This window comes from Trichosurus vulpecula, chromosome 9, assembly GCF_011100635.1.
Source record: "Trichosurus vulpecula isolate mTriVul1 chromosome 9, mTriVul1.pri, whole genome shotgun sequence".
In the NCBI taxonomy this organism is placed as follows: Eukaryota; Metazoa; Chordata; class Mammalia; order Diprotodontia; family Phalangeridae; genus Trichosurus; species Trichosurus vulpecula.
In genome coordinates this window covers 2,449,001-2,521,089 of record NC_050581.1, presented here as the reverse complement: position 1 = coordinate 2,521,089, position 72,089 = coordinate 2,449,001, and the positions used below count along the sequence as shown (strand labels likewise).

General features: G+C 40.4%; 1 protein-coding gene across 2 annotated transcripts; it reads left to right on the top strand.

The window, feature by feature from the left end:
* The first annotated feature begins 19,531 nt into the window (after positions 1-19,531).
* Positions 19,532-63,331, top strand: SLX4 (SLX4 structure-specific endonuclease subunit). 2 transcript variants are annotated; one of them, XM_036737858.1, is made up of 15 exons: positions 19,532-19,587; positions 23,453-24,191; positions 25,128-25,349; positions 26,587-26,773; positions 27,717-27,932; positions 35,553-35,755; positions 35,930-36,243; positions 37,668-37,929; positions 38,783-38,871; positions 39,974-40,120; positions 48,041-48,210; positions 49,748-52,188; positions 57,807-57,909; positions 59,058-59,528; positions 60,608-63,331. In XM_036737858.1, exons 2-15 carry the CDS (start codon positions 23,834-23,836, stop codon positions 60,948-60,950), a joined length of 5,526 nt encoding a protein of 1,841 aa, XP_036593753.1. In that variant the 5' UTR covers positions 19,532-19,587; positions 23,453-23,833; the 3' UTR covers positions 60,951-63,331. The 2 variants fall into 2 exon arrangements, with proteins under 2 accessions (XP_036593753.1, XP_036593751.1); XM_036737856.1 differs by lacking the exon at positions 19,532-19,587 and adding an exon at positions 19,903-20,329.
* The last annotated feature ends 8,758 nt before the right edge of the window (positions 63,332-72,089 follow it).

Sequence of the window (72,089 nt, the reverse complement as noted above, 5' to 3'; positions counted from 1 at the left end):
CACAAGACCAGTTATTACTACTGATGAGGAATGCCCTTAACAATAACTTGTAGCTAGATAATGACCTTGACAACAACTTGCATCCAGAGCCTACACGTACCTACCATTGCTTACCCTACAGTAACCTTAGAGCTAATTAACATGCCACCTTTTCCATCAGCCAATCCTAGGCACTCTTGCCCTATAAAAGAACCACTTTCACTCTGGCTGAGGTTCCTCCTGCCTCCCTTAAGGAGAAAAGTCAACTGGGTGCATTAACTCCCAAATAAATACCCTTGCTTGATTTGGAGACAGCTTGAGCAAATTCTTTCCAGATGACTGTATTGGGAATCAAGATGGGCTCTTAGCACGTATTCAACCAAGTGCCCTTGAAGACTTTGGCCTTTGTTTTCTTGATTAAATTAGGAGTCTTTGATGACCTCCTTGCCTCAAGGGAAAGCCTAGTTTACATGGGTTTGAGTGACATGTTTGTGACATCAGAGGCTTTTAGACCACGTGGGTTTAAGTCACATTTTTGTGCCAATTTTAGGTCACATGGGTCCTAAAGGGAGTTGCTAAGACCAGAGCCAGTAGTAACAGCTTAAGTTCTGGTTGCTCAGATGACCTTTGATGATGGCTAAAGAGTGCATAAAAAGAGAAGACAGAGCTATTTGCCTGGGGCTCTCACTCACTGGAAGAGTGGCTCCTGACTGGAAGAGACTCTGGGCAGCTGTAGTTAAGAGCCCCCCAGCTTGTAAACCTGGATGTTGGGACTTTGTTAAACCCTGGTAACTAGGAACTGAGATTTGAATCAGAGGAGGTCTGGCTGTTGATGTTTGCAATTTGTTTGTATTTGCTCTGAAGTTCAGGGTGCTGGCTTTTCCCCCTGAGCTGAAATTTGTATGTTGGATTAAAGTAAGATTGTTAACCCCTTAACTGTTGCTTTCCTTGGTAAAGCAGATGAAAAGAACCTGGGCTTGCAGCATTCTGTGTGCTGGTTGGTGTTGGTTTTACACCCCCCTGTAACCAGAATGGCCTTTGTTTTCTTTGAGTGACTCAATTTATCTCAGTGAGCTTTACTAGGTGCTAAGTCCCAGGCCCAAACCCCATTAGGTGTTAACATAATCCATGTGGATGTGAACCTCCCAGGGTCCTAAGGGGAGGGGCCAACTCAAGAACCAATCACCAGAGCCTGAGCTCTGGTGATTCAGATGATGTTTGATGTCTGAAGCCCTATAAGAAGGGAGGACAGAGCCATTTGTGCGGGGCTCTGGAGATGGTGTTGATGAGGAGACTCTGGGCAGCTGTAGCTAAGGAGCCCTCCAGCTTGTAAACCTGGATTTTGAGACTTTGTTGAACTCTGGTAACTATGTGTTGGGATTTGAATCAGACAAAGTCTGTTGATGTTTGTAATTTGTTTGCATTTTGTTTTGAAGTTCAGGGTGCTGGCTTTTCCCCCTGAAGTAACTGAATGATATTTGAATGCTGAATTAAAAGTAAGCTTGTCAACCCCTTCACCTTGCTTTCCTTAATTAAGCCGATCAGAAGAACCTGTGCTGTTGGCAGCTTTCTGGGTGCTGGCTGTGGGTGAATCCTATACCTCCACAGAAGCTGCTAGCCAGATTGTTCAAACACCCCCACAGCAGCTACTAGTCAGATCCATGACAAACGTCTTGTACCCCAACACTACAGCCAATTAAGCAGTCATCCTTTACAATCTTCCTTTGACATTTATAGGTTTCACATTCCTGGTTCGGGCTGTTCAGAGGTTGGTCATCAATAATTAAATGGGAATGTTTTGAGATTTGCAGCATATTGCAGATAAAATTATATATAAAAAGAAAATTTTTAAAAATTAGTAAGTCATAAATGCATACTTTATATTATTAATCTATTTTATCATTTACTGACAAAAGTATACACAATAATATTATAAACAGTTAAATTTTGTTAAAAGTTTCAGTGCACCAAAGAACTACAGGCTACACTATCTTTGGGAATGACTCCTCTTTGTCCTTCTACCATCCTGACTTAGTCACATGATTTTCTTCCACAGCAATTGTTGTATTTTGTTTTGTTTTGAATTTTTCTTTACATTGTACAAATGTTCTTTCATCTTAATGGTCTTTAAATCCCCTAAGACACCACAGTGACATACAAAATCCCCAAATCATGACCGGGTATAATCAAATATCACTTCCTACCCTGTTCTGCCTAAACAATAACCGCCAAAGTTGGCTAAAGTGCTTTGTTCAATTGTAGCCACTACAGTTAAAGGAGAACATTGAGAAGTGTCAAGAGACAGACAACCAAGATGGCGAGGACTGCGTTCATAACATGTGAAGGAACTGGGCATATTTAGCCTAGAAGCTAAAAGACTCAAGAAGGACATGATAGCTATATTCAAAAATTGAAGGACTGTCATATAGGAGGCTAAGACTTTTCCTATTTATCTCCACAGAAGAGAACCAGGAGCAGTGGATGGAAGTTACAAAAAGCACAATCCAGCCTTGATATCAGGAAAAAAACCTCCTCACGATTAGAGTTGTCCAAAACTGGAATTTGTTGTCTTCAGAAGTGGTGGATTTCTCCTTCTTGGAAGTCCTCAAGCAGAATCTGGAAACTACTGTTTGAGGGGGTAGCCAGAGTTCCGCTCTGGCTCCCAAAATCTGTGATTCTCTCTTTCTAAGCCTACAATATAGCCATCAGATAGCTATTGTAGCTTCTTGTTCTGAACTGTCCTACTGTTACCATGATCAGGAGGCACAGGGGAGTTCCAAAGTAGAAGAAGGAAGACAGTAGCTGCTACCAATAGATACACTGAGGACACCAGATTCTCTCTCATGTCAAGGAGGCCTTTTCATGCTTCTTTTGATTCTTGTCTTTGAAAGTCACATTTTCTATTCAGTGCTGGTCTTTTCATCAAGAATGCTTGAAAGTCCTCTATTTCACTGAAAATCCATATTTTTCCGTGAAGTATTATACTCAGTTTTGCTGGGTAGGTGATTCTTGGTTTTAATCCTAACTCCTTTGACCTCTGGAATATCATATTCCAAGCCTTTTGATCCCTTAATGTAGAAGCTGCTAGATCTTGTATTATCCTGATCATGTTTCTATAATACTTGAATTGTTTCTTTCTGACTGCTTGCAATATTTTCTCCTTGACCTGGGTGATCGTTGTATCTTACACTTTTGGTAGGAGAAGGAAATCAGTGAAGCGGGTGCTGCAGTTACTCCAGTGACTGCCAAGACTCTGCATAGTGTACAACATACAAATCTCTCATAGAAACTTCAACTTTTTTAGGGGTGCAGTATGTTTTATTTGTTTTTTGTGTTAAATGAGTTTGGAGGTTTGGAGTGAGGCCTAAAGTTATTCGTGATTTTTCACATTTGTGGGACAAAAATGTCAAGGGATGACTTACGCAGTGAAGAAAAATAGCTATTTGCATAAAAGTGGCACATTCTGTAGTCATTTAATCTTAACTATATTCTGGTCAGGATATGGTGCTAGTGAGGCCAAGGTCCACAGGTGGGTCCCTTTGGTTTTTTCTCTTCTTGCCTTTTGTCCCTTCAGGGCATAGATCAAAAGCCATCTCCTCCCCAAAAGCCCTCCTTCATTCCTCTAGACAAAACCCATCACTCCTTTCTCAGAAATAAGATAGCACTTTGTTCCTTTACTCCACTTAAATAAGTCCTTTTCTTATAGTTTTCATGGTATGTGTGTATACACACACACACACACACACACACACAATCCTCAACCTTCCTTAAACTGCAAACTCCACAAAGGCAAGGATCATCATTTTTTAAAATCTTTCCCTAGCATGGTATCATGCATACAATAGGTACTCAATGAATGAACGAATGACCAATTTCTGTAAGGGCCATTTAGATTTGCAAAGAGAAAAGCTTTTTTCTGGCTTATTATACTCTTAGTTCCAGGCAGTTTTCTAACAAAATATTTATGTTGCCCATAATGGGGACCAGGTCCCACTGATGGCTCCTCACAACCTATCTTCTTTACTGCAAAAAGTTCAAAGAATGCAATCAACTTCACATGTGGACATTTTTATCTTTAGTTTTAGAAAAAGAACTTTTATTAAAATCATTTGGTTCCACATCCATCTACATTAAAATAATGTGAAATCAGTTTTGTTTTCCTTCCTTCCTTCTTCCTGGTATGTCATTTGATCCAGCATGTCATTGCTGTTTTCCCCTCTGGGCTGTCCAGGAGAGCCCTGGACTCAATCTGCCATTTGTTCCCTCTCCATTCACCCTTGCACCAGCCCAGATCCTGTCTGTAGTCTGTAGTCTCCTTCCCTAACTTGGCTCAGAATACCCTGTGTCAGCTCCAATTCAGGCCTCAGGCCTCTGTCTTTGCCTAAGGGACTTCCTCAGTTCTCTGGACACCATTCCCAGAATAGTTATTTTGAATTGTCAGTTCCTGTCTCCAGTAGACTCATGCAGGCTGTACCTTAACCCGCTCCTGCCTCTTGTGAGCTGAGATTCCTGGGGTCTACAGGACACAACATGCCACAAGACTGGATAATACCATCAATTCTCCCTTTGCAACATCTCTCACATTTAGGTCCCCTCCTCTCCTTTGACACTGCTATTACTCTGGTGAAAGCCCTTATCGCCTCAGGCCTTAACTACCACAATAGATTTTAGATTAGTCTTCCAGCCTTATCTAGGCCCTTTACTCAGTCATAAAGGTGATCAAACTAAAGTTCAGGTCTGACTACGTCACCACCCCTGCTCAGTAAACTCCAGTAGCTCCTCATTACTTCCAGAATCAAATGTGAAATCTTCTAGCTTTCATCGTCCCTCATAATTTATACCCTTACTCCCTTTCCAGTCTTCTCAAACCTTATTCCCCTCCACGTACTCTATCATCCAACGATACTGGCCTCCTCAAGATATTCCACCTCCCGGCTGCATTTTCACTAGCTTTCTCCCATGCCTAAAATACTCTCCTTATCCCCCGGCTTCAAATTTCAGATAAAATCTCACATTTTGCAAACCTGCCTCGGTAACCCTTAATGCTAATGTCTTTCCTCAGAGATTACCTTCCATCTACCCCAAGGTATGTATACATCCTGGATTTACATAGTTGTTTGAATAATGTTTCCCTCATTAGATTGTAAGCTCAGAGAGCAGCCATCTGGTCTGATTTTTCAGATGAGGAAACTGAGGCTGAAAGGTTAATTGACTTGTCTGTGGTCACACAGCTATCAAGTGTCAGGGACAGTACCCAGGTCCTCCGGTCCACCGAGTCTACCACTTTGTCTTCCTCACACTGAGTTGGAGGGTTTGTTGGAGAACACGGACAAAAGTCAAAAAGTACAGATGAGTTGTGATCTGCACTATTAGAGGAAGAACCCACATCAATGGTGCTATGGATCAAATGATGTACCAGAAAGAAGGAAGGAAAGAAAACCAAACTGATTTCACATTAGTTTAATGTAGATGGATGTGGAACCAAATGATTTTAATATAAGTTCTTTTTCTAAAACTAAAGATAAAAATGTCCACATGTGAAGCTGACGGTGCTCTTTGAACTTTCTGCAGTAAAGATGCTAGGTTGGGAGGAGCCATCGGTGGTGCCTGAATTCCATTTCTGTCCAATCTTTGTATCTCCAGTACTTGGCACAGTGCTTGGCACTTTAAGTGCTTAATCATATAATAAATGCTTTTTTATTGACAGAACAATAGAGTAAGACTTGTATGGAATGATACATAGTGAAGTAAGCAAACAATTTACACAATCACTCCAAGGATGTAAATGAAAACAGATGAACCTTTTATAAAAATTAATATGAGTCCTAGAGTGATTAAGTGATTAAATATACCTCCTGGCTCATAGGACATGACTTGAGTCTTATGCTAAGCCTTCTGTAACCTTGTTTCGCCCCTCACCACATGCACACTTCCTGATGTTTTATGGCCTGATATTTGCTTGTAATCTTCCCCTGTAAAGTTTTGTAAACAAGTTTACATTTTAAACCAGTACTGCCCTCGATTGTAACACCTTTCTGCTGGGCAAAGAGATCAAATGTCTGCTGGCAAGACAGTGTCTGGACTCTCTTGGCTTCTTCATTTCGATGGCTGGTTCAGTTGAACTTCTCTAGGAAATGGTGATAGTCCACATTAGTGTCTGCTCCTTGTCAGTTAATAAGCACTTATTAAACACCGACTAGGTGCCAGGTATTGTATGCTACCTTGTTCCATGCTAGATCAGGTTGGAACTGCTATAATTTCATGCTATCCCTGATTTGGTTATGGTTTTGAAATTTACTTTATTTATTATTGGTCTGACTACACAGACCAAGAGTTAGCATAGATACAATCCTATTAGGATAATCATGAAATAGCACATTTCATTATGGTGTGCACTCTGGGAATTTTATATTTATTTTTTTTAAATTTAAATTTATTTATTTAACATATTTAGTTTTCAGCATTGATTTTCACAACAGTTTGAATTACAAATTTTCTCCCCATTTTTACCCTCCCCCCCACTCCAAGACAGCATATATTCTGGTTGCCCTGTTCCCCAGTCAGCCCTCCCCTCTATCACCCTCCTCCCCTCTCATCCCCTTTTCTCTTCCTTTCTTGTAGGGCAAGATAAATTTCTATGCCCCATTGCCTGTGTATCTTATTTTTTAGTTGCATGCAAAAACTTTTTTTTTTGTTTTTGAACATCTGTTTTTAAAACTTTTAATTCCAAATTCTCTCCCCTCTTCCCTTCCCACCCACCCTCCCTAAGAAGTCGAGCAATTCAACCTAGGCCACATGTGTATCATCATGTATAACCCTTCCACACTACTCATGTTGTGAAAGACTAACTTCATTTTGCTCCTCCCCAACCCATCCCACTTTACTGAATTTTCTCCCTTGACCCTATCCCCTTTCCAAAGTGTTTGTTTTGATTACCTCCACCCCCATCTGCCCTCCCCTCCATCATCCCCCCCCACCTTTTATTTTTTTTTTTTATCTTCCTCCCTCTTCTTTCCTGTGGGGTAAGATACCCAACTGAGTATGTATGGTATTCCCTCCTCAGGCCAAATCCGATGAGAGCAAGGTTCACTCATTCCCCCCTCACCTGCCCTCTCCCCTCCTCCCACAGAACTGCTTCCTCTTGCCACCTTTATTCGAGATAATCCATCCCATTCTATCTCTCCCTATCTCCCTCTCTCAGTATGTTGCCCTCTCATCCCTTAATTTCATTTTATTTCTTTTAGATATCTTCCCTTCATCTTCAACTCACCCTGTGTCTGCTCTCTCTTTTACATATATATATATATTATATATATATACACACACATATATATATATATATACACATACATACATATACACATAGATATATACATACATACACATTCACTTATATATATACATAAACATATACATATATATATGCATATTCCCTTCAACTACCCTAATACTGAGGTCTCATGAATCATACACATCATCTTTCCATGTAGGAATGTAAACAAAACAGTTCAACTTTAGTAAGTCCCTTGCAATTTCTGTTTCTTGATTACCTTTTCATGCTTCTCTTGATTCTTGTGTTTGAAAGTCAAATTTTCTATTCAGTTCTGGTCTTTTCACTGAGAAAGCTTGAAAGTCCTCTATTTTATTGAAAATCCATATTTTGCCTTGGAACATGATACTCAGTTTTGCTGGGTAGGTGATTCTAGGTTTTAATCCTAGCTCCATTGATCTTCGGAATATCGCATTCCAAGCCCTTCGATCTCTTAATGTAGAAGCTGCCAGATCTTGGGTTATTCTGATTGGGTTTCCACAATACTGAAATTGTTTCTTTCTGGCTGCTTGCAGTATTTTCTCCTTGATCTGGGAGCTCTGGAATTTGGCGACAATATTCCTAGGAGATTTCTTTTTGGGATCTATTTGAGGAGGCGATCGATGGATTCTTTCAATTTCTATTTTGCCCTGTGGCTCTAGAATATCAGGGCAGTTCTCCTTGATAATTTCTTGAAAGATGGAATCTAGGCTCTTTTTTTGATCATGGCTTTCAGGTAGTCCAATAATTTTTAAATTATCTCTCCTGGATCTATTTTCCAGGTCAGTGGTTTTTCCAAGGAGATATTTCACATTGTCTTCCATTTTTTCATTCCTTTGGTTCTGTTTTATAATATCCTGGTTTCTCATAAAGTCACTAGCTTCCACTTGCTCCAATCTAATTTTTAAAGTAGTATTTTCTTCAGTGGTCTTTTGGAGCTCCTTTTCCATTTGCCTAATTCTGCCTTTCAAGGCATTCTTCTCCTCATTGGCTTTTTGGAGCTCTTTTGCCATTTGAATTAGTCTGTTTTTTAAGGTGTTGTTTTCTTCAGTGTATTTTTCAGTATTTTTTTGGGTCTCCTTTAGCAAGTCATTGACTTGTTTTTCATGGTTTTCTCGCATCCTTCTCATTTCTCTTCCCAATTTTTCCTCTACTTCTCTAACTTGCTTTTCCAAATCCTTTTTGAGTTCTTCTATGGCCTGGGGCCAGTTCATGTTTTTCTTGGAGGCTTTTGTTGTAGGCTCTATGACTTTGTTGACTTCTTCTGTCTGTATGTTTTGGTCTTCTTTGTCACCAAGGAAAGAATCCAAAGTCTGAGACTGAATCTGGGTGTGCTTTCGCTGCCTGGCCATATTCCCACCCAATTAACTTGACCCTTGAGTTTTTCAGTGGGGTATGACTGCTTGTAGACTAACGAGTTCTATGTTCCATGTTTGGGGGGGAGGTGCCAGCTCTGTCACACCAGCATTCCTCCTTCCCCAAGAACCCCCAGCCCGGGCTAGGCTTAGATCTTTAGCAGGCTGTGCACTCCTGCTCTGATCCGCCACTTAATTCCTCCCACCAGGTGGGCCTGGGGCCAGAAGCAGCAGCAACTGTAGCTGCCCCACCTCCACTGCCCCCGGGGCTGAAAGCCGAACCTCGAACTCCTTCCACTCCCGCAGCTTTTCCCACTAACCTTCTCCGAAGTCTTTGGTGTTTGTGGGTTGAGGAGTGTCTGGTAATTGCCGCAGTTCACATAATCAGGGCGCTAGGGGCCCCATCCGCCCGACTCCAAGTTTGGTTGTTCCTCGCTGCTCAGGCTGGGCTCTGCTCCACTCCGTTCCCAGCTCCCAGCTCCGTGTGGGATAGACCTCACCCAGAGACCATCCAGGCTGTCCTGGGCTGGAGCCCTGCTTCCCTCTGCTGTTCTGTGGGTTCTGCCGCTCTAGAATTGGTTCAGAGCCATTTTTTATAGGTTTTTGGAGGGACTTGGTACGGAGCTCACAGTAGTCCCTGCTTACCAGCTGCCATCTTGGCTCCGCCCCCCTATATTTATTTTTTAAGATAAATGTATTTAATACTTAATGATAAAGGACATAATAGTTAATGATAAAAGGACATAATAAAAGGGACATAAAGACTAAAACTTCACTAAACTTAATTTTAAAAAAATTAGCAACTAAACTATTTAAAAATATAAACTTAATGAGGCATTAAAATATGTAAAGTTTGGGATATTAGCATGTGCCTGGGCACACCAAGCACATGCTGTGTGCATGTTTATGGCAGACAAGTGGTTCAGAAAAAAATTCCACATTTGTAAAAATTTTCTGTCCACTAAGACACAATTTCATACCTTTGGTGACATTCAGTTCTTACCTCATGTATTTCTTTCTCTCTTCTTGGAAGAAAATATTCATGATACACAGGAGTTCAACTTCCCTTTTACCATATAACCCTTTAGCCTTTTTTGTTTCTCGAGTTTGAGCTATATTTTCTAATATTTTAATGGTCCTGCCCTGTACCCAACTTTACACTGAAGTTACCGAGGATCAAGGTATATGCTGAATTGGTTTCAAGGATATTGCCAAATTCTTCTTAAAATTTCTCAACTCTGTCATCTTCTGCAATAGATATTGATGAATAAGCTATAATTAACATCATAGGGATTATTTTGCTCCTCATAAGCATTTAAACACGAAATGAATGATTATCTGATAAAATGATATTCCTTTTGATATTTGAGACCATGACGAAATTAAGCCATCAATCTTTTTGAGCCTCTAAGCTCCCCTTCTCCTTAACTGCAACTTTTTTTTTTAACCTTTTTGGCTTCCAGGCAAGAATGCAGGACTGAGTGGTGAACTTGGCAGGCAGGAGGACCTGAGTCTGAATGCTGTCTCTGACACTTAATAGACATGTCAATTAACCTTTCGGCCTCAGTTTCCTCATCTGAAAAATGAGTTAGACTAGATGGCTGGTCTCTATCTGTCATACTGCATCAATATGTCACAGGGTCCTCTAAGAGTATGCTAACTCTTGGCTGGATCTCACATTTTATGTACTAATTCCTATAGGCTGGATGAATTCAACTCTGTGCTTATACAGACGTAAAACACTTGAACTGACGCAGACTAAATTGAACTGGGGGTAAGGAACAGCCTAGAACCAAATATGGTGACTTTGAAAAGTGTTTAGAAAACAAAACTTATCTACTTCAAACTATCTGTCAGAGACATCAAGGCAGAGTAATGGCCGATAGTGGCTAGGGTGAGCACTACATACCCTAACTACACCGGACTGCCGTATCAGGCGCGCTCTTCCCTTATTCCTTTCTGTCTAGCTTAAATCAGAGGCTACAGGAAGTAGAATGCACTGTGACTAAAGTAATCCGTTAAGTACAGGTTTCTTGACTAAGACTTCATGTTAACCCTTCCGACACAAGTACTGACATAAGAAAAAGTGTAAACTGGATCCTTCATCAAATAGAATAATGCTTCTTCAGGGGTGTCCAACTCTTTGTGGCTCCTTTTGGGGGTTTTCTCAGCAAAGATGGTGGAGTGGTTTGCCATTTTACAGATGAGGAAACTGAGGCAAACAGAGTTAAGTCATTTGCCCAAGATCACACAACTAGTAAGTGTCTGAGGCCTGCTTTGAATGCAGGAAGTTAAGGCTTCCTGACTCTAGGCCAGAAACTGTGTAGCCTAGCTGCCCCTCCCTTCTCCTCCTATGGATAGTATAATTGTATTGTCTTATAATATCTTAAATTTACATGGTTATTTACGGCTTACAAAGTACTTCCTATAAAAAAATAGTGAGTTTGACGTACAAATCAGGACATTTTTCAACCCAGAAGATTCAGAGCAATTAAATGATTTTTTTGACCGTGATTTTACAACTATTAAGTAATAGAGCTGGGCACAAACTCAGGTTTGCTGGTTCCAAATTCGGCGCTGTTTCTTCTACACTGCACAGCGTCACAAGTTGGGCGAGTATCTGAAATACATCAGGACCGTCTCCTATGAAGGAGAAAGGCAAGCTAAGGCACTAGGACCACCTGAGGAAGTTGTTGGGGATAATTTATCACTCTAAAACACCTGTACCAACACCTGTACCTCCCTCTCACCCTCACCATTCTTTCTTTTCCCAACTGTTCTCATTGTCCTTTAGGATCTTCCAGTACCAAGAGTTCACTCTGCCTAGTGACAGCCCCTCCAGAAAAAAGCAACAATGATGGTTGCCTCTTGTTCAACAGGCTCACTCGTTGGTTGGGCAACTGCAGGTTTCAGCACAGTCATCACAATTCCAGTGAGCTACAGGGGCACACACTGAGAATCTTCCACCATGACAAACATTCCTGAATATCAGTGGACTTTCCTCTGGCCTTCCATGGTACCTATGCTCCTGGGGACCATATTTTCTGAAATAAAAACCAGGACACAGGATTAATCAATCACCAAGCATTTATTAAGCAGGCACTGTGAAAGCAGAGATACCTCTGTGTACCAGACAAAAACGAAACAATCTCTGCCCACCAGGAATTTATGGAAGAGTGACAGACAACATGTAAACATACAAAATATATGTGAGGTAATTTAAGGGGAGGACACTAGGAATTAGGAGAAGGGGTATAAAAAAAGCCTTCACGTAGAAGGTGGCATTTGAACTGCGTTTTGAAGGAAATAAGGTAATGGTGAGAAAGGCAAAGGCAGTGAGAGAAGAGATTAAATATTTTATGTGAGAGAGAGTAAGTCCAGTTTGGTTGGACTGAGAATACAGGAAGGAGTATAACGTATAAGCAGGTCATAAAGGAAGGTTGTAGGCCAAAGAGAGTTTATAATAATAATTTTAAACACAATAGGAAGCCATCTGAGTTTATTGAGTGACTCTTGGCCAGCCATACTGTAGGACAATCACTTCAGCAGCTGCATGGAGAATGGATTGGAGCTGGGGGGGAAGACTTGAAGCCAATTAAGAAGCTATTGTGATAGTCCAGGCCAAGGACAGAAAGGCCTGAATTAGAGTGGTAGATATGTGAATAGAGACAGTTGTAAAAGATGCTATCGAGGTAGAAATTACATGAGTTAGCAAACAACTGCATATGAAGAGTCAAGGGAGAACTAGGAATTGAGGACAATGCTGAGGTTGTGAACCTGGGTAACTAAAATCGGAAAATTTGGAAGATGGATGAGTTTGGAGAAAAAGCAAACTGATAATGGAACATTTTGCAGCCCTGGAGCTTAAGAGATAGAACAGGGATGACATATACATCTAAGAATTATCTACATAGTGAAAAGTATTATGTGAAAAAGTGAAAGCTAATGAGGTCACCAAGAGAGAGAGGAACAAGGACCTACACAGAGCCTGGGGGTACATTGAGAATTAAAGGGCAAGATATGGAAGAGGAATCAGTTAAAAAAAAAAGGGTGAGGGGCCATCAGACAGGAGAGAGACCAGTGTCATGAAAACCCAGAGAGGAGAGTACCCAGGAAGAGACAGTGGTCAAGAGAGTCAAATGCTGCGGAGGGGTCAACAAGGATGCGATCTAAGAAAAGGACATCAGATCTGGCAACTGAGAATAGGAAGTGAGAATTTCTATGGTTTTCCCTAATTGTGAAATATACCTTCGGACACACAATTTGCTTCCCAACTTCCCAGCTCTACTTATCTGGGCAATCTAAAGGCAGTTATCCTCTTCTTGGTGCCTAAATGTAAATCTTGGTATGGAAAAGGCAGGGCAGAGTGAGGGATATTTCATAAGATGCCTGGTTTGCGATTTCAGACACTGGAGACATAGAAAGAAATGGAAGCAAATGTCTTTGTGGACCAGTAAGGCATATGTCACTGAGATCAAAATGTTAAGTGTTTGTGCAGTACTGGGAATACCAGGCATTGCTCCCTACTAAATGACATTCTGCTTTGCACTGTCCCTTTCATCAGGTGAAATGCAGATGAACAGAAGCATCCAGTCCCCTCTGCCTAGGTGCACAATCCCTTCTATCTGGGGTACGGGCTTGCTGCTCAGAACTCCTCTAGCTCCATAATAAAACCGTCTGTCTGTTCCTTCTGACACTTGAATAGGACAGAAGGTCCTTTGTCAATGATACACTTTCTAGATGAAAATTAACTGATAAACTTAAGAGGACGTGGCTAGAGAAGGTGATACTGACAAGGCCCAAGATACCTGGAACAATTTCTAGAGAACGGTACTATAGTTGGCCCTGGATTGGTAAGGGAAAAAAAGTATGTACATAGATTAGTAGTATGTAAATGTGACATATTTAATGTAATATGAATATATGTATGTAGATGTAATTTTTATGTCAGGATGTGTTAGCAAAAGCAAAGACTGAGACACCTGTAAGGGATGGCAAGAATACAAAACTTGTGAACTTGTGGCTTTATTTCAGTCATAGCACAATGGAAAGGCATTAAATAGGGTCTATAAACAATGGAATTGCTGCTTTGTAGGGGAAGGCTCTTCACTCAACAACTATCTATACAACATTAGACAAAGAAAATACCAAGGCCCTTTATGTCACTGACCACACTACCCTTTTCTTAAAGTAAAAGTCATAAGCAAAACAAGGTCAGATCCTCTAGGATTTGCCAAGTTATACAATTTAGTGGAGGTGAGACACGGGTGAGAAGGATAGTAAAAATCAAATTATTAAAAATTAGATCACATAGAAAGCTGAATTCACATTATTCTAACTGTGTGAAACCAGTTAAGTTGTTTATGCTAAGAGTTCTCCCATTTGTGAAATATCTTATTGTCTTTAGACACAAGATTCTTTAACAGAACATAAATAGTAGCTCATATTTATAAAGAACATTTATAAATACAAAGTGCTTTTCTTACCACCCCATGTAGCTAGTTCATGTACATTATTTTTTTGTGGTTTCTATGACCTTTCTTTTTTTAAAAAAATACTTAATTTTTAGTTTTCAACACTCACTTTTATAAGATTTTTAGTTCTAAATTCCCCTCCCTCACTTCCCCCCTCTCTAAGATGGCATGTAATCTGATATAGGCTATACGTGTACGATCTTATTAAATATATTTCTGCATTAGTCTACATCCCTATTTTAAATCTGAAGAAACTGAGAAGTGAATTTCCCAAAGTGATACGGCTAAGTGTCAAAGTTGAAACTTGAACCTAAAGTCTTACGATTTCTCTGCTTATTTCATTCAACCATGAATATGATTTTTAAAAAGAATGAAAAATATGATCATAAACAAAAACCCTGAAAAAAAAAACACCATATATGTGTGCATACATATACATACAATATAGACATATGTTTACATACACATATACATAAACACATATACATATGTACATACATATATGTATATAGAGAGCGTGTGTGTGTGTGTGTGTGTGTGTGTGTGTGTGTGTACTAGTGCGTACTACCAATTTACAATCCCACCCTTCCACAACACTTGCCAGTAAAAACTTTGGAGGGAAGGAAATGGAAACTAATAAAAATCAAATTTGGGACTTATGCGGATTCAAACCACTCATGTATCTGCTCTGTCTATTAGCACAGAGGCATTGAGGGAAAATAGTTGGCCATATGTACGCTCACTTTAAGGAGCAGACAGAAGTTTGTCACTAGGGGACATTTAAATCCTAAAGAAGGAAGTGCTGCAGTTGGAGCAAAGTGCTGCTTGGCGGAATCCAATCATGAATTTTTCAAGCAAAATACAAGACATACGATACTAGTCAGAAAGGAAAATGTTTTAAAGAACTTTCTGTACCCTTTGAAATCTCAATAGTACACAGAATGGTTTTCCTCCCCACTTCCTATCAACAGCTTTGCTAGTTCAGGTACAGCTGTAGCAGCAGGCAGAAAAATTTTTTCATTTGTCCAGACAACTATTCCTCTTTGTTTGAGTCCTTAAATATGCCTCCTGCCAAAAACAGTAAGAAGGAAATGACTTTGTAGTTTGTAGACAAATGACAGGCCACAAATATCTGTTTTCAACTCAAAATCATAAAATTTCAGAGCTCGAAAGGACCTTGGAGATCATCAAATTCAGCTCATTTTACACATGAGGAAACAGAGGACTTCTTAGTAACTGTAAAAAACTTTAACTCTCCCTATTCCACTTTTCAAAAGAGAAGTATAACTAAGGGACAAAGAATATCTTATCTACCTCAAACTGTTCTCCCTGGACATAGGTGATTGGCTTCTCTGGGCCTGAAGAGTAGTACCACGGAGATTTCTGACATGAGACAAATGGCCATTTGAATATTAATCCTTTACTTTTGTACACTGCTCAATATTTGTCAAAGACTTCCACATTGATATCTCATTTGACAACCCTTCCAGTGAAGCTGGAGTTGGAAAGAGCCCTGGAGTTAAGAAACTTGAGTTGGAGTTTGGACTTTGACACTTAATATCCTTGTAACTTCTCTGAGCCTCAGTTTTTAATCCTGCAAAACGGGGATACTACTTGTACCATCATAATGAGGGAAAGTCACAATGAAAGTGCTTTGTACAATATTATATAAGAACGATCTATTAGTGCCCATACTGATTTCTGCTTCTGGTAATCACAGAAAACGCAGTTACCGGGACTTGTAATCATACATGCGCGTAGCTTTGGAGTTGGAAAGGACCTTAAATACTATCTAGTCCAACCCTCTTATTTCAAAATGGGGAAAATGAGGGGAAACTATTTGCTTAACATCATATAGTAAGTTGGCTTGGGGATATGCGCTTTAATCAAATTACTTTTTCTACTTTCCTGCTGAGATGAAATGGTTGGAGCGCACATACCTGAATAGTGAATTACAGCCTAGGCTATGGAAAATGACAACCAGGATCATCCTGGAACCTGAGAACAGCTATTCTAAGCCAGAAGGAAAAATGTCCTAATTACATATTTACTATGTTAATTTTATACCACAGTGAATTGATTTTGCTTCAGCACAAGGTCAGACTTTTCTTAGTGGGATGTGAGGGGTGGGAGAAAAAGGTCTTTCTGATTTCACTGGTAATGAAAATGAAGCTTCCTATTGCCTCTAGTAAAGGGGCTCTTAACCTGGGGTCCATGAATTTTTTTTCTTAGTATCTTGATAACTATTTTAATATGACTGGCTTCCTTTGTAATCCTATGTATTTTATTTTTGTGCATTTAAAAACAATATTATAAGAAGGTATCTATAGGCATCACTAGCCTACCAAAGAAGTTCATGACAAAAAGGGCTAAGGAACCCTGCTCCAGGATCAAATGTGTTTTGCTCTACGGATCTGTTTAGCCTCGAATGCCCCTCACAACCTGGCCCCAATCTACCTTTCCAACCCTGTTATACATTACTCTCCTTTCCTTCCAATACACATTCCACCTCCTAAAGGTGTGTCTGCACCTTTATAATGACTATCCTTCATGCCTAGAATGCCCCCCCTCTTTACCTCTGCCTTTCAGAAATCCTTTTTTCTTTCAAAACTATGGTTAAGTGATACCTTTTACAGGAATCCTTTCTTGATCTCCCTGGATGTTCATGTCTTTCCCCCTAAAAATTAATTTCTATTTATCTTGTGTGTGTTTTGTATATAATCAGGTATGCATATGTTGTCTTGGCCGATAGAACGTAAGTTCCTTGAAGGCTGAAAGTTTAATTTTGTGATTGTAACCCTATTGCCCAGCACAAAGTAGATACTTAATAAATGTTTGATTATACACCAAAGATTCTGATTTCTAAATTATACTGACATACACATAATGCTTTAAAGTTTGCAAAGCAGTTTATGTGCATCACCTCATTTGGACCTCACAAAAACTCTTGAGGGAAGCTTAAACTGGATGGCCCTTCCGGCTCTATGATTCTAAGAGGCTCAGAAAGGTGAAATGACTTGTCCACAGTATCATGCCTAGGAGGGTTGGAGCCCAGCTCTTCCTGGCTCCAATTCTAGCCTGCTCTCTGCTCTGTCACACTGCTCTAGTTTTTTATACTATTTATTTAATATCCGACTAGGCTGTGCTCAGATCCCATGCTTCTTTTCATAATTTTCTCTTGCTGCTTCAAACTTAGCTAGAATCATAGAATGTTAGAACTAGAAGGGACCTTAGAGATTTTCTAGCCCAACCCTTACATTTTAAAGGTAGGAAAACCGAGGCCTGCAAATGTTAAGTGACTTGCCCAGAGCTATACAGGTAATAAGTGACAGATCCGGATTATGAACCCAGGTCCTCTGCCCCAGGTTCCAAAGGTTCTAAATAAGTAGCAGAGCTGGCATTTGATTTTAGGACTTCAGATCTAGTGCTGCCCACAGCCTGTATAGTAATAGGTAAATACAAAGCAGGGCAGGTAGGTGGCACAGTGGGATAGAGTACTGGTCTTAGAGCCAGGCTGACCTGAGTTCAAATCTGGTCTCAGACATTTACTAGCTGGGTGACCCTGGGCAAGTCACTTAACCCTGTTTGCCTCAGTTCCTCCTCGGTAAAATAAGCTGGAGAAGGAAATGGCAAATCACTCTAATATCTTTGCCACGGAAACCCTAAGTGGGGTCACAAAGGGTAGGAGATGACTGAAATGACTGAACGAGTACAAAGCGATTTGGGAGGACTTGGGGAGAAAGAGAGAAGCGAAGCTTCCAGGAGGATGTGGCACCTAAACTGAAAGAATTAGCATGAAGTAAGTCTGGAAAAGTAAAATTGTGAAAAGTCTTAGATCGCAGGTTGAGGAGTTTGAATTATATCCTAGGGGGCCGTAGGAAGCCACCGTTCCCCATCTAAGCTTGGGAGTGACATATGCCTTAGGAAGATCAGTCTAGCTGATGACTCTGGGGGAATACAGTGGAAGCAGAGACCCGCTCAAAGGGGCAAGAGCCAGGCAGTGACGGGACGCTAGAGTGGAGAGACAGGAAAAGACTGGCAAGAAGTCATAGAGAAAGAATGCCTAAGCCTCAGGAACTGACTGGATGCTGGAGTGTTGGCAGCAAGAGGAGGAAAGTGCCAAGGACCCCTCCCGCAGCTTGTGAACCTGAGCGGCTGGAAGGGCAGTGAGTGACCCCATCCGAAACAGGGAAGTTTGGGGAGCAGGCTGAATAGCGGGGCTGGTCAGGTCTCCTTCAAACATACGGAGCCGGCTATGCTGATTTCTGGGGCAGACAGTTGGCCAAACCGGACTGGAGTTTAGGAGAGAGAAGGGGGCGAAGACGCAGATTTAGAAGTCAAAAACCATAAATCAAAGAAGAAAAGCGGGCCCGGCACGCGCCACTAGGGCAGGGTTATGAAAACCAGGGAAGAGAGGGGGGATCCGGGAGAGAGGCCCCCAGGATAACACCCAAAATCCCGTCTGGCCTTTGGCTCCTTCCTACCCGTTCTGCGTTCTCACACCTTTCTGCCCTCCGAGCGCTGCATCCCAGCGACACCAGCCTCCTGGACGTTCCCGCATCTTCACCGGCCATCCTCCAAGTCTGGAAGGCTCTCCCGCCCCGCCCCGCCCCCACCTGCAGACTTTCCTGAAGCCTCGGCTAAAGCTTCACCCCATGCCCGAAGCCTTTCCCGGCTCCCCTCGCGCTTCCCATCTCGTCTATCGCGTCTGTCCGCAGGAAGTTCTTGGCACGCTGTCCCTCCTGTCTCCTACCACCCGGCGAGCTCGAGGGCAGCGGGACTGATTGTCTTTTTGCGCGTCTCTAGCGCTTGGCACCTGGCCTGGCACAGGGTGGGCGTTTCAGAAATGCTTGTCGACTGGCCTGCAGGCAGGTGGGCAGGGCCCGTGGCCGCAGGGAGGTCCAGCGATTTGAGGCCGGACAAACTCTCAGTTAATTAATGGGAACTTGGGGGGGGGGGGGTGGGTGAGTGGGTCGGCAGTCAGATTTCAAGGGGCGGAAGCAAAGGTCGGTGAGGAAGTGGAGGTGAGGAGCGTAAGCGACCCCCAAATCCTGGAGAACTTGGAGGAGAAACAAACAAGCCCTCCGAGGCGGGGAAGCCTCAGGTTCCCTCGTGAAAGAACTCCGCCTCCTCCCCGGCCCGCTCTGCCTTTTCCCTCAGAATCCAACATCTTTCTTTTTCATCCGGGAGCTAAATTCTAAACCACAGCCCCTCCGCCGCTCGCCCATGCTCCGGAGCTCGGGAGGCCAGCACCGGGCACTCTGGCTACGAAGCCCGCCCAGCCCACGCTTCCGAAAGGCGCTGTGGGAGACTCCCGGCACCCCGGCCCGCGCGCTTGCGCAGACGAGCCCCGGCAGCGAGGGAGGGAGGGAGGCAGCGCGCCTGCGCAGGAGGTGGTGAGCTTGCGCCTGCGCGGGCGAGGACGCGGCCCTTGGCAGAGGAGGCAGTCTCAGCTGTCGGAGCCCTTAGGGTAGGAGAAGCAGTCCGAAGGGGTGGGAAGATTGCGTGGTGGAAGTCGCTACCCCCCCCCCCCTTGGCCCCGTGACGTGGGCCGTTGGGCCCCTTCCTGCCCTCCGCCCGGCAAGCGGGCAGTTCTTTTTTCCCGTTCTCTTCCTCCCGGTGGTCTGGGTGTGTTCGCACGGCCCCCGGCTCTTCGCCGCTGCCCCCCCCCCCCCGGCTGCGCAGCTGGACCCCGTGTGGGTTTGGGGGAGGAGGGGGAAGGTCCGGGGGGTGTTAGTGCCCAGAAGCCCCTCATTGGGAAGGTGCACCCCGGGGCGACCCCGGAACGTGGCCCGTCAGCCGGCCCTAGCCCGGTGCCCTGGTGCTGTCACCGCCGGCCGGAGGTGCCCGGGTTCCCGGTGTGAGGAGGCTGTTTAGAGGCCAGGGACGGCCTGGCACGCGCTGGTTCCGGGGAGCCTGAGGCTGACCTGCCCGTCTGCCAGTGTTTAGGAAGCTGGGTGCCTGGCACCACGCCGGTTTCTACTTACTGTACGTGATGCCTTGTAAAGCAGGGGCGCAAGTCTCGGCATCGCTGGGCCGGGCGCCCTTCTCCGGGCCCTTTCTTTCTTCCTCGTGTGCCTTGTCTTTCCTCAGACCACGTGCCCCTGTACATCAGTGATGGGCACCGAGCCCAGGGAGCTCGCCGTGTAGCAGTGCGTGGCTGAGGAGCGGGATGACTAGCGTACCAGGCACACCGGGCAGAATTCGATGAGGTTAGGTCCCAAAGGACTGTTGTGTTTAGGAGATGGGAGGGCGGGCAGCGGAGTTTTCATGAACGGGTAGAATTTCAGCAGGCTTAGGGGTACGGAGCCGTGGGAAATTTATGTCAAAGGAGTCTTCTCTCTCCTGTGTCCTATCTCCCACCAGGCTTTTTCTCATGTCGTCTGTTTGCCCTCTCCCAGTCTTTCATGCCTCTTGTCTCTCCTTTCACTTCTTTTCTCCTTTTGTCTCTTCTTTATTCCCTCTGCCTCTCTCCTTGATGTGTTCCTAGCCGTAGGGCTGTGGAAGCTTCCCTAATAACCAGAATTAAGTTGAACCTCCCTTTACTAAGTTCTTTCAAACCCACACACTTCAGGAGCTTCCTGGACCTAGGCCTTGGCTTTTGGGAAGAGGCAACATTTGCTAGAGAATTCAAGGTTTCTTTTACTCTCCCTGTCATTATTTTCTGTTTTTTTTTTTTTCATGTTGTATCATGAGATTTAAACTTCATGGGAAGGATTCATTTTTCTTGTAATCCCCATACAATAACACAGTGCTTTGTATATAGTAGATGCTTAATAAATGCTTGTTGATCTTTATTTCAGCAAATATAAATCTTCAGCACTCTTACAATTTAATAACCTCAAACAGTCAAGTAAGATAGCATAAAAGAATGATGGAGGCTGATAGTACATTCAGTCATACACATTAGTATTTTCCCTTTCCTTAAAAAAAAAAAGTGTCAGCCACTCAGTCAATCAGCATTTATTTATTAAGGACCTACTACTATGTGCCAGGCACTGTTCTAAATGCTTGAGATACAAAGAAAGGCAAAAGATTGTCCCCGAGCTAATAATCTAATGGGGGAAGCAATATGCAAACAATTATGAAGAAACAAGCTATATACAGGATGAACAGGAAATCATCAACAGAGGGAAGGCACTAGAATGAAGAGGGATTGGGGAAAGGCATCCTGAAGAAGGTAGGATTTTATTTGGAACTTGAAGGAAGCCCCAGAAGTCGGGAGGTAGAGATGAGAAAGAATTACAGGCATGGGAGACAGCTAATGAAAATGCCTGGAGTTGAGAGATGGAATATCTTGTTTATGGAACAACAAGGAGTTAAGTGTCACTGTGATGAAGATGTGTGTGTGCCTGTCTTTGGAGAAGGGTGTGTGTGTGGAGAAGAACAGTGGATTGTAAAGTGTAAGAAAACAGGAAAGGTATATATTTGGAAGGAGGAGGGGTAATAGATTATTAAGGGCTTTGAATATCAATAGGGAATTTTATATTTAACCCTGGAGGTGATAGAGAGCCACTTAATTGAGTAAGGGAGTGATATGGTTGGACTTGCTCTTTAGGAAAATCACTTTGACAGGTAAAAAGAGTATGGATTATAGTAGGGAGAGACTTGTGGCAGGACAGCCAACCAGCAGGCTATCGCAGTAGTCCAGGCATAATATGATGAGTGCCTACGTCAGGGTGGCAGTATCAGAGAGAAGGGGTTATAGTCTAGAGACGTTGCAAATGTGAAATGGACAGGCTCTTGCAATGGATTTAATATGGGAGGGCGGTGAGATAATAAGAATGGAAGATGGCATGTAGGTTGAGAGCCTGGGGGACTAGGAGGATGGTGGTACCCTCATGATAATAGGAAAGTTTGGAAGCAAGGAGGGTTTAGATGAATTCAGTTTGGAATATGTTGAGTTTAAGATATCTACAGGACGTCCATGTCTAATAGGCACTTGGAGATGTGATCCTGGAGGTAAAGAGAGAAGTTAGGGCAGGATAGGTAGATTTGAGAATCACCAGCATGGAGATGATAATTAAATCCATAGGAGCTGATGAGATCACCAAGTGAAGTGATATATAGGGAGAAGAGAAAATGGCCCAGGACAGAGCTCTGTGAGATACCCGTGGTTAACGGCATAACTTGGATGAGGATACAGCAAAAGAGACTAAGAAGGAGTGGTTTGATTGGTAGGAGAACCAGGAGAGAGCAGAGTCCTGAAAACCCAGAGAGACGAGAATATCAAGGAGAGATGGATCAACCATCTCAAAGGCAGCAGAGAGGCCAAGGAGAATGAGAATTGAGAAAAGACCATTGGATGTTTTTGAGTCAAGGTTTATTGCTATAAGACAGTATTGATGCTGAAGAAACTTGTTAACTTGATTCAGTCAATTCAATTCAGCAAACATTAGGCACTTAATACATGTCCTTATGCTGTTTTGCTTGCTGGAGATACAAAGATAAAAATATCCCAGTTTTTGTTTTAATATTTGTTTAATAAGGTCAATTTGTCTTACCTTTAGACAGCTGGATTAGTTTAGTGACTTGAGGTGTCTATTTCCAAATTGATTTCCAGAATAACTGGACAGCTCACAGCTCTACTAACAGCATACCTGTGCCTGTCCTCTCACATGGCCTCTGACATTTTCCTTTTTTGTTGTCTTTGCCAGCCTGATGAGTGTGAGGTGGACCTTTCGAGTTGTTTTAATTTGCATTTTTCTAATAATGAATGATTTGTAGCATTTTTTTTCATGTGGTTGTTGATAGTTTGCCTTTCTTCCTTTGAAAAATGCCTGTTCATATCCTTTGACTATCAGGAATGGCTCTTGTTCATGTATATTCATATTCATTTCCTTGTATATTGTACATCAGATCTTTATCAGCAATTATTTTCCTCCAGCTGTTTCCCTTCCATATTTAACCGTAGTGATTTTGTTGTACAAAAAGTTTTTCTATTTTATATAATCATAATTGTTTTGTCTGTTGTGATCCTCTGTATCCCTTATTTGGTCAAGAACTCTGCCCCTATCCATAGTGGTGAAAGGTATTTTATTCTCTGCCCTTCTACTTTATTTTATATCTAGGTCTTACAATCCATTTGGAGCTTATTGTGGTATATGGTATAAAATGTTGGTCCAAACCAGATTTCTGCCATCCTGTTTTCCGGTTGTAGTTTTGTTGTTAGTGCTAATTGTAACATTCCCTTGGCAGTACCTCAGTATTTTGAAAGGGATATTGCTTCTACAAAGACTCAGCCTCCCCTTCAAGCTCCAGTCCTTGTTTGAAAGGAATGGTATAAAGTGACAAAACTTCTCAATTTCATTTAAATATTTTTTTGTTTCCCACAGATACTCAAATAGACCGTACATAACTAACCAAGCTTATTGTGCTGCCATGGAGATCTTAGATAATCACCGGAGTTTTAATTAGGTACATATTCTGCTTTAGAAGTTCATGTTGGAAAACGAGAAATTCTTCCAGAAGGAAACCTAAAGTATTATGCTTAACTTAATGCCCAGACTGAAGAGAAATGTTTTAAACTACTATGGAGGGCAAAGAAATATATTTTGCTCTTGTTAAAACATAGATATACTTACTGTGAAAGTCCAGGTGGGAAAATCAGAGGCACAAGAACAAAGACAAGTCTTGGATTTATACTGTGTATAAATAGACTTACAATTTTGCTCTGGATATCAGTCTGAATGTGTTAAAAAAAAGCCAACCAGTTAATGGATGAGTCAGATGATGATTTTAATGAACTATGCTCCAAACTTTTGCGAAGGGTGAGGAGGAAAGGGGCCAGAGAAGGCCTAGGAGAAACAAGGACTCAGAAGGAGACTAGGAGCATCCAAACAAAAAGCAAATTGAAAAGGACCAAACTTCCAACTAAGACCAAAATCAGCCATGACTCAACAGAAGAGAAAACAGAGCTGGGCAAGAGAGGTCCAGCATCAGAGAATGAAGGAAAATGTGAGGTCACTTGCCATGAAAGTAGAGTGGCTCCTACTTCAAAAAGAGAGGAAGACGTGCTTGCAGCCACTCAAAAAGAGCCTGTGCCACAACCGAGTCAGTCAAAAAACTGGACAGGTAACCAAATTAAAATTCCTCTTTTCTTTTTTGCTCTGATTTCAGTATTTATTTTTTTCCAATTACATGTAAAAACAAAACTTGACATTTGTTTTTTAAAAAAATTTGGAGTTGCAGATTCTCTCCCTCCTTCTCCTCCCTCATTGAGAAGGCAAGCAGTTTTGTATAAGTTACATATTGCAGTCATGCAAACACATTTTGTTATATTATAAAAGAAAACTGACCAGAAAACAATAAAGTAAAAAATAATATGCTTTGATCTGCATTCAGACTCTGTCAGTTATTCCTTTGGAGGTGGGTAGCATTTTTCATCACAATTCCTTCATAATTGTCTTGGATCTTTGCATTGCTGAGAATAGCTAAATCATTCACCACTGATCATTGTACAACGTTGCTGTTATGGTGTACAATGTTCTCCTGGTTCTGCTCACTTCACTTTGCATCAGTTCATGTAAGTCTTTCCAGGTTTTTCTGAAAATATCCTGCTTATCATTTTTTAAAAATATTTTTAAGTTTTTATTCATTTTGAATTTAAATACAGAAAGACAAAAAAAAGAACATTTCCATGTATACAACACAACATAAAAAAGAAAATTCAATATAAAACCATGAATTTCCATTTCACACTGTTTACTTTTTTTTGAAAAAACTATGTAATAAATATTGCACATAATTTTCAAAGCTACCCTGCTTTTCTGTGCTTCCTTCTAAGTTATCTTTTGTTCTCTGCTGTGTACTTTTAATTTTTTTTTCTCTCTCAATATTATTTCTGTGAGGAAAGTCCCAAATCCTTTGTCAAGTAAAAAATCCTATTCAGACATAAGAATCAGTCAGTGAAGGCCATATTTAAAATAAACAGCTCTATCTTATATTTTAGAACAGGGTTGTATTACTCTGCATAAAATGAATAGTTTTAGATTTGTTTTTCCCTGTCAGGTGTTCCAGATGACCCTTCTCAGACAACATCACGCTGTTTGACTGCTTTGTTACCAAGTGTCTCTAAACCCCGGGCAGCAGAGCTGGTATTGCAAAAAATGCAGCAGTTCAAGAGAACAGATCCAGAAAGGTTGAAACATGCCCCCGAAGGCTGTTCAGTGGAGACTGTACTTCAAGAAAATGTTTCAAAATCTGGGCAGGAGGAGGATGCACTGAATAACGGTAAGGTATCTTCTGAAGAGTCAATAGGTTACAGCTAGGGAATAGAAGGTAGGATTCCTAGTATTGTTACTTGGATTCTTTGAGATGGTCTCCGTTCTTCCTTACATCCAAATCCACCTTTCTGTCAAAAGAATACAAAGGGAAAAAACATGGTATAACTGGCCTAGTGTCAAATCTATAGCAATAGTCGGTGTTAACATCGTCTATGGGGATGGATTTGTTGGTCCATTTATTTGAGATCTTTCTCAAGACTAGAACTGTTCACTTCATTAATATGACTCCATTGATCAGACACATCATGCAGATGCCTTTAAACATCAATCATAATTTGTCTTTTAAATAAGGGAAGGACTTCAGTATTGGGCCAGATGGATTCAGAATTCTGCCCTTTGTGACTGAGAAGTAAACACATTGTAATATTAGAGGTTGAGATTCAAGGAAGTAAAGTAGATTTGGAAAAAAGTTAGTGCCCGCTATCTAATCAGCAACCCAGTAAATATGTGGTGTCTGAAGGATTACCTTTCAGCCAAAGCAGGGGAGATAGAAAGCGAGTGCTTAGACTTGTAATTCCTGTGTTTTGCCCTCACTGAATCCTTGGCAAGCCTTGGAAAATTGGAGCCTTAGTATTCAATAGCCATGCTTTCTAGTTACTCGGTTTGGTGTATACAGAGTCTTTTCTACTTAGTGGTACTCACTGGCCTGTCATTTGACTACACATAAAATAAGAGGGAGCTATTTACCATTTTTTCCTTTAATTTTTTTTTTACCATTTATCTTTATCTTGCACACACACCCCTGCCCTTAATAAATCACAGTAATCCGTGTCAGTGTATCCACCTTGCATCTTTAATATGCTTTATATATTTACATATATCTTTTATACTTCTCTGCTGAGAGGAGAAAAATGTTTCCTCCTCCTTTGTTTGAGACAAAGATTAAGCCATTTATCATTTTGCAGAGTATGTTATCTGGCCCATAAGAAATTTAGCCAGTGAACTAATATTGGATTCTAATGTTCTTCAGTAGGCTGGGTTGACTGGGTCTGTGTGTCCTGGCCAGCCAACAAAATCTTTTTTTTTTCCCCCAAGAAAACCTTTTTTTAAAACTCTGTAAAATGAAAGGGTCGGACTAAATTATTTCTAAGGTCCTTCTTGCTGTTATTATGCCATGATTATTAAATGTAAATTTTCAGAGAGAAATTTTTCCTTTAAGAAGATTTGTTTTTCTTTTCCCCTAGGAAACATTCCGGGCCTTTCTGTGACAGAGAGTGACGCAGCTCTGGCCTTGGCTTTACAGCAGGAATTTGGTCAGGAGGCCCCCCAGAATTCAGACAGTCTGGAGCAGGAGGGTTTGTTTTTCTGCCAGATTTGTCAGAAGGATCTCTCAGCCATGAATGCTACTCGAAGGGAACAGCATGTTAACAGGTTAGACCAGCTTACACGGTTGCATCTCTAGGCTACCATTTAGTTTAATGGTTGCATCAGTGTTGTATGGAATCAAAATGATGTTAATCTCGGAAGCTTTACAATATTAATACTAATTATACTTTGTTGCTGAAAAGGACACTTTGTTAATGGAAACACCACCGACTGAAACTCTGCTTTCCTTTCCCCAGCCTCTTCCTCATATACTTGGTCTATGCTCCTAAGTCTAAGGAAGCGCTTCTTAAACTGTGGATCACAGCCCCATATGGGGTCATGTAAATGAATGTGGGGGTTTTGAAAAATTTGGCAACAGCAAAAGGTTTCTGAATGCGCAATAACCAAAAATTAATTCAAAATCAAATATGTAATGAATCTGAGGTGTTTTCTGGCAGTGCTTGCCCGCGTTGCATCCTGCAACTTCACAGCAGCCTTAGTTCTGAATGCAGCAGTGACAATTATAAAATCAAAAAACTCTGAAAATGTTGAAGATACTCAGCATCCTCCAGTATCAAATATTCCACCAAGATTTAATCTTTATGGAAAAATAAACAAGCACGTCCATCTCATTAGTATGTAAATTTGCTTTCATCTTAAATAAATGGTAAAATTATATGTATACCAAAGAATTATTTTAAAATAAATTCCTATATGATTTATTATCAGTAAATGTTTGATTTGTGATACCTATTTTATATACCTATATACCTGGGGTTGCATAAAAATTTCTTAGGCGTGAAGGTGTCATGAATGGAAAAAACTTAAGAAGCCTTGGTCTAAGGGACTGCCCAGTTCTTGTACAGAGACTCTTTATAGTTGGGCACATAATTTATAAGCTGTTTGTTGTGAAATGCTTTCATGACTGAGTGACCCACAGCATATCTAAATCTTCGTCATAATGTACTATGTTATAAAGGAATTTTTTGTTTTGGCTTTTCTTCTGTAGATGCTTAGATGAGTCAGAGAAGTCCCTGGAACCTGCCTCTAGTGCACCTAAGATCCCAGAATGCCCAATCTGCGGCAAGTCGTTTACCACTTCAAAGAGCAGAAATAGTCATTTGAAACAGTGTGCGGTCAAGATGGAAGTTTCTCCCCAACAACTGGTCCAGGCGGTCAGGCTGCAGACATTTCAGCCCAATGAGTGTTTCCCATCAGCGTCAAAGTGAGTCAGAGGAATAGTGAAGAAGTTCAGTAATGCAATGATGTCCTTTGTTTTGTCAAGACTGGAAATGTGGTTTGTTATATTATTTTAAAGACTTTTAACATTTTTTGACAAACCAATCAGACATCCAGGGCCACCCACCTTTATTAAAGTATTAAGTTGATACATTATTCCTACTGAAGAGTAAATGATTTGAGGAAGGAATAAGTCATCTTCATAATAAACAAATGCTATATTATAGATTTTCCTTCTTTTGGGGACTTTGAAATTAGAATGGTCATTTATCTGAAATGGTTTAGTGGTAGCCCTTCCTAAAGGTATGATAGGCACTCTCATGAGAACCTCTTTAACCATATAGTTCCTTGTCTCTAAATAACAAGTACTTCATGTGGTTCTGCGGTTTAATCTGTTGAATTATAAAGTTTCACTTCAACAGAAACAACCCATCTTTCATATCTATTAATACTAGGCAAATTGCCAAAATTGTAGAGGGACCAGATGCGTCAATAGCTCTCAAGCTGAAGTTTTAAATAGAAGTTTGGAACCATTTAGAAAGATATTTGCAAGAATTAAATGCTTTAATGCTAGTGTCGTGCAATTTGATTACAGTTAGGAAAATAAGGTCTGTTTTCTGGAGTGGAGGTCACCCAAACCTGAGGACAGAGTAAGCTTTTCTCCCACTGTACCCTGTTCAACAATGGGTCTCAGTACTTAACCTGACTAAGTTTCCCAGGCTCATTTTTATTTGAGAATTTGCTGTGAGTGCTCAAGCAAAAATCAGGGAGAAATTGGTTGTGGCAGATAAGGGACCAAAGAAGGTTGCCTTTTTTTATCTGGTTGGCCAATATACATAGTGACATTGATCACAGTCATGTCTGGCCTGTGCCAGCACCAACAGAGAATGATGAAAGAAACAGGATCGGATGGGCCTGCCCTATTGGACATTTTGAGCCTTTATCTAAACCATCCCTTTGTGTAGTGGGAATACACCTAAACTGTCTCACATAGATAAAAATGTCCTATTTTTTTTAATACGAGAAGAAAAAAAAGCAAATGTGTATGTGCGAAGTACACCATTATCAATAACAAACAGTAATAATTTAGATGTGCTTGACGGAACATCGAACCTTTTGTTATGTACTCCAGTAAGGGTATAATAGGTATTTGTTGTTAGTCATTTTAGTCATGTCTGGCTCTTTGTGACCCTTTGGAGTTTGCTTGGAAGAGATGCTAGAGTGGTTTGCCATTTACGTCTCCAGCTTTTTTTTTTTTTTTTATAAATGAGGAACTGAGGCAAACAAGGTTGAGTGACTTGCCCAGGGCCACACAGCTAGTTAAGTGTCTGAGGCCAGATTTGAACTCAAGAGAATGTCTTTTTGACCTCAGGCCCAGCATCTTATCCTCTGCTGCATCTAGCTGGTAGCTGTACTTTTGAGGGAAAATTCCACAGCTATAGATTGGATGTCATTTTGCCTATAGGTTGTAGTTTCTCAGCCCATTTGTTTCCTCCCATATATCCCAAGAGGATAATAAAGGACCCTTAAGCAGGCAGGGAGGTTCCAGGTTACCTTGAAAGTTTCTGATTGGCTTAGAGGGTTTTCATTGGATTTAGGATACACACAACTTCTCCAGGATCTTTCATGGTGGTCCAGGGGATTTTGAAAGCCATCCCAGACTCCAGAGTGTAGACCAGAGACTTTCTCACCCACCCCATCCAGAGGTGCTCAAAAACATTCACACAGAATGCCTAATGACCTAAGTCAGTGTACTGAAAGTGGTGTTTGGGTTTGATACCCCAAAGGTAATTCTAAGTGTTACTGCAATCAAGGGATGGGAAACCTGCAGCCTTGAGGCCACATGAAGCCTTCTAGATCCTTGAGTGCAGCCTTTTGACTTGAGTCCTTGTTTTACAGAACAAATTCTTTCATTAAGGGGATTTATTCTGTGAAGTTTGGATTCAAAGGGCCACACTTGAGGACCTAGAGGGCCACACGTGGCCTTGAGGCCTCAAGTCCCCCACTGCTGCATCTAACCTATTCCTGGTCTCACATGTCCATTATAATCTCTTCAGCCAGAAAATCCCACCAGTTATGCTCCTTCAACCCAAATTATCTAAGAAAACCTGATAGATAAACCCATATATTGACTCAGTTGTATCAATTGATAATGTTACTAAGTTTATGTATAGGCAGTACTAGCTTGGAAGCTTTAAATCCAATTATTTAAGCTTATTTTTAAAAATTTCATATTTCATTTTGAACTTAAGCACCAAAAAGGAGGATTTCTGTGTATATATAACAACACATAGATATTTTTAGTTATGAATCTCCACGTCACGTCACTTGCTTTAAAAAAAAGTGTATAATTCTATTTGTTACTTTTGAATCTGTCCTAATCATCTGTGCTTCCTTCTAAACTGTACGTTTTAAAAAATGTTTCCGTGTTTTTTTTGTAGGTGTACCTATTAAAAACTCTCCCTCCTTTTGCAGCCCCTCCCTACCATTAGTAAAGAGAAAGAAATGAGAAAAAAAAGTATGTCTTTGCACCTGGTGGTTATCACTTCTTCTTTTGTCTGTTTCAGTCAGATAAGAGTAAGGCTCCTGCCCCCTCCAGCCCTGCCTCCAATTTTGCACATTCTTCTTATCTTACATCACAATTATGGGAAATAGCAAGTTCTATGCCCTTGCCCCGCTTTTCATCACTAGTGTATTCCTTCTTTACCCACCCGTTTTTCCCTCTCTTCAAATGCTCAAAACAGAACCATTCCACCCCATTATTTTTCTGTTTAACTCCCTTAAATACCCTTTGCAGATATTAAGGTCTGAAGAGATAAATGCTTGTGTCTTATCCCCCATTAGACTATTAGTATTACATCATCATACATCTTCCAATTGCTCAATTACCTTTCTTAGTTTTTCTGGAGTTTTTTGTTTGTATTTCAGAGTTCCTACTCATCTTTGCTCTTTTCATCAGAAAATGCTTAAAAGACCTCTGTTTCATTAAAGGTCTATTTTTCTCCCTTTAAGATTATACTTGGTTTTGCACAGTAAATTATTCTCGATTGTAAGGCCAGATCTTTTATGTTTTGAAATTAGTATATTCCATTACCTCCTTTGGGTCTTAGAAACTGCCTGATCATGTGTGATCCCGACTTGGTTCTGGGTTCTTGAAATCCTTTCTGGATGGAACTCTGAATTTTGTTTTTGTGGGAACTCTCAATTTTGGCTATCATATTTTTGGGACTTTTACTTTTGATGACCCCCTTCAGGAAGTAATCTGTGTATTCTTACTTTACTTTGCCCTAAGGTTTTAATAGATGCAGGAAATTTTGATCTATGCTTTCTTGAGATATGATTCCTAGGCTTTTTTTTTTTTAAACAGTGGTTTTCAAGAAGTCAAATGATTCTTAAATGTTTTCCTTGACCTATTATCTAAGTCATTTTTTTATATCAAATATCTTACATTTTATTTTTTTTCAATCTTTTAATTTTGTTCTAACATTTCCTTGTATCATGGAGTAATTGATTTCTGTTTGGTCTCTTGTTTTCAGGGAGTCTTTTTCTTGGGAAAGAGCCACTTTCTCTTCTAAGCTACTTATCCTCCTTTTAATTCTTCCTCCAAAGCTTTAATTTTATTTCTTAATCTCTTGCTTCGTTTCTTCTAGGTATTCATGTAGTTCTTGGGACTTCCATATTTTCTTCTGCATCTATGCTTGTAGTTATTAAGGGTTTACATCCACAATAATTTTTTATACTGTTTGGTGGGTTTTTTTTAAGTGAAAAGTCTAGCTTTAGTTTCCGAATTGAGGCTTCGTACCAGGGCCAGACTTCACTCTCTGCTGTATTTCTAGGGGAGTTGGTTGCCCCTGCTTAGTCTTGCCCTTTGTCCCCTGGGTTCCCATGCCTACTTGCACCTCCATGGATTAAGCCTCCCTGAATCTTTGAACTTCCAAGGGCTGGATTTTCATTGCCTTCCATAGCATCTCAGGACAGACTTTTAGGAACCTGTGAGCCCTTGGGTCTGGGGCTTCTCATGGTGAGGTGAAAAGAAGAGGGGTGGGTAAATTCATTACCCTGGGACTTTTTGACAATCCTGGACACTGAGACTTTTTTGGGAACTGGCTACTCTTGTTGCCTCTGGACATAGAGCCGTACAGGCTACACTTGTCTGGTTGATTTGCTAGGAGGGGGAGGCACAGACTGTTTTTTTGTGAAGTTCTAGAATAAAAGAATATTTCTTGATTATTATTTGGTCTGGTGAAAAATTCAGGATTTTGGCAGGAAATCTATAATTCAGTTATTTGAAGTAACTTAGAAAGTACATCTGCATGAAGAAAGGGATCCTTTCTTACCTATCCATGAAGGGAATTCTCCAAAGAGGCATCAGAATTTTCTGTAGAGAATGAGTGGTTAGGTACAAGGAAAACGGGAATTGGGCTATTATGGGTATATGTAATTCTAAACTTAATTATAGAATATTTTTACATCTGATCTAAGCAGAATTACCATAAGTCATCTTTAAATGTGTTTACTGAAAAGCTAGGCTGATACTCTCTGACAAATGGCCAAAGACTATGAACAGACAGTTTTCAAAGGAAAAAAAAATCCAGGCTATCAATAGCTATACGGAAAAAAATGCTCTAAATCACTGACAATTAGAGAAATGTACATTTAAAGCAACCCTGAGGTTCCATCTCACACCTATCAGATTGGTAAACTTGACCAGAAAGGAAAATGACAAATGTTGGAAAAGTCTCACTGATTAATAATTAATTAGCTCACTGCTGGTGGAGCTGTGAATTGGTCCAGATGTCTAGAAAGCGATTTGGAGCTCTACCCCCAAAGCTACCAACTTGGGCCTTGTATCCATTTGATCACTGGATCACCTTTGGTTAGTGACACCACTGGACATCAAACGTCAAAGATATCAAAGAAAGAGGAAAAGGACCCGAATATGTAACAATATTAATAGCACCTCTTTCTGTGGTGGCGAAAATCTAGAAACCAAGGGGGTACCCATCAATTACAAAATGGCAAAACAAATTGTGGTATTGGAATATAAAGGAGTACCATTATGCTGGGTTTTTTTATATAGTTTATTTATTTTTAGTTTTCAATATTCACTTCCATAAAATTTGGAGTTTTAAATTTTCTCTCCCTCCTTCCCATCCCCCTCCCCAAGATGGCATGCAGTCTGATAGAGGCTCTACTTATGCATTCATATTAAACATTTTCACATTAGTTATGATGTAAAGAAGAATTAGAACTAATGGGAAGAATCACAAGAAAGAAGAAACGAAATAAAACAACAGAAGAAAAGAAGGGCAATTAGTGTGCTTCCATCCGCATTCAGACTCCAAAGTTCTTTCTCTGGATGTGTGGAGAGCATTTTTCAACATGAGTCTTTTGGAGTTGTCTTAGGTCCTTGCCTTGCTGAAAAGTCTCTCAAAATCAGTCATCACACAACGTGGCTGTTACTGTGCACAGTGCTCTCCTGGTTCTGCTCCCTTCACTCAGCATCAGTTCATATAAGTCTTTCCAGGTTTTTCTGAAGTCTGCCTGCTCATCATTTCTTATAGCACTGTAGTATTCCATTACATTCACATACCACAACTTGTTCAGCCATTCCCCAATTGATGGACATCCCCTCAATTTCCAGTTCTTTGCCACCACATAAAGAGGTGCTATAAATATTTTTGTACATGTGCATCTTTTTCCCATTTTTAGGATCTCTTTGGGATACAGACCTAGAAGTGATATTGCTGGGTCAAAGGGTATGCACAGTTTGATAGCCCTTTGGGCATAGTTCCAAATTGCTGTCCAGAAAGGTTGGATCAGTTCACAACTCCACCAAGAATGCATTAGTGTTCCAGTTTTCCTACTTCTCCAACATTTATCATTTTCTTTTTTTGCACTATTAGCCAATCTGATAGGTGTGAAGTGGTACCTCAGAGTTGTTTCAATTTGCATTTCCCTAATGGATAATGATTTAGAGCATTTTTTCACATGACTATTGTTAGCTTTAATCTCTTCCTCTGAAAACTGCCTCTTCATATCCTTTGACCATTTATCAATTGGAGAATGACTTGTATTGTTATAAGTTTGACTCAGTTCTCTATGTATTTTAGAGATGAGGCCCTTATCAGAGACACTGGCTGTAAAAATTGTTTCCCAACTTTCTGCTTCCCTTCTAATCTTGATTGCATTGGTTTGGTTTATACAAAAGAATTTTAATTTAATGTAATCAAAATTATCCATTCTGTATTTCATGATGTTGTCAGTCTCTTGTTTGGTGATAAAGTCTTCTGTTCTCCATGGCTCTGGCAGGTAAACTATTCCTTGCTCTCCTAGTTTGCTTATGGTATCACCCTTTATACGTAAATTGTGTACCCATTTTGACTTTATCTTGGTATCCCGTGTAAGATGTTGGTCTGTGCCTAGTTTCTGCCAGTCTATTTTCCAGTTTTCCCAGACACTTTTGTTAAATAATGAGTTCTTATCCCAGAAGCTGGAGGGTTTATCAAACAGTAGATTGTTATAGTCGTTGACTTGTGTACCTAACCTGCTCCACTGATCCACCACTCTGTTTCTTAGCCAGTACCAAATGGTTTTGATGATTGCTACTTTATAATACAATTTCAGACCTGGTAGTGCTAAACCGCCTTCCCTTGAATTTCTTTTCATTCGTTGCCTTGATATTCTGGACCTTTTGTTCTTCCAGGTGAATTTCGATATTATTTTTCTAGCACTGTAAAGTAATTTTTTGGTGGTTTGATTGCTATGGCACTGAATAACTAAATTAGTTTAGGTAGAATTGTCATTTTCATTATATTATCTTGGCCTACCCATGAGCAACTGATACTTAGATCGGACTTTATTTGTATGAAAAATGTTTTGTCACAATTACAAAACACTTTTCATGTAAATAAAGTCTGATCTAAATATCAGTTACTAATGGGTAAGCTGAAGGCTGATTTCAAAGAAGCCTGGAAATACTTGGAAAAACTGATACAGAATGAAGGGAACAAAATCAGGAAAACAATTTATACAGTAAAAGCACCTTTGAAAGACTTAACTCTGGCCTTTGCAATGATGGTCCACCATTCCAGGGATCTGGTGATGAGATGATGGACTTGGCACAGAATAAGATATTTTTTGGACTTGACCAGATTAGAAATTTGCTTTGCTTGATTATGCATATTTGGAGGAAGGGTTTTTGTCCCTGTCTCCCCCAAGTTTATGGTGGGGGAAGGGGAAAAACAGGTTTTTGTTAACTGAAAAAAAGAAAATTAAAAAAAGAAAGCCTGGGCTGAGATGAGTAGTCTTAAACAAGGAATTCTGTGTACTAACATAAAAGTGTTAAGCAGCACCCTTTTTTTCTTGAGATTTTAGAATCTTGAGCAAAGTGAGAGAATAAAAAAAAATTAACTGCACAACAGAAACTTGCTTCCAATGTTTAAAGAGTTGAATTGTTTTGTTACTTTGACATTTGGCTTCTTCCTTCTCCCTATAAGAATAAGCCTTGCTGCCTTCTAAAATCTGGATTGAATAGTGCGATATTATACAGTAGTTTACTACTCTAATCCTCATTAACTCTTCTTCTGTGGCTCTTTGTTTTCAGCAAACCAGCTAGTGAGTCAAAGAGGAAAGGGTCAACAAATGAAAAGAAACCACAGAAAAGGCGGAGGACATCCAAAGCAGAGCCCATGTCGGAGGACCTCCTTGTTGCAATGGCAATGTCCCATTCTCTGATGGAGCAATGCAAGACGGTGACAAATGATGATCTTGGAAATATGTTTCCAAACAGCATAAGGCCGGGAGCAGGTACACGAGAGTGGTGCTACATTAGCTCATTAGAGATCCTAGGTCCTTTTTCATTTCACATTTATTCAGACCGTAAGAACCTGTATAGGTTTCTGTATAGATTTCAGTGTATGGATTTTAATGTCAGTAGATTCATTCCATTATTGATCCAAATTGTTTTTTATTTATCTTTAGAGAAGAAAAGTCGTAAGAGGAAACTTGTTTCCCCACCTCAATTGTTATTTCAAGGTTCAGAGACTTACCTTCATCAGATACAGGATCGATTTGCTGTTCTCCTCACAGAGGAATTAGAGATGTCTAGCACTCCACCACTTCCACTGAGCAAAATTTTGAAAGAAGAGATGGGCAAGGCACATTGGTGTCTGCTTCAGCCTGAAGAAAAACAAGGCATTCTGTGGAGAGGCAGCTCTCTGACCGGAGCTTGGCCTCTGGAGTCTTTTTATGCTAAAGGATTGGACCCTCCTATTTTACCCTGGAAACCTACTAAGGTGAGATTTTCCCATGACCACACCTGGAGGTGTTGGGGTAGAACTGATGGGGACAGAGTTCTACGGGGGGTTAGGGCACTTCTCCTGGCCCTGCCATTGACTGTGGCAGTTGAAGTAAAGCACTTAACTAATTTAGGAATCAGGTTTTTTTTTAATCTATAAAGTGCTTATTTTATAGGGTAAGGATGTATGAGTCTGACTCTTACTTCTATCCAGTTAGCTAGATATGACTATATATATAACTGGTTAACATATAGATACACTGGCCTGACATTAATTGGTATATGATATCTGGTGAAACAACCCCATAGGTTTCCATAGGAATAAAATTATAAGTAACATGGTAAACAAACTGACACTTGAGAGTTAATTCCACTGAGGCTCAAGGATTTACTCTGCTGACCATCCAGTTCATTTCACAGATATAACATTATAATGGAGTTCTAAAGTGAGTGTGGTTTATGATATATTAATGACCTTACTTTGAAATGACAGTCAGAACAAGCTATAGTAGATATAGATTTCATCTCCCTCCCTTAAATTTGATCTCTTTCAAGTAGGCATGCTTTTGATTTTCTAAGTCAGTATCACTACAAAAATGTGGATTAACTGTATCTTCCTCTCAGGAACTCTCTTGGGTATAGGTTTGAGAATCAAATAGAGGAGTTTAGGGATAGCCCTTCATGGAATCAGAAAGGTGGACGAGAGTTCCTGAATGTCCTTCCAACCTTTAGAGCCTATGATCCAGTGGTCATTTACATTTGTTTGGAAACTTTGTTCCTTTCTGGTATTTTCCCTGTAACTAAATCCCTCTCTAAGGGCATTAGTACATATCAGCATTGTTGTAAGCTTAACTCTAGGTCCGTGTTGTACTAAGAATAAAAAAGCTTTGCAATTAAAATCTAATTACTGAAGGAAAAGAGGTAAGAAACCAAAGAAGGAAAAGGAAAGTATAGGGATTAAAGCCTAAGAGACCTCAGAGAAGCCAGCTTCTTTTCTCACTTATTAGCTTCTTATAAGAAATTATAGTATAGTGAAAAGAGCTCTGGACTTGAAATCTGGAGACCTGCTTACTAACTAGGAAAGTCATTTAGCCTCTCCTGAGCCTCAGCGGCCTCATCCGTAAGATAAGAACACTTGTATCACACGACTCGCAGCGTTGTTGTGAACAGAGCATTTGGTAAATCTTAAAGCTCTGTAGAAGTGTGAGCTGTTGTTTAGTTCTTGGTGCAGTGGGAAGGGCACTGAACTTGGGGTCAGAAGGAACACTCTCTCTTTTGTCAGTTACCTCCGTGCACCTCGGTTTCCTCATCTGTAGAACTTGGATAATACTTATCGTACCTGCCCTTTTGTACCATGTACATCTCTCATCCAACATCAGTGAATATAATAATGTAACTGGATTGGGTTTGGGTTTATTTTAGAGTTCAGAAAAGGGGCCTGTGCTGCCATTAATGGCATCTGGCCAATCCAAAACAGATGTGCAAGAACCGCCTGCCCTCAGGGAGCGCACTTCTGAAGGCTTTAACTGTAAAACTCCAGAAAAGCCTAATTCCAGGAGGCAGTCGCTTTCCGGTAGCCAAAAAGACCATCAGGCTCTGCAGGTCCTCGTGGATCTGGCAGGAGAAGGGCTGACTCTCACCCAGTGGAATAGCAGTGCTGAAATCCATTCCAGAAGTCCGTCAGGTAAGACACAGCCCCCCAGAGATGCGTTATTCATTTGACTTTGGCTGTGATAGTCCATGGAGGTTATTTCTTAGTTTATGGAATTCTAGACTACACTGGCATGTGAGGGCAATTTAGTCTCTGTAGTTGCTTACATTTTAGCCACACAGTTACATGTGAAATGGGCAATTGTGACTATGCTTAAATCCCTCAACCTAGAAAACAAATTAAAACAAAATATTTTCCAAGGGCAAGTAATAGTTTAGAATGGTCTTATTTATTTTCTAAGAGTGTACCTGCTTGTTGGGAGGGCAGGCTGGCAAAAATGGTTTGTGAGATGTGAATTTTTTTTTACTTGTGTGGTAAGGAAATCCCATCCTCAGCCGTGAGGAAATGTGGCACATTGAAGAGAGCACTGGTCTTAGAATCAAATTTAGCTCTACCAGTTGCTAACCTCTGATCTTGGGCAAGTCAAGTAACCTCTAAGAGCCTTAGTTCCCCCTTCAGTAAAACAGGGGACATCACATGTGTACCAACAACTTCACAAGGTGGTTGTAATGATCAAATGACGCTGTATGTAAAGCAACTTTTTAAAATAAGTTTTTATTGATATCTTTATTTTTGTGTCACCTAAAGTTCCCCTTCTATCTGTCCCTTCTGCTCCCCTCTCCCAGAAAGCCATCCCATGTAACGTAATTTTTCGTTGTTGTGATTTTTAAAATCATAAGTGAATAAGCAGTCTGATCGTTAGAAGCACCCAGGGCTTTCCCAGCCTTCTTTCAGCCTTTGAGAGTCTCGGTGTTTCCTAGTATTTGGTTTTGCTGTTTTTTCTTGCTTAGAATGTGATTTTTCTTTTCATCTGCATTTCCATAAGGGAAAGATCTGGGGTCCTGTGATCTTCCACTGAGTGGATTTGTCTTATCACCCAAAGAGAAGGAACGCCGGAGAAGCCGCAATTCTGCAGTAAGAGTTTATTTTTCAAAAGTATTATAATTCTTTTTATGTCTTTTTAAATTATGAACTAGAAAACGATCCAACACGAACACTTTTATATGCAAAGAAGACCAAAAAAGAGATTGCATATGAAACTGGGAATCTGTTACATGCATCACCTTTTCAGTAAGTGCCTCAGATGCTTATCACCTGTGTGACCCCGGGCAGAAGTCCCTTATCCGCTCTCAGCCTTAGTTCTCCCTCATGTAAAACAAGGACGGTAATAGTGCCCCCCTTAGTGGACTGCTGGGGGATCGAGGAGAGAATTTGCCAAGTGCTCTTCAAATCTCTGACACAACGTGTGATTGTTCAATTCAGAATTACTTTTAGCTTAACGTTGTCCTTGGTTTATCCCAGTTACTGTTAGCTGCAGTTGGCTTGTGTGCATGGTGCAATGAGCCTGCTAAGTTGGTTTATGTCTGTTCCCTTGATGCTACTTAAAGAGCAGGTGTTCTTAAACTTGTTTTGTGTCATGGATGCCATCTCAGGATAATGTTTTTAAATGCATAAAATAGAATATATAAGATTTTACAAAGGAAACCAAATACATTGAAATAGTTATCAAAATGTTTTTTTAAAAAAGTTCACAGGCTCCAAATTAAGAACCCCTGCTAGTGTGGGCCAACAAGAATTGTTTCTGTCCTGCCACCTGAAGTATGACCAATACCATTTGTATTTGCTTAACTTTCTTTGTGTTTGTCCCTAATCCACATAATCTGCTTCTTTCCTCTATGGTTTTTTATGGGAATGACTTCATGACACTGGCCTAAAAGAGCCAAGGAATGGTTCCATTGCTATATGTTTTCTTTCCATTTTGGTCAGCAGGGCCACCAGTTCATCTGTGAACACCTTCCAGTTTTCCTTAACTGAAATAGCCAGCACGTCTATCCTCTGAAGTATTTATCTTAAATGATTAGATTTGAAATTCATTAGATTTAAAGCTTCCGTTTGTCATAATGGACATTATCCTACCATTATGTTGTAATGAGACTGATTGGAATGGATTAGCCACTTTGTTAGAGAAGTGAATTATGGTAGAAAGTGGGTGTTTTCATCCCTTTCCTTTTTTCAGCTGTCACTTAGTTTGCTGTCTGCTGATTTTGGTGCAATGGTCAACAACCCCCACCTGAGTGATGTGCAGTTCCAGATGGACTCTGGAGATGTGCTCTATGCTCACATGTTTGTGCTTTATGCACGATGCCCACGTCTCATTCAGATCGTAAGTATGGTTAGAGGTTAAAGGCTGGTTTTCTTAATGTAACCCCTTTCTTTTCTTTGCATATTCTTTTTACTCTTCCTCTTTTTTCTCCTTTTGCTACCATCAGTCCCTTTTCCTCCCCCTCTTGGCTAGTTTTCTCTCTCCCTCTTTTTTGTATCTTCTATTTTCTTTCTCCTTTTTTTCTCCTTTTTGCCTTAACCTTGTCACCCTTTCCCATCACACTATCCTTAACCTCTTTCCCTTACAAATCCCAAACATTTTTCTCTTTACTTTCATGTTCTTTCTATTTTGCCCTTACCTTTTAAAAAAAATTCCTTTATTATGAACTTATCAAATATCAACAAATATGAAAAGGAAATAGAAAATGGGAAATGGGGACTTGCTAGTACGTATAAGAGCCCAGGTCCTCTGCAAACACTCCAGTGGGAGTTAGAAATGCGTCGCTCTAAAAATCACAAGGAAACACCCTGCCTAGGAATCCACAGGGGGACCCCTGGAGTCCTGAGGAGGAACCTGAGATAAACAGGTAGAAAGCAGGACCTTGGTGGAAAGTGGAGCCCCAGAAGACTCTGCCCAGGGCTACTTGGCACTAGCAGCCTGAGCTTGGCAGTGACCCTAGCCCAGCCTGAACTATTCCTGAAGCCCATAGCAAGGAGCAGACCCAGGGAGTCCCAGGCAGGGTCTGTTGTGGCACTGATGACCCAAGCCCAGCTTTGGAGAATGACCCTAGATAGTATCCAGCCTGAGTAAGCCCTGAATCTTGTGGAGGGAGCCTAGTAAAGGAATAGTTCCTGAGCATAAGCACAGGGAGGAAAATGCCAAGCAGAGCCTAAAGCAGGGGGAGATCCTGGTGTCTTGTGACAAGAGCCCAGCAGTGGAGGAACCTCAAAGTCCCTTAAACGATGGGTCTAGTCTAGGCTTCCATAATCAGGACCAGGAAAACTCTGCCCATGCCATTCATTTGAGGAGATTGACAGGTCCCTCACCTGAGGTACTAAGACAGATGAGTTGAGCAAACCAAGAAAAATGCTGAATATCATAAGGAGGTGTTTTAGTTGGAGAGACACTGAAGGGGAAGCCCTGGAAAGAATCCCACAAGTCCAGGTAAAGCCTTGAAGAAAAAAATGTGCCAGCCAAAGAAACTGTAGGAATATCTAGAAGAAATTAAAGCAAAAGACAGGGAGGAAAAAATAGTAAGGAAAAGTGACGCATTAGAACAGATGGTGGAAAATCTTATTCAAGAGCTGAATACTCATAAAATTAGGATAGGAGATGCAGATCACATCAGCTCAATAAGGCAACAGGAAATGTTGGAACAAAAGACTGGGAGGGAAAAAAGAAGAAAATGTAAGAATTGATATCTCAGAAAAACAACTGACCTAAAAAACAGGTCAAAGAGAGATAATTTAAGAATTATCAGATTGTCCGAAAAACCTCATATTGTAAAGTCTGAATACTATATTTCAAGAAATTACATATGAAAACTGCCCAGAACTCTTAGAACCAAAGGACAAAGTGAAAAATAGAAGGAATACACTGTTTATCTCTGGGAACAAATTCCACAAGGAAAACTCCCGGGAATATTTTAGGCAAAATCCAAACCTCCTAGGTCAAAGAAAATATAATCAGTGAAAAAGAATGAATTCAAGTACCAAAGAGACACAGTGAGCATCACATAAGACTCACCTGCTGCCAGCTTAAAGAAAGGGAACTTGTAATAAGGTATTCTAAAAGGTAAGAGATAGAGGCTTACGACCAAAGACAACTAAGTATAATCATGTAAGAGGAAAATGGATCTTTAATGTGACGGAGGATTTCTAAGCTATCCTTACGAAAAAGGCCAGAACTGAATAGACATCTTGAAATGGAAACGTAGGTGCCAAGAGAAACATAGATGGTATACATATTTGTTTAATTGAGAGGAACCATGTAGGAATGAATTCTTTACATTTTAATAAGGGGATAAGAAACAAATGTCTTCTCAAAACCTTAATATTTATAAGTGTCATTCAGAATGACAAGAGGCTCTGCGGGTCATTTTGTTCTGTTTTAATGGTCTCGGGAAAAGACAAAAATGGGAGGAGGAAGGGCCTATACCAAGGAAGGAAGAAGGAAGAAAGGAAGTGAAATCACTATTGCTCAATAGAAGTTCATAAGATAAAGAAGGAAAGGGCAGAGGGGACAGACATCCATGAACCTCACTCTCATCTGAACCAGGTGAAGGAAGGTTGAACACAGATGCACAGGCAGACTCAGGTTTGGTGTAAAAATACATGAAACTCAAAAGAGAGATAGTGGGGGTGGGGATAAGAGAAGGACAGAAGGGCCCAGGAAAGGGGGCAGTGAGAAACAAAACGAACTCGAACGCTGGAAGGAGCGGTGTGAAGAGAGCAAATTCTTGACCACCTTATTTTTAAAGTAGAAGGTGGGAACAAAAAGAAGAAAAAGTGGAAGAGGAAAGGAGGAGGGAAATGCCCCATTAACAGTCAAACACGAATGTGAGTGGGATATTGAGGGGCAACCTTATCCATAAAATGGAAGTGGATAGTAGAACAGCTTAGAAAACAAAATCTAAGAAATATGCTCGAAACACAGCTTCATGTAGAATTAAAATGAGTTGGAGCAAAATCTTCAATGCTTCAGCTGAACCGAAAGCAGAAGTAGCAAACATGATTTCAGATGGAACCAGAGTGAATATAGAAAAATAAAAGAGATGGGTATTGAAGTAAATGTATTGATACTTAATATAAATGCAACTAATAGTATAACATCTAAAAGGGAAAGTGAATTAGGAGAAGAAATACAGTAAAACGAATAGTGGCGAATTTAATGCACCTTTCAGACCTAGATAATTAAGGACCTGAATCGAACTTTAGAAAAATTAGAAATCCTAGCTCTCTGGTGATTACTAAATGAGAATAGAATTTATGTACTTCTTAGCTATACATGACTTCTTTAAGAATTGACCATGTATTGGAGCATAAAGACCTCACCAAAAATGTGCAAACACAGAAATACTAATCCAATCATTTACTATCACAGTGCGATAAAAATTATTTTCAACAAAGGGTCCCTAAATAATTAAAAAGTAACTGGAGATGAAATAACGTAATTCTAAGGAATTGGTGGGTCAAAGAACAAATTATAGAAAAAATGGAAAACTTAAACAAAGCAAATGACAATAATGAGGCATACCAAAACTTATGGGATGCAGCCAATATTATACTTCTAAACACTTTCATCAACAGAAGAGAGAAATTGATGAATTGGGAGTACAATTATACTTGAACAAACCAAATCTCCAACTAACAAAGTAAAAAATCTGAAAAAAGATCAATAAAATTGAAGCGACCATTAAATTGATAAATAAAAGTAGGAGCTGGGTTGTTGGGGGCGGGGGCGGGGCATGGGGAAGGAATAAAATAAACAGCAAGTCTGACTTTTTAAATAGAAAGGAAAACCATATTGTTTATGTCAGAAATGAAAAAGGAGAATTTATAATAATGAAAAAGAAAGAAAGGAAATTATTAGAAACAGTTTTGCCTAGTTTCATGCTAACAAAATATTGATAACTTAGAGGAAATAGATGAATACTTAACAGAAACATAAAATACCCACATTAACAAAAGAAATAGACTATGTAACCTAATATCAGAAGAATAAAATTGAACAAATAATAAATGAACACTCAACATTGATTCAAAAAGCAAAAATTGATGCAAAAAATTAAAATGTTAGGAGGTGGGTGTACAACAACATATCAGAAAAATTATATATACACTGTGACCAGGTTGGGTTTCAAGATTGGTTCAACATAGGAGAGAATGTAAATAAAATAAACCTCAGTAATAGAAATCATATTGTTATATTTGTAGATGCTAAAGACTTTTGACAAAATAAAATACTCATTTCTATTAAAAACTAGAAATCATAGCAACAAGTAGGCTTTTCCTTAACCATAGTAAATAATATCCAAATCTAAATGCAAACATATGTCGTGGAAAAAAAAGTTTTTTCCAGTAAAATCAGAGGTAAAACAATGATGCTGATGATCACTTCTTCTGTTTAACAGAGTGCTAGAAATACTAGCTGTAGCAATAAGATGAGAAAAAGAAATTTAAGGAATTAGCATTCCCAAAGAAGAAACAAAATTATTGCTTTTCTAAGATATGATAGCCCTAGGGAATCATCTAAAAAACCAGCTGAAACAACTAGCAAAGTTGCAGGATACTAGATAAATCTCCATAAATCATCAGCATTTCTGTTACCAGCAAAACTTAGCAAGAAGAGAAATAACTACAGAGGCTATAAAATATTGGGAATGGGTCTTCCAAGATTCACCTAGGAACTATATGAATCCAATTGTAAAATATTGTAGAAATAAAGACAGCCCTAAATAATTGGAGAACCATTCAACTGCTTGTGGGTAGGTCAAGCAAATATAATAAAAATGATAGTACTATTCTACTTACTCGGGTCTGTACTGATCAACCAAAGGAATATTTTATAGAGCTAGAAAAAATAATAAATTCATTTGGAGGAATAAAAGATCAAGAATTTCACGGGCAATAAAAAGTTAGAAGGAAAGGGGTCTGACAGTATCAGATCTCCAGCTATACTGCCAAACAGCAATCACTAAAAAGTATTTGGTACTTGTTTTTAAAAAGAGAGGTCAATCAATGGAACTAGTTAGGTAATCAACATGCCGAGCAAACAAATACAGTAGCCTATAAATACAGAGACCTCAGCTACTTGGGAAGGATTCCTTATTTGACAAAAACTGTTAAGAAAAGTAGACAGCAGTCTGGCAGAAATTGTTTGGCTCAATACCATGCCATATAGTAAGTAAGCTCCAAATGGATGCTTTACCTAGATATAAAAAAGTTAAACATAATTTAGAGGAGCAAGGAAGAAATTACCTTTCAGATCTATGGATGAGCAAGTGTTCATGACTAAGCAACTGATAAGAGTATCTCACAAGATAAAATAAACAATTTTGATTATATAAAATTGAAAAGTTCTTGCACAGACAAATCTAATATAGTTAGAAGGAAAACAGGTAACTAGGAAAAAAAATCTTTGCAGCAAGTTTCCCTGATAGAAGTCTCATATCTAAGATATATAGGGAACTGATTCAAATATATAAGTCTTAGAACCATCTCCTAATAGGTAAAGGGATATGAGCAGGGAATTTTCAAAGGAAGAAATGCAAGTTAGCAACAACCATATAAATAAGTGCTCTAAATCACTAATAATTAGAGAAATTCAAATTAAAGCAATTTTGAGGTTCTATTTCATACCCATCAGAATGACAAAAATGACCAAAAGAGGAAAATTATAAAAGTTGATGAGACTGTGGGAAAACAGGCACACTAGTACACTTTTGGTGGATCTATGAATTGGTCCAAGCATTCTAGAAAGCATTTTGGAACTATGCCAAAAAATTAATGAAACCATGCCTACCCTTTGACCCAGTTATACCATCATTAGGCTTATGCCCCCAAAGAAACAGGAAAAGGATCTGTATGATTTTTCTCTCCTTTTCAGTGTGTAGGGGAGGAGAGAGGGAGACAATTTAGAACTGAAAATAAAATAAAATTTTATACAAAAATATTTATAATAGCTTTTTTTGTAGCCAAAAATTGGCACTGGGAGTATGACCTATTGGAGAATGACAGAATTGCAGTATGTGAATGTGATAAAATATTATTGTGCCATAAGAAAAAGCAAAATGGACAATCTCAGAGGAAATTTGGAAAACTTTTATGAACTCATGCAGAGGGAATTGAACTGTACCACAACTATTTATATGGTGATAATGACATTATGGAGAAAAATAACTTTGAAATACTTTAGAACTCTGATTGAAAGTATAAGCCACAAGTCCAAAAGAATTAAGGTGAAATAGGTCACTCATCTCCTGTCGGAGAGGTGATTAACGTAAAGTTCAAAAGGAGATACATGTTTTTTGATCTGGCCAATATGGAATTTTTTTTTCAAATGAATACATGTCTGTGTATTTTTAAGCCCCGCCCCATCTCAATAGGGGGTGAGTAGTGGGAGAGATAGATTAATAAAAGATTTATTTTTAATGACATATAAAAATGTTTTATACACATGAACTTTCCCCTATACAAAGTCAATAAGAACAAGAATTTTTTTTTTGTTAAGGAGCTCATAGTTTAATAGGGGGGATGATATTCAAATGACTATTTACAAACAAGATATGTGTAACTTTTAAAAATTATATCTTATTTTAATGTTTTTAAAAAAATTTTAAATTCCCAATTGTCTCCCTCCCTATAGCTTCTCCCCCTCCTATTGAGAAGGCAAGTAATATGGTATCATTTTTACATGTGAAGTCGTGCAAAATACATTTCCATATTAGTCACGTTGCAGAAAAACAAAAATTAAGTGAAAAAAGTCTGTATCAATCGACATTCACAGTTGATCAGTTCTCTCTAGAGGTGGACAGCGTTTGTCATCGTGAGTCCTTTGGAATTGGCTCAGGTCATTGTCTTGGTCAGAGTAGCTTAGTCTTTCACAGTGGATTATCATTAAACTGTTGCTCTTACTGTGCATAATATTCTCTTGGTTCTGCTCACTTCGCTTTGTATCAGTTCATATAAACCTTTCCAGGTTTTTCTGAAACCATCCTACTCATCATTTAGCACGAGTACTCTGTCACATTCACATACCCCAATACGTTCAGCGATTCCCCAGTGGATGGGCATCCCCTCAATTTCCAGTCATTTGCCATCACAAAAAGAACTGCAATAAACATTTTTGTAAAAATAGGTCCTTTTCCCTTTTCTTTGATCTCTTTGGGATGCAAACCTAGTAATGGTATTGCTGAGTCAAAGGGAATGCACAGTTTTATAGCCCTTTGGGCGTGGTTTCAAATTGTTCTACAGAATGGTTAGACCAGTCTACAGCTCCAACGCACCTTCTAGTATTTTTCATTTTTTTTTCTGTCGTGTTAGCCAATCTGATAGATGCGAAGTGGTACCTCAGAGTTGTTTTGTTTTGCGTTTATCTAATCAGTAGTTATTGAGAGCATTTTTATATGACTATTGATAGCTTTGATTTCTTCTTTTGAAAGCTGCTACAACAAGCATTTAAAAAAAAAAAGAATGAAAAAGAGTACTGCATGTGAAACCGAATCTCCACTCTGTATAGCTTGGTGATTTTTTTTTTGGTGGGGGTAATATTTCAGATTTTATGTGTTCCAACAGTGCCCTCGTTTCCTTAGTCATCTTCTGAACTTCCTTTTGCTCTCTCCTGTTTGTTTTTTTAAACGATTCATTAGCACTCTTTTCTTTCTTCATCTTTTTAAGCATCACTATCAGTACCCCTCCACTCCTTTTTTTTTCTTAAATTGAAATACTGTAATACTTACTCTTCAGTGGAAAAGAATTGAACAAAGAGGAAAGTTTGATATGGCAAGGGAAGCCATTAGATTAGGACTGGGGGATCTTGGATTTACTGATTTTTTCCCAGAACTGTCTCTCTTCCCCATAATTCTGGCATTAAGTTTTTATGTACTTATGAGAGGAAAAGTAGGTTGAGTTACTGAAGAACTTGACCTTAGTAATTCTGCTCTTCTGACATTAGACTGACAAGGAATTTTATTTCAGATGTAGCAAAATCCTAGTAACTAACTTTATCTCCCATCACAGCAAATTGGAGAGTTCTTCATGGATTGAAGCCTAGGAATATTAGATGATTAGCAAGAAAAAATAAGACTAGGCTAAGACCCTACTATCCTAGAGACTGGACTGGCAAAGTGAATTACCTATTGCTTTCCTTAGTATTTGGGATCATTTCTAAGACTAGTTCTAGTATCCATGCTGTCTCCTCCTCTAGTTAGGTTATTTTATTGATAAGAAACTTTTAAAATATGTTTTCTTTCCTTCTCAGGTACACAACGAAGGTTTCTTTGTAGTGGAAGATGGGAATTTGAGAACACGCAGAGTCCTTTTGAATGAAGTGAGCACTGAGGCAGCTCACGTGTTTCTACAGCACCTGTACACAGCCGACGCTCACATTCCTTCCCATCTGCTCGCCGACTTGCAGGCGCTAGCCATCAGGTCGATATGCTGCTGTTTGCTTACTCAACAATTGAAGCTAACTTTTCAAAGTGTATCAGTTTTTATCATGCTTATTATTAAGCATTGTCATACACTGGGGAGCCGGCGTGGTGTGGTGGAAATAACACTGGATTCAGAGGTCGGAGATGCCACTTTGGAGCTGTTAATATGGGCAAGTTATGCAGCCTTTCTTGGCCATCTGTGAATGGGGATAATACCCATAAAGCCTACCTGACTGGGTTCTTGAGAAGACCACATGACAGAAAGGGTGCAAAGTGCTTTTCAAACTTCACTATTCTGTTTGGACTCCTGAAGCAACTAGGGGACTCAGTAGATAGAGGGCTGAGCCTGGAGTCCGAGGGCCTGAGTTCAAATCTTGCCAAAGATACTTACTAGCTGTGTGACCCTGGTCAGGTCACTTAACCTTTGCTTGATTCAGTTTCCTCAGCTGTGAAAGGGGAATACTGATATCTGCCTTGTAGGACTGTTGCCGTTCGGTGGTTTCTGTCGTGTCCAGCCCCTTTTGGGGCTTTCTCGGCAGACACGGAGTGGTTTGCCATTTCCTTCTCCAGCTTATGTTGCAGATGAGGAAACTGAGGCACACAGGGCTAAGTGGCTTGCCCAGAGTCACGTAGCTAATAAATGTCTGAGGTACATTTCTCTATTCATGACACCACCTGACTGTCCCCCCTAGATAAAAAGTGCTGCGCGTGCACACTATAGAAATGCTTGTTCTCTTCCTCCATGCCTCCTTCCTTTCCCCTCCCTTCTCTCTTCCCTTCTCACTCTTGGTATCCTTACTTGCCAGAAGTTTATGCCCAGGGATGACCTTGCAGGAGTCAAATACCTTAAGTGGAATTTGCTAGTTACCTTCCTTAACACATTCTCTTATGAGTCTCAGGCTGAAGTTTAAGGTTGCAACAGGTATCTGGCAGGGCTATGTACCTTTCAGCTTCCTGTTCTGGGTAAAATATAGATTATAGTCTGCATTACATATACCCTATAAAGAGTATCTTAAGAAATCTACGGGCAGTTGAGCCTTGATAGTTTTGAATGCTTTCAGTATTAATATGTATTATTTAAACCACATGGGGCAGTAGGTAGTGCAATGAATAGAGTACTGGCACTGGAGTCAGGAGGATCTGAGTTCAAATGCAGCCTCAGACACTTGACACTAGCTGTGTGACCCTGGGCAAGTCACTTAACCCTGATCACCTTGCAGAAAAAAACAAAACAAATAAGTAAACCACATAGCCTTGAAACACGCTGAGCAATTGGTTACAAGCCTCTTATTAGAACTTCTTAATGACCAGGCAAACTTCAGCAAGACTGGTCTTGGGGAAGCATGTCCTTGTTATAGAAGGATGGAGGAAAGGACAAAAATATGGTATTTTTGATAATTCCCTGATTTTTCCCACTTCGGCCTTCCTTTCTCCTCATATATGAATTCCATTTCTGGCTCTGACCTCATCTGTGAATGAGAGAGACATGGCTTCTGCTAAAGGAAGATTGATGCTTTTTCATTTCATTTCTGCAGGTTTGGAGTGAAGGAACTTGCTGGTCTATGTGAAAGTGGTCTAGAGGCTATGGATATTAGTTCAGAAGATGATATGTTTTTGGTAGGGAAAGAAGAAGAGGACTGTGAAAGTAGAGCAGAAAATTTCCAAGAATTATTGAGGTCAGTGTGGGTAGATGAAGATAAGGAATCAGAGCTTGTACTTAAGCTGGAAGACCAGGAAGATGACGGAGAGAAAGTAAACGAAGAGGAGATGGAAGAAATTTATGAGTTTGCTGCTACTCAGAGAAAGATGCTCCAAGGGAAGTGTCAAACAAAGGAAGAGTCAGTAGCTGGCCAGCCAGGGGAGGAAATTCCAGCATTTGAAAGTCTTCCAGCAAGTATCAGATTTAAAAAGCAGATGGAGGATACATACAAAACAGACTCTTCCGAGCAAGTGAAGGGTCAAGAGCCAAGTGTGAGCAGCAATTTAAATATTAAACATTTCATTCCTGCTCCATGCCAGAAAAAGATTCCAGATGATGAGGGCGGTACAGAGTCTCCTGAAAAAGATTGTTCACCAAAGTCAGCTAAAGCTGTTACTCACCCTGATCTTTTGGTAGAAGGCAAAGGAGATAGTCTAAGAGAAAAACTCACATCTCTAGACTCACTCCATGGTTTTGATCTTGATAAGAGCTGTGATCAGCTTTTCTCAGTGACTCAAGGAGAGTACTGTGAGCCTTCCCAAATAAACTGCAATCCAAAGAAACAGAAAGGGGATTTCCCAGAGAAGGAAGTTTCTAGTTCACCCATTCTTTGCCAGACACCTCCGTTGCAGCCAGACTTCTTTCCATCACACAACCACCGTCAGAGTCCTTCCAAATCACAAATCTTCCCTCAGTGTAGATGTGGTTCATCCCCATTATCTCCTCGATTAAGAAGGAAATTTTCCAAGATAGTCTCTCCTCCAATTTTATCAGAAAAACAGCAGGAAAAAAACGATATCCACACTTTGTATGAAGACCGAGCCTGCAAGGACAGAAGTGAGTGTGTTCATATTTCAAGCCATAAAAATACAGCAGCCCTGATTTCTCCAGTTAAACCTCTGTCCATTGACCTAACTCAGCCAAAATCTTGCCAAAGGCTGTTCCAGTCAAATATCAGATCTCAGAATTCTCCATCACAAGTGAACAGAGATGATGATATTATCCTTTTGTTGGATTCAGATGAAGAAATGGAGCTAGAACAGACCAAAATGAAACCAGTTTCTGATAGTCCCTGTGGAGAAAGAACCCTTGTCGGTAAAGGCGAGGAAGTAAAAAATGGTCCCAGAGCATCCAAACCTTTTCTAATTATTGATATTGACAGTGACCAAAGGCATCCTCAGAGCCCAGTAGCCACAGAAGCTGGGGTACGTAGTGATAGGGGTGCAGATGTTCTGACTGACGTGCAGTCGCACAGAGAGGGGAATAGCAGTTTGGATGAAGAACCGGATTCTAGACTGATCTCCAAACATGACGACGGCAAAGAGGAAAGCAGCAGCACAGATACTTCATGGCTGGTTCCAGCCACTCCGCTTACTAACAAGAGCCATAGCTGCTTATCCCACATGCGAGTCACAAGCATCATCTCTAGGCCGTGTGTTTCCAGTTTCCAGGATAAAGTTTTACAGGGAAAGACTAAAGTACTGATAGAAAATAAAGATGCTAACGAAATAACAAACAAAGTATCTATAAATGTGCCCCAGACATCATCTCATCTGGTACCCATTACTTCAGAGACCAAATCATTCTCAGAAACTTCAGTCAGTGAGAGATGCTCTTATAGAAGCCCTGCCATTCAGTATTCAAAGGTTAATAAGAACCTTTCGACACTAGTACCAGTTCAGTTTTTACCTGAGCGTACTGACCTAATTAAACACTCTTTGGAAAGCCCATCATCACACTCAAGGCTTTCTTCTGCCGATGACAAACCTGTGCTGATCCCAAATGTATGTAGTGAAGTGGTAGAAGTTGTGGATAGTGAGGAAGAGCAGGACCTTGATCCTTGCCCTCTGAGTAGCAGCTTACTGCTACCCAGTGACCCACCGATTCCAGTTGACGATGACTATTGGAATATGGAACCTCTCTCACCAATCCCAATTGATAACATGAACTTAGAGAGGACTGGCCACCTAAGTACTAGTAGTCCCAACGATAAAGTATGTGAAACTCGCAATAACAGGGAGAGAAACTCCCCTGGAACCCCGAGTACAGTGGTCAGCACTTCTGTTTATGGAAGTCCCATCGACAAAAGAAGATCTTTACACTGTAATGAAAAGAGATCCTTATGTACAGGCTCACCTGGAAACAGTAATCCGAGCTATTTGAATTCAGCGCTGTGGGACGATTGGGATGGAGAACAAAAGTCTACAGAAAATCTTCCTTTGGCTAAAAGATTGTCAGATGAAGCAACTCAAGATCTAGAAGTGTTAAAGACTCCAAGTAAGTAACCTTTGAAAAGTATATTTGTGATTGAACAACTAGAATGAATATCAAGTCCTAGTAACGCTTTGGAACTCGATTGCCTTTAAGCTGATCTTTGGACCTCACAGCGCTGTCAGGAAGAGCTAGGACAGAATAGAGTTGCCACTGTGTATCTCTTACTTTGTAGGCCTTTTGTTTTCACTGATTTCTGTCAAGGACATAGTTAATATGCATTTTTAATCCCTGTTTGGCTCCCTGTGGCATTATACAAACCATAAAATTAGATGAAACCTAATTTCTCTGTGAGAAATGGACAAAAACAATCTTGAGTGAACAAAGGCATAATAGAAGCAATGGAAGGATTGTTAGGAAATCCAGTCTAACTGCTGCCCTGATAAAGAACTCGGACTTTATTCAAAAGTCAGTAGGGAGCCAATCTTTGAGCAAAGAATGACATCAGAGCTGTCCTGTAGGAAAATAAACCTGCCACCATGTATAAAATGGATTGGCAGGGGAAAAGGAAGACTGATTAGGAAAGGTTTTTTTTGCAATAGTCCAACTTGGGCTCCTGGCAGTATGAAAAGAGGAGCTGGACATAAGACGTTGCAAAAATAGAATTGATTGGATTGGACTTCGTGACAGGATGTAAGTAAATGAGAATGAGGAGTGAAAGCTAAGTCAAGATTTCAAGCCTAGGTGACTGCTGTTAATGAGTAATGGAGGAAAACTTCCCTGATACACTAGGTAGAATAGGAAGTTCTATTTCAGAAAGTTTAATGTTAAATACTTTCACCAAAGTAAAAAGAGATTCTCCACCTGAAGGCTCAGGAGGTCAGGTTGGACATGGGACCTGGGAAGAGATGATACTGATTTGGACATCCATTTCAATTCAGTAAATAGTAATAAGAGCCTATGATGTGCAAAGCATTGTGCTGGGCACTGGAATATAAATTAAAAATACAATCTTTGCCCTCGAGAAACTTACCTTTTTTTTTAAGGTCTTTGTAATCTAATAGGAAATAACACCTGCACAAACAAGTATGATTCTGTGAGTACAGGATCATTGAGAGCTTGAAGGCACCTGAGACGTTGACCCATCAGTTAGTGCATTAAACAAACACCTACTGTGTGCCAAGCACTGTGCTAAGCATCGTGCTAGGATATAAACAGAGGCCAAAGATAGTACCTGCCCTCAGCGAGCTTACAATCTAATGGAGACAACATGCAAACAGATAGACAGAGTAAGGTTTATACAGGATAACTAGGAGGGGCCGCTAGGTGGCGCAGTGAGCAGAGCATCGACCCTGGAGTCAGGAGGACCTGAGTTCAAATGCGGCCTCAGACACTTGACACGCTTACTAGCTGTGTGACCTTCAGCAAGTCACTTAACCCCGACTGCTCTGCCTTCCTCCTCCCCCCTAAAAAGGATAAATAGGAAATAATTAAAAGAAGGAAAGCACTGGAATTAAGAGGGGTTAGGAAAGGCTTCTTGTGGAAGGTGGGCCCTCTAATCCCAGAGACTGGTCTTTCCACCATACCATGCTGCTCCCCTGTGTAGGCAGGAGACTTTGGTATGGTTTATAAGCCATTAACCTATTTTGCTTCTGACTCTTAGGCTAAATTTTCCACCATGTTTTTTACTCTCCTCCCCTAGGCTCACCCTTGCATTGAAGTCTCTGAGTTGTAATAATCAGTACAAGTCTTCACATAGTTTCTCTACTTCCACAGACTCTCTGTCAGCTGCAGCTATCTTCCTGGTGCTTGTCTTGCAATTGCTTTTTGTAGGAGTAATACACAGCATCCCAGGAAATGATGCTCCTTGTCACCTTTGGACGCACGATAAAAGCAACTTCAGCACCTTTATCTGTGTATGCAAGAGGGAACCGTAAACCTTCCTCCCATTTAGCTTCAGTTTGCTTTCCTTTTGTCTTTTGGTTTCACTAATAGAGCGTTAATCCAGACTCCTCTTACTGTGAGGGAGCTGAAACCCAAAGAGGTGAAATGACTGGCCCAGGGTCACAACAGGAGTATCACCATTGGAATCTGAACCAAAGTGCCGGTTCTGCTACGTCATGCCACCTCTTGAAGCCTATTAAGGGCAAAGGAGCAGTCTAGATTGCTGAGAAGTTTGGGAAGAGAAATCACCTCCAGCTGCTGGGGCCTCAGAGGAAGCTTCACGGAATAAAGCAGTGAAGCAAGAGAAAGATTTCAGTGGGCACAGATGTAGAAGAAATTTGTTATCTCCTGACAAATACATGGTTATGGGAAAGGACAGGATGAGATCAGAGATCAACCGTTAGTCCTGGAGTATAGCATACACAAAGAGAGGGATAGGGTAGAATAAGACAGGAAAGGGAATTTGGAGACTTTGAATGCCGGATTAGGAGTTTTACTTTTATCCTATTTGAAATGAAAAGCCTATTTTTTTTTTGACAGGAAACACGAAGGGATTGGATTGAAAGTGCACATACAGAGATTAGCTAGAGGGGCAGTGTGATGTATTGAAAGGCATGCGGGACTTGTAGGGAGGAGGGGCATTGGTTGAAACCTTGTTTCTCTTATGCTCTGGGCAAGTAGCCATCTGACCCTTGAGCCTTTATTTGCTTATCAGCAAAATGGAGATAATATCCACACTATCAACCACAAAGAATAAGTATGGGGAAAGAGTGTTATAACCTCTAAAATGCCGTGTAAATGGGTAGATGAAAATAGGAAGAGTAAAGGGGCGTAGTGGAGGGAGTTTGAAATGGCCACAGTGAAAAAAGTGAGAGGAAGTCAATCAGAGCTATGAAAGGATTGCTTTGTAGTGGCGGGCTTTCAGCTAGGTTTAGATCGTGCATGTTTGTAGTATGTATGTGTGTAGCAGCCCACATGAGCTTGGGTTCTTTACTTCTTCCAGCATTGTTCAGTGGTTCAAAAGTAGGAGCTGAGGAGGTAGGTGGTAGGTGTTACCCCCAAGTGTGGGGATTAACAGGGTGGGTTCAAGGATGGAAGACCATGCATGGTTAAAATGACTGCTTCACAGGGACAAAGCATGAACAGGATCAGGTAAATCTTAGAACAGGGATAATGGTATGAGAAAATAGGGAATGATCAAAAGACTAGAGTTAGAAGAGGAAATGTTTACTGTGGAAATTTGGAAGTAGATCTCAGGAAAGAAGTTGAGACTACAGATAAAGGTGTTTTTTTTTAAATAGACTTTTATTGATATCTTTTATTTTTATTATCACTTAGATTTCCCCCGCCTCCCTTTCCCTCCCAGAAAGCCATCTCTTGTAATAAAGAATTTTTTAAAAGAGAGAAGAGGGGAAAAAATTCAGTAAAACTGCTCCACAAGTCTGGCACACTGTGCATAGTTCCATACCCATGGACCCTGACCTCTCCAGGGAGAAGTCTTCTCACGGCTGTTCTTTGGACCCAAGCTTGTTCTTTGTAATTTTGAAGCACACACTTTGAGTTGCTTGTGGTGGTGGTTGTTTCCATTTACGTTGCTGGACGTATCATGTATATTGCTCTCCTGGCTCGGGTTACTTTACTTTCAAAGTCATGTAAATCTTTCCAAACTCTGTTTATCATATTCATTGTTTCTTAAAGGACAGTAATACTCCATTACATTAGTGCGTCACACTTTGATTAGCCATTCACCAATCAATGAGCATTTGTTTAGTTTCTAGTCTTTACTACTACAAAAAGTGTGATAAGTATTTTGGTGTACATGGATCCTTTCTTTTTGCTAATGACCTTCCTGAGATCTGTGACTAGCAGTAGAATTTCTGGGTCAAAAGATACAGACATTGGGGCAGCTGGGTGGTGCAGTGAGTAGAGCACCGGCCCTGGAGTCAGGAGGACCTGAGTTCAAATCCAGCCTCAGACATTTGACACACTTACTAGCTGTGTGACCTTGGGCAAGTCACTTAACCCCAACTGACCTGCATTCTCCCTTCCAAAAAAATAAAAGATACAAACATTTTAGTAACTTTATTTCCATAATTCCTAATTGCTTTCCAGAATGGTTGCACCATTTCACACTCCACCAGTCATGCATTAGTGTGCCTGTCTCCCCACAACTCCTCTAACAATAATGATTCCCTTCTTTTGTCATCTTTGCCAGTTTCCTGGATGTGAGGTAAAACTTTCAGAGTTGTTTGATTTACAGTTCTCTTATAATTGTTTGGAACATTCATATAATTGTTAATACTGTGCAGTTCTTTTGAGAATTGTTTACTTACATCCTTTGACTGCTTCTCTATAGGTAAATGACTTTTGGTCTCATATTTCTATTGTCTGTATCTTGGAGAAATATCGATTTGATTATCATGTCCATTATGGGCTAGTTAAGGTGAGTGTGAGATGATGGAGAGAATGTAGAGAGAAAGGAAGCTTGTAGACGGAACTTTGTGAAATGCTTATGTTTAGTGGGTAGGAAGGAAAGGAGCCTGCAAAAGGGAGGGATAGGAAGAGAGAGAAAAAGTGGAGAGAGAACTCTCCCTCCCTGATAGAGTATGGTGTTATGGAAGCCAAAGAAGGAGATGTTTTTAGTAATAGTGTCACATGTATATAGCATATTAAGTTCACAAACTACCTTTAACAGTTATGTGATATTGCAAGTATCATTATCCCCATGTTACAGATGAGAAAACCAAGGTGTGGAGAGGTTCAGTGACGTGCCCATAATCAGTAAGTTAGCAAATATTGGAGCTGGAATAGGATCCCAGGTCTCCTGACTCTCAGCCCAACACTCTCCACTCAGCCATGTCGCTGGTAGTGTCAGATTCTATGGAGGGAACAATCCAGCAGTCTTCCAGCAAGCACTTGTTAAGCACCTTCTCTGTACCAGGTTCTGTGCCAAGTCCTGGGGCTACAGGGAAAAATCAAACTGTCTCTACCCTTGAGGAACTTGGGTGAGAACTGAGGAAAAGACCATTGGGTTTGTTGATTGGGTCACTGATGTCCTTTGAGTTAAAATTTTCAATCACACTATTTTACAGTATTAGTTTATGCTGAGTAAATAAATGCATGTTGAAAATAGAGATGTGTAGGATTTAGTACTGGAAAGGACCTTAGAGGTCCTCTAGTCTAAGCTCCTAATTTTACAGGTGAGCCAGAGAGATTGAGTGACTTACCCAGAGTCACACAGCTAACGGGCAGCAGAGCCAAGTGTAGAACCTAAGTCATCTGCCTCCAAATGCCATAAGACTGCCACTCCAGGCACGATCGCTCTTAAAAGTTCCAAGTAGGGGTTCTGTTTTCTCTTTAATACAGTAAGTCCTGACTTTGGTTTTGAGAGATCCCAGCATTTGTCAGTGATTTTAAGGAGGGTGCTGTCGGTGTGTCAAATCAATATTATATGTACATGATGCACGTAGAGTGTACCTTGTAATACTTTTTAGAAGGGAGAGTGGTGGTGTCATGGAATTAAACATTGATAGGTTGTCACAACTCCAAAGAGGCTGGAAATGACTACTTTAATATAGTAAAATAATGCTCGCATTATCTTCAGTATAAAGAAAGTAAAGGAAACAGAGCTTAGAAATGCATGTCAATCAAATTAAAAGATGCCAGTTAGTGCTGTCACATCAAGTACCCCTTATCCCAGCCACTTTACTAATATTTGTATTTATTTTATTCTCCCACAGAAGCTGCTGATCGGAAGACTAATAGGCCCCCCAAAGTTCCTATAACTCCAATGCCAAGTTATTCTATCATGGAAACACCAGAGCTAAAGAAAGAATTGAATCGGTTGGTGTTTCCATTTTACTTGTTTGCTCATGTTTTAGGTTTAGCACGGTACCTTGGATTCTTCTCTAAGAAGTTCATCTTAGAGGATTCTTTTTTGTGGATAGACTCAGACTTCTGACACTTAAGAGGTTCTATTGAAGTTTTGAGACTGGTTGAGACCGGCTGGTTGAGCTCTTGATTTCCTTAATGCTAGGGTGGTCCCACAGACATATCCCAGATTTTGCCAGCAGTTCCTGAATATTCAGAAGGTCTAGCCCACTTTCTGTAAGAGTAAGAAAGAATCGTCATGACCAAGGGAATTTCAAGTCTGTGGAAGGGAACCTATTGTAGGAGCTCACCCACCCTTGAATTTTTACGTAGCAAATATATCACATCAGAATGACTACCCATTCTATCTTAGAGACATTTATAATCTGTCGGTTTTAATGATTTATTTATTTTAATTAAAAACTCCTTAGTTTATTTTAGTTATTGCCTCAAAAGTAAAAGATAATGTGCTTCTGTTTCAGAAGTATGTGTGATTTGCACACTTTTTTTTAGCAAGCTTTTCTTTAGTTAAGGTTTTCACAGAATAAAAAATTTTTAGCTGAATCCAAGTTTTTAGAATCTTAAAATAATAGAATTTTGGTGAATTGACTTATCAGAGTCGTCCTTAGTAACTGAAAAGATCCTTTGTCTACGTATCCAAATAAATGTTGTGCTCATTGAAAGTCACCTCTTTGGTGTGCTACACATTTATTTCAGTAGTGCCACTACTGCTCCAAACTCTGTTAGAACTCCTCCTCAGGATTTGGAAAATTCAAACTCAGTCGCACTACCTAATAGTCATGCCCCGTTTCTAACCCTAGGCTTTTTTTCTTAGCCTGACTCCCCCCAGCCTTATTCATCAGACTTAACTTGATGTATTTTGGATGTTTCCAGAGATCAGGTCCACGATCATAAGACATGATTTACTATTATTGCAATGTGGGGATCTGACAGAGTATACTTAGTCAGACAGTCATAGAACTCAAGCATGTCAGCTTTGCCAACAGCCATTAACGTTTGCTAATAATTGTGTCTTGTTTGCTGACAAGTAAGCAAAGCAGTGTAAAGTACTTACAAGCAATCTGGTTGAAGACTAAAAAATCACCTGTTTCCCAATTTAGATTTGGAGTCCGTCCTCTCCCCAAACGCCAGATGGTGCTGAAGCTGAAGGAGATTTTCCAGTACACCCACCAGATCCTGCCATCTGACTCTGAGGATGAAATCCAGGCTCTGCAGACCTCCCCGAGGATGGTGGCAGAGCCTCGCTGGCTGACTCAGACAACTTCTCAAGTCAAGACTTCAGGAGCAGGGAATGAGTTACCGCCAGCTTCCTCCAGTTGTGCCCTGCCCCCTGTGGAGGGTGGTCAGTCAGAAGCTTCAGAGAAGTTATCCAGCATCGGTCACCAAAAGCTGAAGAATCTCACAAAAACCCGAGGCAGAAAGAAGCAGCCACATAAAGCCATCCTAACACTAACACAGCCACCAGCTGAAGATGTGCACTCAGGCCCTGCCAGTGATAATCACCTCTTAGCGTCTCAGAAATCCATCGCTTCTTCTACAGATGAAAGTGAAAACTCCTTTGGTTCACAAAGGTAATGCATGAAGAACAGATTTAGTAGTGGCGTCCTTATCCTGATGAATTGAATGGCCCACGAGTAGGAATGACTTGTGTAGTTTTTTCCTCTAATAAAGTCCCTGACTTGCTTTCTAAGTTTGAAGGCGTCTGAAACCTGAAGAGATCTGAGTAGTTGGTAACTAGTTTGGTCCTAGGAGTCAAGAATACCGTTCCTTGCGCAGCATTTCTCAAACTTTTTGGTCTTAGGACCCCTTTCCACTCTTAAAAATGATTGAGAACTGACCAAAAAACCTTTGCCTATATGGGTCATTTCAATAAATATTTATTGTGCTAGAAATTAAAACATTTTATTATTGTTATGAAAATAGTTTTGACCTCACAAACTCCCTGAAAGGGTCTTGGGGAATTCCAGGAATCCCCAGACCTCACTTTGAGAACTAAGAGCTACCTGCAAATGTGTTGCATTTTCTTTCTTAACCCGACCCATCTCATCTTCTGGGTGTCAGCTGATTTAATTGCTAGAACACCAACAGCCTCCTAGTTTATGATGATGCCCATTATCACCAGTGGCTGTGGCCCTGTGAAGCAGCATCAGTGATTGTCAGTCCTTTGTGGTTGGAGGTGACCCTATTCAAGGTTTTGTAAATCAATATGAAACCCACTTATGAAGTGAAAAGATGATGTGGGGAACATAGAATAAGCAGGTGAATCATAAACTGTTAGAACTGATTTTAGAGGTTCTCCAGTCCAGCTCCTTCACTTGACAGATGAGGAAGCCGACACCTACAGGTCAAGTGACTTGCTCACAAGTCATGTGGCAGTGAGTGGCAGAGTTGGAACACGAATCCAGGTCTCTTGGCCTGTGCTCGTCCCACCGTGCCATGCTGCTTTGCATTATGGAAAAGTAGTAGTTTACAGAACACTTTAGATGGCCTCAGATGAAATACAGTGGAAACGTTGACACATCAAACACTGGTGAGGACCGTTAGCTGGGATACGTCTGCTGTGAGCTTCTCTGCCATTTGTCGCTCTTATTGTCTCTGGTGGGCACGAGGGGAGAACCCTTCACCTAGATTTGTCTTTTTTTCTTTTCAGTTCTACTGCCAGCGAGTTTGAAACAGTCTTCGAATCTGAAGGGGAAGAAGAGGAGGAGATCACTGCTTCCCAAGCTGCTGCCCGGGACACCGACAAAGAGGAAGCAGCAAGACGCTACATCCGATCCCATCCAGCCCTTTACCAGAAGGTTCTCCTTTACCAGCCCTTTGAGCTCACAGACTTGCAGGCAGAGCTGAGGCAGAATGGCATTAAATTTGCCATGGGGAAGCTGTTAGACTTTCTGGATGCTCACTGCATTACTTTCACCACAGCTGGAGCCAGAAAGGAAAAGTTAAAGAAGAAACTGCAGCCAGGTGGCAAAAAACGGGGGAAACGCTATTGAGGGGGGCCACCCCTTTCTCTTTTGTGTCTGCCCATCAACAGTCTGGAGCTCTTGTCATCCTCAGGATCTGAGTCTTGTCAGAGCTTGCTCGGGGAGTTGCTCATCTGCTCCAGGTCATCTGCCCACCAACAGTCAAACAGCAGGAAAAGCCAGACATCCCACTGCATTTCTGGATTCCTGTGACTCAAGATTGTTTTGTTCGTGTGAAAATCCTCTAAAAGAATCATGAGCTATCTGACCTGAATTTTCAGCTCACTTGGAGCCTTACCTTAAAGTGCAGACCAGAAAGTTACATTCAGCATTTTACCCCAGGTAAAAGGAAGCACTGCCCACTTGGACATCTGGGCTTATCTCCAACAGATACTTCACTTGAATCCAAGAAGAGCCTTTTATTATTTCCCATGAGTTGTGAGCAGCAGTGGAACAAGTCAGAGGCAGTCACAGAAGTGAGGACACTGGACACCCCTCTTTCCTGTGGTGTCCGGCTTTGATCTCTGTGTACGTGTCTCTCTTGCCCCGCTCCGTGCACAGAGGACGCCATGTGTTTAAGGCCTTCTTCCCAGATTGACTCTTCCTCTAATCTAGTACTTAGGACCTCTTCTCTCTCTGACTTTTTAAAGAAAGGGCATTTTTAGATGCTAGCCTACCTTGACCATTTGTCTTCCGTGATGTTTGCCTTGTCTCTTGAGGTCTCCATTTGTTTTTTAGCTTTCAGATGTTTTCTTCGCTGTTTTGGATAGACTGTCATACGTATTTCCACTATAGAAAAGAAAGTTTGCACAGTACATTTTTATGACTTGGAGATGGATTTGCTGAAGATGTCTTCAAAATGTCAAACGCTTAGAAAAAACAACCTGAATGTTGAAATTCAGTTCTTTATATTATGTCCTATATTTAAAAAGAAAGAAAAAAGAAGGAACCAGTGCAAGGGCCAGGATGCTTCTCTTGGGTGTTATCGTTTTCTTCTTCTAACTCCTGCCTTTTGGGTGCTTTGCTGTCCTCTTTTGCTGCAAACTCTTCTTGTTTTGCAGTAACTTTCTCATTCGCACCCCTGTTTTCACCTAGTCCTCTGTCTTCTTAATCGTCTGTCTCATTCCTACATTCAGATTTCACCTCCAACTTCTGGGCCTTTTCTGCGCTTAGGAATGGAGTTGCCAGAGTTTTCGGTTTAGGACCTTAGTCAGTCAGCAGAATTAGCCCGTGTGTTCCAGACCCGGTCTCTTGCCGTCTCAGGCTTCAGTTCTGTCCACAGTGTTACATAATGGTCTGAACTGATCTTAAAAGTTTCTCCCTTCTCATGATGAAGAGAATTTATCCCTTTCTCCTCATGTTTTAGCAACTTCTTGTCCCCAGCTCCTTATTCTTTCCATTCCTGGCATTCTTGGGTCCAAATGCTTCTTTGCTCACATCTTAAAGAGTTCTTTCTTCCTTCTTCCTTCATCCTCCTTCTTCCATTGTGGGTCATGGCTCAGGTCATCCACATTCTCAGTGGAGGTGATGTGTTTCTCATGAGTTTCCTTGGCAGCTATCATTGGAACTGGTTTGGGACACCTCCCTGTGTTGCCTTTCCCCAAGTCGTGTGGTTGTGCATGCGAGGACTCCATGTTAGTGGCAGACTGGCCATCAGTGACTCCATGGAAGCAACCCTGTAAGAGACCAAATGTTAGGGGTTTTTTATGAGCTGTGGAACAGCAGAGCAAAAATGTAGTAAAGCAGACTGGAAAAGAAGGAAAGATTTGAAGCCTGCGATCAGTATTAATGTTTTTATCTATTTTGTAAATAGCACAACTTGAGTTTTATGTGATATGCAATTAAAAAAATGCTTCATAAGAATTGTTCAGATGTTGAACTTCTCACAAACTTACGGCTTTTCTCCCTTCTAGAGGAGGCTGTTCTGTAACTTTCCTTCCTGCTTTTGTAATAAGAAGCCCCGCCCCCCCCCGGAGTCCATCCCCTTTGGCTTCTCCCCTATTGAAAAGCAACATGCATTCGCCATCACAAGTATCACTGTCACTACCAGTATTTTATATGTAAAGGAGGAAGCTGGCACTTGAAAGAGTGAAGTGACTTACCAGGATATCAGATGTTGGAGCCAGGACTCAAACTCAACTCCCGTGCTTTTTCCACAACGTAAGACACCTCACCTCACCACATTTCCATGTGCCGTCCCATTGGGGAAGACCTGAAACCAACGTTCCTTTGTTCTAGGGTCTCAGAGACTGTACAGCTGAGCATCATAATTAAACATGTGCATATCAGTTCTTTTACTGAGAAAAGATATCTTCCCTCCCTTCTTGGAGCTCCCTTTTGTAATGATATAAATACTTCAGAGTGGAACTGCAACATAGAATTAATACATTAGGGGACAGTGACTGGACTTATACAGGGAACTCCAAATGAGGATACTGCCAGTGTAGGTTGACACCTTCTCTGTAATGTAGAATATTAGGGAATGACTAGAACACTGAAAAGTTAAGTGACTTGATCAGGGTCACATAGCCAGTAGATCCCAGGAGGATCTGGATTCAAGTCCCCCCTCTGATACGGCACTTTCCTATAACTCAAAAGGTTGTTTTAAAATGGAATTTTTAAAAAGAGTTATGTTTCAAGACTTCTTGGGGTTTCAACCTCTCATTTTCCGTTCAGGTTGAGTAAGATCAGGGAGTGGTATAAAGGAAGGAATGGTCTAGAGAATTGGATTCTGCTTGGAGATTGCATTTTGCAAAGCTCAGACATATATATATATATATATATGATGGGGTGGGGTTTTACAGAAGCAGATTTCAGCTTATTATGAGGGAAAAACTTCCTAAAATCCAGAACTGTCTCAGGAGGGAGTCAGATTCTCAGGCAGATGCTAGATAATCTTTTTGTCAAAGATGCTTTGAGGGGATTTATTTTCAAGTAGTAGTAGTAGATTTTCTTTCTTTTTTGCAAGACAGTTGGTGTTAAGTGACTTGGCCACGGTCTCACAGCTAGTAAGTGTCAAGTGTCTGAGGCCAGATTTGTACTTGGGTCCTCCTGACTCCAGGGCTGGTGTTCTATCCACTGGGCAACAAGCTGTAGTAGTAAATTTTCAAGTAGTTATTGGATGACATGACTTTAAAAGTCTTTTACAACTTTAGAATTGTACTATCAATGGATAAATTTGGAGGAGAGAGAGGTCTTTGGACTGAAGAGTAATAGCTTAAATTTGTATAGCACCTTAAAGTTTCCAAAGTACTTTACACGCGTTCTTACTTGATCCCCAGAGACACCTTTGTGAGGTAGGTGGCTCACCTTTCTATGAGCGTTTAAGGTTTACAAAGCTCCAACCTCGTGAGCATCCCCATTTTACAGATGAGAAAACGGAAGCTCAGAGGGACTAGGTGGTTTGCCTAAGGTCACACAGCGTGGGCCGAAATTTGAATTCAGTTCTCCTGAGTCTAAACGTAGCACAATTTCTACTGTGCTATATATGTTGCTTCCAGAGTGTTAGCCTTTACGAGTGGGAAAACTGAGCTTCTTACTCTTAACCCTGAGTTGGTCTTTCACCTGGAAATAGGCATTTGAAGAGTACTGTGAAATAACTTTGGCCACATTGTTTTGCTAATCCTTTTTGTGGTCTCAATTTTTTTAATTAAAAAATGTTCAATTAAGAAATTAGGTTAAACCAATACCTAACCCTGTCTCAGGATATGCTCCAAATAGGCATGCGACTTAGATGCAAAAGGCCAGGTCAGAAACAAATTAGAAGAGCAGGGAAGAAATTTCCTTTCGAATCTGTGAATAGAGGAGTACATGACCAAATCAGTGATAGAGTGGACCACAGAAGATAAGGAAAATTTTAATTACATAAAATGAAAAAGCTTTTACACAAAACCCATGCAGCTAAGATTAGAAAGGAAACCATTAACTTGGGGCGGGGCGGCGGGGGGGGGGGGGAATCTTTGCAGTAAGTTTTTCTGGTAAAGGTCTCATGTCTAAGATATGTAAGGAACAAGTTCATATGTGTAAGAACAAGACCCATTCCCCAATAGACAAATGGCCAAAGGATACGAACAAGTAGTTTTCAAGGGAGGAAATCCAGCCTATTAATAGCCATATATTTTTTAAAATGCTACATGTTTCTAATTATTTGTGATTAGAAAAATGTATATTAAAACAGCTCATTGGTTCTACCTTGCACTTCTAAGATTGGCAAAATTGGCCAAAAAAGAATGGCAAATGATGGAAAGGCTGTGGGAAAACAGGCACTACTGGAACTATACATCAAATCGTTTGATCCAGCATTTGGTAGCCACTAGGGGTCAGGTGTGCCTTGAACAATAGGACTTACTCGTTGAACAACTGCTCCAGAGATTAGCAACAGCTGTTCAAAGAACCATTTCATTTTCCTGGAAAAATAAAGTAGTTGATACAGAGAGAGTGAAAAAGAGTCCAGTTGCTATAGTAAGGAAACTTGCCATTCCCTAGTTACATCTTTGGTCCTTGGTCCCATGTGATGGAAATCTCACTTTATTACCCCAGAGGCAAACGAGTGCAGATAAAATGTGTAAAAAGAAGGAACCTTGACATCGTGTAAACTTCATTCCAATCCAGTGACTCAAATTAGGCTCTACCAATAATTATTGGAGCTTTGGGCTAAGGAAAGAATGAAAATGTCAAGCGCCCTAAGTACTCCACTCCACCAGTGATTGGTGTGTCCTGCAAATTCAGTTCAGTAAACACATATTGAGAACCTTCTTTGTGCATAGCATTATGAGAAATATAATGCTTAATAAAACGCTCTTGGAGATTTTATGGAGCTTACATTCTTCCAGAACTACAGATAACTTGCTAATGGATGGCTACTGACCGGGAAGGGAGGGCTAAGGATTTTGGTAGTTTATAGATTGCTTTTCTCTCTATCCATCCCTCTCTTAAGCAAAGTACTGCATCTGTAAAATTGTAAATATCTTGAGGAGAAAGACAATAAGTCATCTTTGAATCTTCCTCAACTCCTAGAATAGATCATGCAAAATATAGTTCTCTTGTGCCTTGTCTTCTGCAAAAATCAACAGCAACAGTTCACTGTCTCCCATTGGCAGTAATCAGCATTGTGGTACAATGAGGACTAGGCCCGAAGAGCCAGGAGACCAGTAAGTGTGATAGATGAATTAATTTTGAAGAGGTTGTGAGAAGTTCTAAAGATCGTAGGTCTAGACCTGGGAGGAACCTCAGAGGGAGCCTAGTTCAAATTCCCATTTTACAAGTGAGGAAACTGAGGCCCAGGGAGGCCAAATGTGACTTGCTCAGACACACACTGTCAGAGATAAGATTAAAACCTAGAGTCTCTTTCCGCTGTACCATATTCCTTCCAGAGATGAAGAAATATCAAGCTTATGCCCAGCTTCAATACACTGAAATAACAAGTAGTCAATGGTATAGAGGAAAAATAGGCCTTGCTCCAGGAAATCACAAGTACACCTACACCTCCATCTAGGAATCTCTTGAATTCAAGGGGTTATGATATTTTGTGTGAGTAGATGGTTTGGGAATTTAGGCAGAGGTTGTGGCAAAGGATTGAATGTTTGCTCATTATCACAGGAAAAAAGCACCATAAACATCTTGGTTGTAACTCAGTTCTCATCCCTCTGCTCCTAATCTCAGTCATTCTCACTGCACATGGTCAGGTATTTCCATTCAAGAAAAGGACTTATGTGGACAGTGGAACAAAGGAAGACTTTGTTGTACTAGATTAGTCTTGGTAATTACTACGGGCCCATGGCTGGGGCATACATATAACATTCTTTTTTATATTATTAGTTGTAATGACTAACTGCCAGGTCCCTTGGGCAAGGAAGTGAGGGGTGATGGAAGTAAAGAGGAAAAGAATGAGGGCTAGAAGGATGCTACCTAAACGTACAAACATAGGGAGGGAATGGAGAACAACTGTTCAGTGTCACCCTATCATTTGTCATTGTGGTAGCATAAAGACTGAGTCTAAGAAGGTGGGGGCACCACCCTAGCTCTCCCTGGAACATCACTTCATTTTTGCACCAGCCAACTGGGATCTTTCACTGGAGTTTCACTTCTACTGTTCCCAGCTCCCCTGTGCTACCTACTATCAGGACTCCTCTATCATCTTCTCAGGTATTTTTTTTTGAAGAAGACTTTTTTAAATTTTATTTTTAACATTCCTTCTTCTTAAATTGTGAGGTCCAGATTCTTTTCCTCTATCCCACTCCTTCCCCACTCACTGAGAAGACAAACACTATATCGATTATATATGTGAAATTGTGCAAAACATATTTCCATATTATCTATATTGCAGAAAAAGCAAAAAAAAATTAAGGCAATAAGTTTATACTTCAATTTAGACTCAGAGCTCATTAGTTCTCTCTCTGAAGGTGGATGGCATTTTCTCATCATGAGCCCTTTGGAACTGTCTGGGATCACTGTTTCACAGTTGGTCATCATTACAACATTGCTGTTACTGTGCACAATGATCTCCCTGTTCTTACTTCACTTTACAACATTTCATATAGGTCTTGCCATGATTTTTCTGAAACCACCCCCTTCATTTCTTATAGCACAATATTACTTCATCATAATCACATGACACAATTTGTTCATCCAGTCCCCAGCCAATGAGCATCCCCTCAATTGCTAATTCTTTGCCACCACAAAAAGAGTTGCTATAAAAGTTTTTGTGCACATAGGTCCTTTTCCTTTTTCTTTGATCTCCTTGGGGTACAGATCTAGTAGTGGTAGTGCTAGATCAAAAGGTATGCACAGTTTTATAGCCCTTTGGGAATAGCTCCAGGCTGCTCTCCAGAATGGTTGAGCCAATTCACTATTCCACTGACAATTCATTAATATATCTATTTTCCCTCATCCCATCTAGCATTTGTCATTTCTGATAGGTGACCAGTGGTACCTCAGAGTTGTTTTATTTTGCCTTTCTCTAATCAGTAGTGATTTAGGGCATTTTTAAAATATGACCATAGATAGCTTTGACTTCCTCTTCTGAAAACTGCCTGTTCATATCCTTTGCCCATTTATCAATTGAGGGAGGTGGTGCTTATTTTTATAAATTTGATTCAGTTCCCTATATATTGAGAACTGAGGTCTTTATCAGAGAAACTTGCTGTAGATTGTTTTTGATATTGCTTCATTGTCTATGGTACCTTTTAGCAAAATGTAGTTTCCCTGATTATCTCTTTCAATTAGGTCTAATTTTACTTTTGCATATTGTTAGATTCTGATTTCTAATTCATTCTGTGATCTGCTGTGGGTTAGCTCATCCATTCACATTCACAGTTATGATCATTATATGTGCATTTCTCTCCATGTTATTTTCCTCCCTTTATCCTTCTGTTTCTTTCTTTGTCCTGTCCCTGCTAAAAAGTCCATTTTGCTTCTGACCACTGCCTCCCTCAAACCTCCCCCTTATCTACTCCAATATCTCATATCCTCTTCCCCTCCTACCTCCTCATGGTATAAGATCAATCTCTATTCCCATCTGAGTGTGTGTGTGTGTGCTTTCCTCTTTGAACCAATTCCAGTTCCAATGAGAGTAAGGACCTAGCATTGCCTACCCTGCCCCCCATTTTCCCCTTCACTATAAAAGTTCCTCATTGCACACCTCCTTTATGTGAGCACATTTACCCCAATTTACCTCTCCCTTCTCCTTTCTCTCAGTACATCTCTCTCACCACCACATTCTTTTTTTAGAGGTCATCCCAAAATAATCAACTCACACCAATTTCCTCTGTCTATGCAGACTCCTTCTAACTGCCCTAATGTTGATTAAGTTCTTGGGAGTTAACATGTGTCATCTTCCCATGTAGGAATGTAAACAGTTTGACTTTATTGAGCCCCATATGATTACTCTTCCATGATTACCTTTTTATGCTTCTCTTGAGTCTTCTGTTTGAATATCACATTTTCTATTCAGCTCTGCTCTTTTCATCAGAAATGGCAATCTTCTGTTTCATTGAATGTCCATTTTCCCCCCTGAAAGATGATACTCACTTTTTCTGGATGGGTTATTCTTGGTTATAATCCTAGCTTCTTTACCCTTCAGAGTATCATATACCAATCCCTCTGCTCCTTTAATGAGAAAGCTGCTAAATCTTGTGTGATCCTAACTGTGGCTTCATGATATCTGAATTGTTTCTTTCTGGCTGCTTGCAATATTTTCTCTGAAGTTTGTCTATAATATTCCTGGGAGTTTTCAGATCTCTTTCAGGAGGTTATTGTTAGTTTCTTTCAATTTCTATTTTACCCTCTGGATTTAAGGTATCAGCAGTTTTCCTTGATAATTTCTTTAAATATGATGTCTAGTCCCTTTTTGTGATCGTGGCTTTTAAGACCAATAATTCTTAAATTATCTCTTCTGGATCTATTTTCCAAGTCAGTTGTTTTTCCAATGAGATATTTCATATTTTTCCATTCTTTTGACTTTATTTTATCTTGAAATCTTAGCTTCCACTTGCCCACTTCTAATTTTTAAGGAATTATTTTTTTCAGTGAATTCTATTTCCATTTGGCCTGTTCTGCTTTTAAGAGTTCTTTTCTTCAGTGAATTTTTGTACCTCTTTTACCATTAGGCCAATTCTGTTTTTTTTAAGTATTTGGTACTTTTTGTGCCTCTTTTACCAAGCTGTTAATTCTCTTCATATTTTTCTTGGTTCACTCTCATTTTCTTTCCCAATTTTTCCTCTACCACTCATCTCTTTCTTTAATTCTTCCAGGGATTCTTGCTGGCCTTGAATCCAATCAGCATCCTTCTTTGAGGCTTTGCTTATAGCTGCTTTCACATGGTTATCTTCTTTTAAGTTTGTGTCCTAGTCTCACCTGCCGCTGTAGTATTTTTTTATGGTCATGTTCTTTTTTGTTGTTGTTGTTTGCCTATTTCTTCACTTTGAACTTTATGTTAAAGTTGAGCTCTGTGTACCAAACTTCAGGCTTTTCCTTGCTGCTGTTTTCAGAGCTGGTTCTGGGGGTCTGCAAGTTTTTGGTGCTTCCAAGGTAGTGTTATCCTAGGAGAGGTATGGTCGTTGCTCTTCTGTTTTGCTCTGGTCTTTATCCAAGAAGAGCCACTGCTCCCCTACAGTTGCAAGTACTAGTGTTTCTCTTGGCCCTGGAACTGTGGTCCCTGATTTCTTGTGATCAATCACAGGCGCTCCTCTCAGTCCTGGAACTGAGACCCAGAACTGCTTATAGGCAATAGAGTTGCCAATCAGCACCAGCTGCACCCGGCGCCAGTAAAGGGTCCCCTGTAATCTCTTTCTGATCAGTTGTCCAACCCCTTTATTGTCTCTGGGCTGAGAGCTCCCAAATCTGCTGCTGCTACTGTCTCAGATGCCTTTGAGGCCACCGCTAATAACTCTTTCCACTATCACAGACCTCTCTTGTGGACCTCCTAAATTGTCTTAGGCTAGAAAATGTCTCCCTCTGATCTTTTGTTGGCTCTGCTGCTCCAAAATTTGATTTAAGGTGAAATTTTAAAGCTGTTTGGAGGGAAATGTTAGAGTTTAGCTGGGTCCTGATCTATACTCTGCCGTCTTTGCTCTACCCTCTTCCCCAAGTATTTTTAAAGTGATTTACTGTGAAGCACAAGAGGAGAAATATTCATGGCTGGGATGGGAGTGGGGGGGAATGTTGTGTAGATCAGAGGGAATACAATATAGATGAAAGGAGACAATTTCCAAGATTTCATGGGTTCTCATCTTTTAATACTGGTCCCTAGTACCAATTCTTAGTTCTATTCTACCTAACCTTTTACCTAGTCTGAATAATTGATATTAACTCATGTCAGTTGCCCTGGATTTGTTGGTGGCTGGGCTACTAAATCTTGGGGAATAAAGACTGGACTTGTGATTTCCTTGATATATAGATCCCTAGGTGAGGAGATTTCTTAAACCAATACAGGTTGTCACTTTCTCTATAATTTATCATGTGAGAGAGTTGCTTAGTGCACTAAGGGATGAAGGGATTTGCTCAGGGTCACACAGAGAGTGAAAATCAGAAGCAAGACTTGAACCCAAGTCTTCCTGACTTCAAGAATGGCTCTCCAATTTGGAACTATGCCCAAGGGGCTATCAAACTGTGCATACCCTTTGATCCAGAAACACCACTACTAGGTCTATATCCCAAAGACATCCCAAAAAAGGGAAAGGGACCTATTTGTACAAAAATATATATAGCAGCTCTTTTTGTGGTGGCCAAGAACTGGAAATTGAAGGGATGCCCATCAATTGGGGAATGGCTAAACAAGCTGTGGTGTATGATTGTAATGGAATATTACTGTGCTACAAGAAATGACAAGCAGGATGATTTCAGAAAAACCTGGAAAGACTTACATGCACTGATGCATAGTGAACTGAGCAGAACCAGGAGAACCTTGTACACAGTAAGAGCAACATTGTTCGTTGAAGAATTGTGAATGACTTAGCTATTCTCAGCATCCAAGATCATCCCAAAGGACTAATGATGAAGCATATTATCCGACTCCAGGGAAATAACTGTTACTGATTGAATACAGACTGAAGTATGCTATTTTTCACTGTCTTTTTTTCTTTTATTCGTGTCTTCTTTTATTCGAGTCATATTCGAGTGTTTTACATAATTGAACATGTATAACTTATATCTGATTGCTTACGATCTAAGGGAGGGGGGAGGGGAAAGAGGGGTAGAATTTGGAACTCAAAACTTTAAATAAAAATGTTAAAAATTTAAAAAAGAATGGCTTTTCATCCATTCCTCCATGCTTTCTCTCTAGCGTTCAATTTTGAATCTAGGTGCAGGGGTGGGGAACCTGCAGCCTTGAGGCCACATGTGGCCCTCAAAGTCCTCGAGTGTGGCCTTTTGACTGAATCCATTTATTCTGTGAAGTTTGGATTCAGTCAAAGGGCCTCACTGGAGGACCTAGAGGGCCACGTGTGGCCTTGAGGCCACAGGTTTCCCACCCCTGGTAGGGTTTCCGCAGTTGACACTCACCAATTATGTGACTGTGAAGAAAATCACTTCAAATCTCTGAGCCTTAATTTCTTCATTTATAAAATAGGGACCATACCATCAGTGCCTACCTCTTGGGGTTCCTGTGAAGCTAAAATGAAGACATGTATATGCCAAGTGCTTTCTAATACTTGAAAAACACTGGATTTAGAT

What these genes read in the sequence shown, in the direction of transcription:
- SLX4 (XM_036737858.1), top strand. Translation starts at nt 23,834, where the DNA reads ATGGATGAGTCAGATGATGATTTTAATGAACTATGCTCCAAACTTTTG. An exon ending in TGTTTCCCATCAGCGTCAAA is followed by an intron (nt 27,933 to 35,552) that starts GTGAGTCAGAGG and finishes CTTTGTTTTCAG; the next exon opens with CAAACCAGCTAGTGAGTCAA. An exon ending in TTGCAGGCGCTAGCCATCAG is followed by an intron (nt 48,211 to 49,747) that starts GTCGATATGCTG and finishes TCATTTCTGCAG; the next exon opens with GTTTGGAGTGAAGGAACTTG.